Source organism: Arachis ipaensis, chromosome B7 (assembly GCF_059453495.1).
Source record: "Arachis ipaensis isolate K30076 ecotype BB chromosome B7, ASM5945349v1, whole genome shotgun sequence".
In the NCBI taxonomy this organism is placed as follows: domain Eukaryota; kingdom Viridiplantae; phylum Streptophyta; class Magnoliopsida; order Fabales; family Fabaceae; genus Arachis; species Arachis ipaensis.
This window is the reverse complement of record NC_142442.1, coordinates 77473834-77545922: the sequence shown is the minus strand read 5'-3', so window position 1 is coordinate 77545922 and position 72089 is coordinate 77473834. Positions and strand designations below refer to the sequence as shown.

At 30.0% G+C, this 72089-nt stretch overlaps 3 protein-coding genes and 3 long non-coding RNA genes across 6 annotated transcripts; 1 reads left to right on the top strand and 5 right to left on the bottom strand.

The window, feature by feature from the left end:
• Nucleotides 1–4430: 4430 nt before the first annotated feature.
• Nucleotides 4431–8853, bottom strand: LOC107609662 (uncharacterized). The gene is made up of 3 exons (XM_016311671.3): nt 8410–8853; nt 5898–6649; nt 4431–5314 (listed from the first exon to the last, which is right to left on the bottom strand). Exons 1-3 carry the CDS (start codon nt 8701–8703, stop codon nt 4828–4830), a joined length of 1533 nt encoding a protein of 510 aa, XP_016167157.1. The 5' UTR covers nt 8704–8853; the 3' UTR covers nt 4431–4827.
• An 18977-nt stretch (nt 8854–27830) lies between these two features.
• On the top strand, nt 27831–31961 carry LOC107607197 (uncharacterized). The gene is made up of 3 exons (XM_021107816.1): nt 27831–28618; nt 31570–31654; nt 31803–31961. Exons 1-3 carry the CDS (start codon nt 27831–27833, stop codon nt 31959–31961), a joined length of 1032 nt encoding a protein of 343 aa, XP_020963475.1.
• Nucleotides 31962–46692: 14731 nt separating this feature from the next.
• LOC148553059 (uncharacterized) lies at nt 46693–48415 on the bottom strand. The gene is made up of 2 exons (XR_015892260.1): nt 48091–48415; nt 46693–46904 (listed from the first exon to the last, which is right to left on the bottom strand). It is a non-coding gene; the product is annotated as an uncharacterized LOC148553059 (long non-coding RNA).
• A 1117-nt stretch (nt 48416–49532) lies between these two features.
• On the bottom strand, nt 49533–51426 carry LOC148553058 (uncharacterized). The gene is made up of 2 exons (XR_015892261.1): nt 50968–51426; nt 49533–49739 (listed from the first exon to the last, which is right to left on the bottom strand). It is a non-coding gene; the product is annotated as an uncharacterized LOC148553058 (long non-coding RNA).
• Nucleotides 51427–55233: 3807 nt separating this feature from the next.
• On the bottom strand, nt 55234–57003 carry LOC148553057 (uncharacterized). The gene is made up of 2 exons (XR_015892321.1): nt 56670–57003; nt 55234–55439 (listed from the first exon to the last, which is right to left on the bottom strand). It is a non-coding gene; the product is annotated as an uncharacterized LOC148553057 (long non-coding RNA).
• Nucleotides 57004–59439: 2436 nt separating this feature from the next.
• LOC148553056 (uncharacterized) lies at nt 59440–65024 on the bottom strand. Its single transcript, XM_088494064.1, has 5 exons — nt 63531–65024; nt 61703–63207; nt 60568–61495; nt 60402–60488; nt 59440–60300 (listed from the first exon to the last, which is right to left on the bottom strand). Exons 1-5 carry the CDS (start codon nt 65022–65024, stop codon nt 59440–59442), a joined length of 4875 nt encoding a protein of 1624 aa, XP_088350190.1.
• Between the last annotated feature and the right edge of the window lie 7065 nt (nt 65025–72089).

Here is a 72089-nt window from a genome sequence, read left to right as displayed (position 1 = left end):
GAATTGTATACCACTCGGTAGATGATATACTTTCTCCTGAAAGTATAAAAGGTTTGATCGTCAAACAAACTTTTTGAAAAAGTAGCCTATTTGTATAATGATATAATTCTATAAAGATAGATCCAATGGTTACTTAGATTTTTTAATAATCATGTTCAATAAGGATTGTCCTTAAAATAAATTATGCACTATTGTAGTAGGAGATTTCATGTTTCGAGAAAATGTGATATTTATTATGCACTAGGTATATTTTACAAACGGTCAAACAAACATGCTTAAGAACAAAGGTGTTTAAGGTCAAAAGAGTTTTGATAAACACAAATGTGCATTGAAAAATTACATACATGATTGATTGGCTTTAGTGCAAGTGGGAGATTATTGAGATAATAGTATGCCCAAGATCCAATCTATCATGATTGGCTCTCGTGCAAGTGGGAGATTGTTGGGAATAAGGAGTATGACCACAATCCAATCAATCATGTGTCAAATAATTTGTTATTGGTATTATATTAAAATATTAATATAATAAGGTCCTTAATTAAATTTAGAGATTTATCATTGTGATGGTAATCATAATATTGAGAGATAAATCTTTTATAATTTAATCTAAATTATTCTTGGTCGTAGGATTATTAAAAAGGACATTAATAATTCGGAAAGATCAATATATATATATAATGGTCTTCATTGGATGAAGATTAATAGATCTCATTTATTAAATTATATATATAGATGGTGCATATAGAGATATGACCATTGAACTGACTCACTTTGGGAATTCCTAATGGTTATAATTACCGTATATTTGTCAATATGATATTCTCAAGATTAACATAGTAATAGAGTTTCCTTTGACCTGCGACTATCATAGTAATTAACAATGTATTTATTATACTTTGATTCCAGACACCTAATACCCTAGGGTGCTAGTTAAATGGATATTGGGTATGATTTAAATACTTGTAGAATTAATGATTAGTTAATAAGGAATCCGTCAACTCTCGGTAAAGAGTTTGAGCTCTGATTATAATGACTGAGATGAATAAAACCTTGGCCAAGGGGATTGAATGAATGAAGAAATGAGTTTCTTAAGTCATTCACAGTTCATTATGATAATGGTAACAAGTTAGAGTTTGACAATTAAACCATACTCTAAGGGTTAACCAAGAGCTGGAAAGATGGAAGGAATTATACTTTGTTCTTCTGAGGTTCTTAGTAAAAATATATTACTTCATACTATCGGGTCGCTGAGGAGTGTTGCTAGACGCTAACCTTGATTAGTAAATTTAGTATGACTAATTTACTATCCGCTTAGTATTGAACCTATGGGGTCACACACTAACGAGTGTTCTAATCTTTGCTGTAGAATTATTTAATTATTATTTTGATTCGATCAAATAAATAATTATATTAATTCAAATGGAATATTATTATATTCTTTGCTAGCACCAAGAATATAATAATAGTATGATAATTGAGAATATTAAATGATATTTGAGAATAATTAGTTATTCTATTTCTAAATTTGGATGAGATCCTAACTGATTCTGTTTCAAATTGAGTTATGATATGATTCATAAATTTGAAGGATTTAGATTTCGAATTTCAAGATATGATTTAAATTTGAATTGAGATTCAAATTTAAAATCAGAAACAAATCTCATACTATATATATGTATGCCAAGAGTACATGAAAGAATGAAAAAAAAGAATTAGATGGTAGTTAAAAAATGCTTAGTTTAATAAAAAGAATTGTTCATGAAATAATTTAAGATGACTTCTTTCGGAATTTAAATGAGGTGTTACTTTATTTAGTTTCAACATGTATGTATTGTATGTTTGAATTCCTTAACATGCTTTGCGGAATAAAAGGATATCTATTTAGTATTTTAAGGAATTTAAATTCTTATAAATTTTAAACTGCATATGTAAATTAAGTAGTTTTGATGATTTTGAAGTTCGATTCTAGAATATTATTAAGGTGCGAGTTTTAGAGTTTCGCATATTAACATAAGCAAATACAAAATGACCAAATTTAGCACAGTGATTAAAGGTGGCAAATTGATCTAAGATGAATGGTACAGAGTCAGTGTCTCTAAGAGAGGTAGAGCTGCAAGCGGAGGTTGAGAGAATGATTGCTAAGGCAAATATGGAGAAACTTAGAGTTGATTTATTCTCTGTTGAGTATGAGATTAGGGTTATTGCCTTCATTTACTTCAAAAATGAATTAGTTATATTTTAATGGAACTTTTTTTCTATCTGATTTATAAAGTTAGAGAGAATCATAATTTTTATCCTATGGTTAAAATTGTTCTCATTATTAGGATCAGCAAGTCTATATTTTTTTTGTAAGTAAAAGTATACCGTAAAAGCCTTGTTGGCATATCAAGAATTTTCTTTTCTGTAACACCAATAATGTAAACATGTATGTGAATAGTTCGATAACAATGACAAATTCGAGATTTAATTAAACAAATTATGACATTATGGCTAAAAAGAAAAAAAAAAAAAGATAAGGTATTGTATTGCTTGGTATACTCCCAAAACAAAAATCTATTTTTGCTTTATGTATGTTGTTGTTAACACAATAAGATTTGAACAATGCTCCTTATTTGTTTAATTGTCTAACATTTTTTGAATTTTTTTCTTTGGAAGGTTGTTTGGGGCAAATGTCTTAGTATTTAATAGTTCAAATTTTCTTGGGTTGTAACTAATAATGAAGAAATTGGAGTTGCCTGTAAATATTGTATTTTTTAAAAATTTGTTGGTTGGTGTTGTTCTTGAAGAGAGTGCGACAAATTTTATGATATTTGGTTCAAGGGATATGGTGTGACATTCTTACTCCTTGAGATACCCTGTCTTATTCCTTAACTGTTTCAAGATTTGTTTTGGGAAGTATCACAAAAAAACACTTTTATTTGCATTGGATTTATTTTGAATAGAAATATAAAATCGTTAGAATAATGAAATAACTTTGTATCATTTCTTTTTTATTTGGTTTTTTTTTTCAAAGAGTAGCTCATGAATGATTTTGTATCAAATATATACTTTTCTATTGAGATTTTACTTTTGAAAAATAACGAGATTTTTATTTTAACTTTTAAGTATAAATTAAATTGGAATTTAGTTCTCCGAAAATATTTTTTTTTTCTTTCCGTGTTAGTATTTGTATTTGTATTTATTTAATGTATAATATTCTAATTGCTATGTAGAGAAGTCAGTAACTTTATACAAATATGTAACAACTCATATGAAAGATACTATTTACTTATTTAGAGTGGCATATAATGAAAGTTAGAAATAACACTAATTCATCAGATGTAAAAGTACTTATAGGGAGAGGATATTGGTATAAATGTGATTTTATAAAATTATGATTATTTATGATGTCATATAATTTATTTTGGAATATTTTTGTATTAGACATTAAAAAATGAATACTTTTAACTAATGTTAGTTAAAATCACGTTAAAGTGTAACTTATTAATAGGATATAATTTATATATTTTTATATTACTTTTTTAATTTAGTTTTCACAATAATAGTGTATAATTTATTTAAAAAAAATCAATGAAATGGATTTTAGCATACACCATTTTTTTCTTAATGGATGTTAATATGAGTTATAAAAATAAGAAGATTATCTGGTCTTTATAAATATAGGTTGGAACAATTTTATACATTGGATAATAAATTTTTATATATGAAGACTTTTCAAATTAAAAGTAACAACTATTAATATCATTAGTATTATACCAACAAATTTTGATAATGATACAATATTTGATCCAGGCGTAGCACGAGTTTTCCACTAGTTTCATATGTCAAATTGAGTATTAACTCGTGGTTTAGAATTACTACACCAATATAACCATTTTTTCTCCAAATTATTCTCTACATCACACATCCTACCCATAAATTTGTAACTATTGTGCATATTACATAAACAAAAAGGTTATCATCCTCCTCAAATTAGCCATTTGACCAACTTAAATTCACCAATACAAGAATTTGTGCGTCTTGGGTTAACTATGGCGAACTTGATATATATTCTACATGAATTTTTAGGGTCAACTTACTTATAGTTAGTTGATAAGGTTTTACTTCAATTACCAACATTCGCACTACCATGGCCATGGCAGCATGGAGTCACTGCTAGAATGTCTTCAATCTGTTCTGCAACGGTGTCAAGTTTGATATGTGGTGTGCTGATCTCCGTCAACCATGCCCCCTCATCCACTACCTGTTAGTGATTTTTCTTATCTCAAAAGGATTTAAATGTATTCTACCTCGGTTATTCAGCTAAAATAAGGATATGCCTCTATGCTCTTAAGAGTGTTTATAAAAGTACTTCAAATTATCCACCAAGATAATCCTTATGTCAGCGGCGGGATTCAAACTCAAACAAATACTCGTAGAGATTTGGATCGTTTCTCAGCCACTCTTCCAATCATCTTTAGTACTTGCTATTGTGTTGCAAGAAAATAAAAATTTACATTCATTGTATCCAATTAGTTACAAAAGGGGAAGTTCTTTCCTCAAAAGGATCGGACGGTAAAAAAAATCAGGTTCAGTTTTGGAAAACTACCCACCAGTGAAAACAACTGAAACACAATCTCTGGATCCAAGGAAACTGAGTAAAGAGCTGCTGAATTTTCTGTTGGTGGATACTTCAATGATGATGTTTCCCATGAAAATCACGTTGTGAACTGTTAGATGGATTGACATGTTTGACTGAACTATCTCATGGTTCACAATGTGATCTTCATACGAAGACATCATTGAAGTATCCACCTTTTCTATATGTCTTTTTATCTGAGTAACTATTTACCTAAGTTGGAAGTTTGAAAATGTGGACTGCCGGTAGAGCAATATGTTTTCTTCATCTTCATCACGATCAACACCATCACCATCACCATCATAATCCCCAATAAACAGTTCTTCTGGTTCAATCATTGCTGCACCATCTGAATCAATTCGCTGCATCTCCGACTCTATTAACACCTCCATCCGAGCTCTTTCCTTGTCCCTTGGGTAGGTCCTGTAAAGGAACGAGTAGATCAAACAGCAGAGAGCCATCGGAATTCCTATTGCCATGTAAAGCGACTTGGCCAATGATGCTGCATTCTCTCTATCTGTTAAAATCTCTTGAGATTCACTAGATCCTTCAGGGATGGGCTTATATCCATAAACATGTTGAGACAAAATCCCCACTGCAGGGGGTGCAAAAGATGATAGTATAGACTCCAAAGAACGGTCAAGTGCGTACACACTTGTTCGGGATCTCTCCGGAACTATCTCTGCAAAAATTGGACTGATGTCCATACAGTTGCCACATTAAACTAAGCACAAACTACATTTACTCTACTCAGAGAAGTCACAATTCAGTTACAGAAATAATAAGTGATACAAATTAGCACAATTAGCACACATATAATTCTTTGCACAAAAAGGAAATTAGATAACCGAAGATGCAAAAAGCCAAAGTATCTATTGACAATTCAAAATCAGAATTGAAGAGCAACTTTGAAAATCCTAAAATGATTTGGGATTGTAGAGAGCTAACTTGTACCATTTATGAGTTAGGGTTAAATGGAATAGAGTAGGTTGCTCTAGTGAGGTTAACTAATGCGAGCTAAGCTTGAGCTAGCTTCTATATAAACTAAACTTGTATGACAGAATCATTTGAGACTTATCACTCAATTCAGAATTCATATTGATTCTCTCAAACTATGCTTGCAATTTCAGCATTTCTTGCTAAGTGTCTGCTTCATAAAACATAGTTTTATCAGGAAGAGGGACAGATAATTCTATAAGTTTGTTGGATATATCCGATGATACTTAATCGGGACAAATGGGCAAGAAAATACAGAGAAAATGTAAGTTGAAAGACTTACTTATTTGCAGCTGGAGCATTCCAAGATATGAAGAGCCCCATGATTATCAAAACCAAGCCATGAAGTATTGCTGTAGATGGATCAGCCGGTAATCCAAGCAAAAGGATTGCTGCTAAAGGAATTGCTGATGCAGAGCTTATCTGTGCTAGAATTATCCTCCCAGAATTGGGAAGGCGCATGGAAAGGATATCCCCCATCTTACCTCCAAACAAACCCCCAACTGAGCTAGCAATCACAAATAAAGCTATGAGGAAAGCAGTTTTCTCGTGGGAGAAACCGGTAAGCTCTAACCACATTGGTGCAAATGACAAAGCTGACCATGGAAAGGAACCAGTGATACCCTGTGTAACAATAATCTGGAAAGACCGAATCTTAGAAACTGATTTGCCTTCTTCAACAAGATCTTTCACGTCTGACCAAAACGTTTTACTTGGAACTTGATTGCTCACATTTTCCACATCCTTGGAGAAGTGTGGATCGTTGGCAAATAGGTAGACTGCAGTACCTACTACAATGCTTATCAGTCCAACAATATGGAAGGAAATCCTCCAACCTGGGATACCAATGAACGTTATCGGAGCTATCATTACAGAGAAGAGTCCACCAATAAGGGAACCAAGATTGCCTGTTAGCTGAAGCCATCCAAAAGCCATTCCACGATTGCTATCATCTGTTGAATCGGCCACAAGGGACTGAATTGCAGGTGCTACTAATGCAAGGCCAATCCCATTCAATGCTCGCGATACAGCTATCTATAAGACAATGACTTCAAAGTTCAAAGTGAATACAATTAGCTACATATTTATTATAGGACAGCAGTTACACTGACATTGTTTAGGAACTTTGCATATGTGCTTTTTGTCTATTTCAAAGCAAAAGAACAAAAATGACAACACTCAACGAAGAGGTTTTGGGAAGTAGTCTTGCCTTGGTATACTCCATCCTTCATGTGTCCCATTTACATTTTTTAAAGTTTCAAAATATTTATCCCATTGACAATATATAGGAAGTATTAAATTCTTTTCCCATTATACCCCTAAATGTGATATAGAAAAAGAGAAGAGCAGTTTAATTGTGTTGATTGAAGTTTTTCCCCCTATAATGATAGTTTTGTCAACTCACATAAACATCTAAGAATTTCTTATCATCATGTAACATGTACAAATGGATATGGATGATCCCACGAGGACAGAAACATGAGTAGAGTGAAGAAGAATGGAGAAATAACGGTGGATGCAATACCTTGTCAGAAGAGTCACCAACAAGTTTGGCAGTTGTCAATAATTTGGGATTTATGGTAACGAAAGCAATTCAAAGTTTCTATTGCAAGACATGGAACAGAAGGCATGTTAAAATAATCACATTGAGAACGTAAGGACGGAACAAACCATGATCGTATTTTGATTATTTACACTTGAGTGTCTGTGCGTGTCTATAGAGAATTAGAGATAACCAAGTAATGCTAACAGCAACTACAATTAACTAACAGAATTGCTACTTCTCTATAGTTTTAGCTAACTGACTAACTATCCTTCAATATAAATAACCATAATAGATTATGACGAAGTCTTGTTACACCAACCATCATCCATGCTAGCATAAAACGTAATTTCCATGACAAATTGCAAAGCTTTTTTGGAATCACAATTTAGAGATACCTCTCTCATAATTGTAGGTATACATACAGCGATATAGGAGGATCAAATTTGAAGATTCACAGTACATATTATATTTATTAGCAATGCTATTCAAAGCAAGGAAAATCTAATCCAGTTCACTGGGACGTTAAATAGACATTGTGTATCTCTACTAGTAACTGAGGAGATAAGAATTGGCATGGGTCCCAAATGATTATATAATCAATCGTAAAAATCCATAATTGACTTGACATGGTCAATTGGATCTAGCGATTGCGGATCCATTCCCCAACTCTGTCACCAAACCATAGCTTACTACTTATGTTTGAATAGTGTTTGGTTTTGGATTTTTTTTTTCCGTTTTAAGAACTCTGCCTTTGTTAGAGAATTAGTCCCAAGCTCTAAAAAAGAGGACTGTGTTAGGCCATTGACCGCCAATATAAAATTTTCTAAATGTTCATGACATCGATCAAATAGAAGTTGGAGACACGGAATATAGGCACACTTATAGTAAAAATCCAAGTCAACAATGCTATGTTATGTATTTATGTATAAATATGTAATTTATATTGCAAAGTGTAATTTACACTAATGGTTAATTTTAGTGGCTAATCCTAGCATGGATGAATCCCACTTTTATAAAGACTTCTAAATCCTTATCTATCGGCAATTTAAGGCTCTAATAATCCGTTTCGTGAGCAAATAATTGAATCTAAAACCTCATCATGTGTCAATCTCTACTCTACTTTAAGAAGTCAAAGGTGAAAAACAACACAAATCCAAATAAACTGAGCCAGAACTGATATGAAAGAAAAACAATGCATCCACTACACTATATACGCTTCTCCAAACTCCTTAAAGTGAAAAGCGAGTACCTGAAGGAAAGTAGAGGAGAACGCAACAAGAAAGGTGGCAGCGGCCCAAAGAAAAGCGCCGATAGCAATGACATGGGCGCGGTTGTGGCGGACGGCGAGGTAGGCAGCTAAGGGGTAGCAAGAGGACTGCACAATGGATCGGAAAAGAGTGAGTGAGCCAAGGCCAGTTGGGTCAGTGTGAAGTGCTGCACCAACTTCCTTGTACACACCTGGTAGCAATGACTCATCTGCTCTCTCCATTATCCCTGCCAGGTTCACCAGAATCAGTGTAACAGTTTCTCCCTTCATTTTCATTTCTTCAATTTTCTGCTCTTTTCTTCGTTTGCGCTGGTTCTTGTACTAAATCGGTCACCTCCAACTCCAAGCGCCATTCACCAGTCTTTGTATTTGCCAGATGTATTGATTTGAGAGGGTGGAGTTGCCAGCAAGGCACGCCGTTTGTGTACGTGTAAGATATACGAACATGTACTTGAGAACCTTCGCAATGGATATCATAATATTCGCTTGGCATCTACCTTTATTCTTTTCTCCTTGCATTTTCTTTTTTTTTTTTTTTTTTTTTGGCTTTGACTAGGGAATAGGGATGGTAAAATTCTCTAAAATACAGGGGATTCGACCGTAGAAAAATTTGTTTTCATGAAAATAGTGACGGGACAAAATTTTTCTGAAGCAACCCGGGTAACTCGAATTGGAATTTTCGTTTCGTTTTCATTAATCTCTAAAATTTATAAATTTATTTAGTTTTCTTTAATAATTTATTTTTTATATATAATTTTTAATCATTTCACATGTGATATTTATAATCTATAATTTATAATATAATGATAAAATTTAATTTGGTGTTCAATTCTTTTTTTTAATTTTGTATTTTTTAATAATCTATTCCACTATATCAGTTATTCTATGTTAGAAAATTTTCATTACTTTATCTTTTTTCTTATCACATACATTTACGTTCTCTCTTATCTCATTAATTCACATTCACGTAACCTCTATCATTATCTTTTACTTCTCTTACTATCTATCACCTCATATTACTGTTACTGCATAATAAAAAAAATTTATTCATCTTTTCTTGCATCCTTCTCATTTCACTTAAATATACCATAAAATCTAATATAATTTGCCTGAAAAAAGTTAAATAATTTTTTTTATCTTATAATCATTTTATATTTTGAGATTCAAAATTTTGTATTTTTAATCTTATTCAAGGTTTATTTTTATATTTTATTTTAGTTTTATTAATAAAAAAAGTATTAATATTAGTTTTAATATTTAACCTTTAAGATAAATAAAAAGATGAGACTTTTTTTATAAATTAGATAATTGAAAAACTATTTATTATAAAAAAAAGTTAAGTCTATTTTTTGACTATAGAAATATATATAATTCACTCTTAGATTTAATCAAAATAAAATATATATTTATTTAATTTTTTAAATTTTACATCAATTATTAAAATCATGATGATATAATAGATGTACTCCAATGAAAAAAAAGTGAAAATGATTTCATAACTATTTTTTTTGTTGGAACGAAACATGACTCAATAACTATAAAGTCTAATCTAAACAACTATAGATAAGTAAAATAAGTAATAAAAAACGGACATAAAATTTAATTTTTTTGTTATTTAGTACAAAAATAAATATAATAAAATAAATCACTATTATCATACATAATGACATAAAATTTAACATTATCCTTCTCTAGAGCCATCTATTTTCTTAGTTTTTATCCTTATTTTTGTACTTTATTTTAATTTTATTAAACCAAAAAGTACTAATGTCATTTAATTTTAATTTTTAATTTTTATCATAAATGAAAATATGTGACTTTATATGCATTAGATAATAAAAAAAATACTCATAATAAAAAAAATTAAATTTACTCATTCGTTATATTTATAGGAGTGTAGATGATTCACATAAGAGTTATGAGATTTTTTTTTTTGAATTTTATTTTTAAATTAGTATTCACTTTTGAGTGTAATAATTATGAACTAATATATGATGGTAACTAACTGCTGATTGAAGAGAAGACAGAAAGAGAATAAAAAATGTAGGAAGAAAGAGAGAACAAACTAATATAAGAATTGTGGTGAGGCATATTTAGATAGATAATGGTAAGAAAAAAGAATAATGAAACTAAAAATTAAAAATTCTAAAAGAATAATAAAACTAAAGATAATTTAAAATGTTGAATATAAAATTATAAGAAATAAATTTTTTTTAGCTATTAAAATTATGCGAAAGAAAGAGTGATTTAAATATAAATTTTTATAAATTTATAATTGAGAAATGAATAAATTTACAAATATTTATAAATTTATATCTTCATTGTTATATATAGTAACAACGTAATGATTTTAGTATTATATCTAAATTAATTTAAATCCAATTATTCTATATATTAAAAAAATTAAATAACTTATAATTTTTTTTTATTTTATTATTTTATACAAAACTTTTGAATGCTCGATATCTTAATTTTTTTTTTAAAATGATAAAATATGACTTAACAAGTAAGTATGAAAAATAAGTATTTAACTATTTATATAATAGTTATAGATCTAGATATCTAAATCAAACAAGAAAATAATTCTTTTAACAAATCTTTAACAACTCAAAAGTTAACACAATAGATATGTATCAATCAAAGTGATAAACAAAAATGAGAGCTGCGATAATGGTATGGTGATAATTGATTGCGATTGAGGTTAATAGAAGAAGAAAATAAGGAAGGACAATAAAACAAGGCAACAAAATAGTGACGGTGAGACAATAATAATTATACATGTAAAAAAATAAGGTGTTTGCTACGGTACGATCATAAATTCATATGTACTGATATGTTTAAAATATGGACAAATCTTTATAGTAATACAAATGGGGAGCTCATATCTTTATCTTTATAGTAATACAAATGGGGAGTTCATATGCTGACGTGGCACTCATACGTTGAATCTGAGAGTTTATTTGCTTAGGTGTCGTCACTAGAAATTTTTAGATTTATATTTATAAATTATAAATTATAAGTTATTATTTGTTTAGGTTGTTATTTTCAAATTTTAAATTATTTATTTGGTTGTTACACTTAGGTTGTTATTTTTTAAATTTTAAATTTTTTTATTTAGGTTATTATTTTTTAAATCTTAGATTGTTGTACTTAGGTTGTTATTTTTTAAATTTTAAATTATTTTACTTAGGTTGTTATTTTTTAAATTTTAATACTATTTTTTAAAAATGTGTTGATTCTTTTTAGCATTCTTTTTTAAATTTCTGTATATTTTTTTCAAAAATTGTAGCTACATATGTAAATTTAAATATATTTACGTTAATTTAAAATTTTAAAAATTGTTAATATATTTATTTACTTTATCTGCAAATTCAATTCAAATTTAAATTAAAGTCAATGAAATTTAAAAAATTTTAGCTATGAGTCAACTATAAAAGTATTAGTTATGAGATATGTGTAGCACTACAATTCAAAGTACATCAAACCCTTTCTTTACATACATCCAAAATCTAAAATTTCTCTACCTATTCCAATGGATGGTATTCACAAAATCGCAGAAATCAAACCTACAATCGACAATTTGTATGTACGTATACGAGTGATACGGTTATGGACACTACCAAGTTACAGTAATTCTTCATTGCTGTAATACCCGGTCTAATCGAAATTTAGTAAATAATAAGTTAAATAGGAGCGAATATGGTTGGAAGATTTGACAATCGGAATTTGATAATTTAAATATGATATTTGGATTCAGTGAATTTTTCCGAGTCGGAAAATATAGTTTTCTGCGTAAAAGTGCGCAGTGAAATTTTGACCGGCAGTACCGGCTGAGATCTGTCTGGTACTACAACTGAGGAAATTGATTATGGGTAAATAAGATTAAGAAATGAGGAATTATAATTAGGGAAGGTAGAAATATTTAAAGTGCGATTTAGAGCGCTAATCTTAAAGGTTTTGGCCAAAATTGGGCCAATGGGCAAAAATAAGTGAACCGGTCCTAAGTGGGCCCAAGACCCAACATATATAAACATTAGTTGTGAGCATTTCAGCTCATTTTACCCTAAAAAGAAGGGTTGGGGCGCTTATTTGAGAAGAGAGAAGAGAAGAGAGAAAACCTAACTCTCTTTGATCTTCAAACCACCATAACTTGAGCTACGGAGCTCCGATTGACGAGCCGTTTGCGGCCACGTGTTGCTCTTCTCATCCTCTACAATTTTATCTAAGTTTGGTGGTGAGTATTTCATTCATCTCTGCCCAGTTTTCGAAATTTTCCACTGTTACACGTTTTTGGGTAGTTAGTGTTGAAATCTTGTGATTTTGGGTGTTTAGGGATACTCCAACATGGATTCTAAGTGGGTTCTATCCCTACTTCATATGGGCTGAGGTAAGAAGTGCTCAAACCCTTGTGATTTGTCATTTTTATGAGTCCTAGGTTGATGTATGTATGTGACATTGGTTATGTTAGTGTATTTGGTGATGTTGGTGCACAATTGGGAGATTGGTATTACTTGAGGAGCTTTGGTAAGGCTTGGAGCTAAGGTTGGTGAAGAATTCCAAAGAAGAGGCTCAATTGGTTTGGCTACAAGAGGTACGGTTTAAGTTTCATTTAAATACCGTGTGTTGTGATGAGAATTCCTAGGCTAGATGCCCCTAGGATTAAGTTTGGATTGTGTAAATGGTTGGTGCTAATATGCATAGTTGATATGTAATGTGAATTAATGATTGGGTTGAGAATTGTGTGACCTTGTATGCTTGGTGTATTGAGAATTTGATGTATTGGGTAATGAGTATTGATTTGTGGTTTATGCATTTAAATTGTGAAAATTGGGCCGGAGGCCGTGAATTTTGGGCCGGAGGCCGGAAAGAGGTAAGAAAGGTAAGTCGATGTGTGCATTGTATGATGGCACAAGTGATTGGATGAATTTCAGATAATGAATATATGAATGATTAGGTTGGTTATTGAATAATAAGGTTTGAGAAGTTGAAGTGTGGAATTTGGTAATTTTGGGTGAAATTATGTAGACGAGGTATGTTTGGTTCGGTTGAGATATATTATGTGATCATATATGTGATTATGATTATTGATGCCTTGATGGTATGATGATGCATTAGAGATATGTATGTTGTGATATATGCTTGGGGAATGATTAAGGTTGATTTGTGGGTGAAATCACGTGATAGTGAGTATGATATTGATTACGTATAATGATGGTTGATTGGAAATGGTATTATTGGAAATTGGGATGAGGAAGGATGTATGACATGATATTGTGTTTGTCCTTTAGCCATTTGATTGAGAAGTGTTAAAATGGTTAGATGTGGTTTTGGGAATTTTTGGTAAAGTGTCAATGTGTGAGTTGAGGATGGCTTGATGTGGATTTTGGTACATTTTGATTGATTTCAAAAAGGGTTGAAATTGGCATGTTTTGGTTGATTTTGAAAAGAGTTGAAAATGGCTTGTTTTGAAAATGGCACCGAGTGGTTTTGTATGAAAATATGGTTTTTGGGCATACTTTGACGGGACATAACTTGGACTACGGATCTCTGTTTTGTACCAAATCTGTTTAGAAATGAAATTGGATCTGGGATGTCCATGCCGTTTGAAGAACGGGTGAAAAATGATTTAAAATGAGAAAGTTATGTCCATCGGAAGATTGGGGGTTGAATTTGTAAATTCTGCAGCTTTTAACTTAGAAAATTTTTAGCTGAATGACCCTCCACGCGTAGGCGCACTTGGCGCGTACGCGTCGTTCTTCAAGAAGGCACTATCCATACGTGCGCGTGGTGTGCACGGGCGCATCGATGCGCTGCACCAAATGCCCAGCTATTTTCCCGAGAGTTGTGCCAGTGTTGTGCCAGTTTTGTGCCTGGGGCGCAAGAGCACCCACGCGTACGCGTGGCTGACGCTTGCGCGTCGTTTGGCTATTTTTCAACCCGCGCGTATGACGCTTGCGCGTTGATGAGTTTTGTGGCCATCCACGCGTGCGCGTGGAGTGCGCGTACGCGTGGCCCTGTTTTCATGCCAAAGTTGATTTTTGAGTTTTAAAAGCCAAATCTCATACTTCTAAGCCTCCGATCTCACCTCTTATGTATTAAATCATTCTGATATGCCTAGCAATGAGCTAGGGGATGTGGTAACTTGCGAGTGAAGCAAGGGAAAAAGTTATGATCAATGATGATCAAAGATGATTATATGAGATATGGAGGATGACGGTGGAAGTACTGTGTATGCCATGAGCCGGAGGGCTATATTTATTGATAAATGGCCCGTTCTTGATTGGACCATGATCCGGATGGCTGAGTTATTGCCGGGTTACGGCAAAGCCATTATTGTTTATGGCTGAGTATAAATGCATATATGATTAATGAATGAATATGTTAAATGGATAATAATGAAAAAATATTGAAATATGATGTGCGACCCCGGGTAGTAGGCAGTGGCGTTGTCCACTTGCTCCGGGTATGAGACGGAAAAGGAGGATTATGATAAACGAGTTTAATCGTTGGGTTTTGAATAAATGTGTATTTGTGATACCTGGGTAGTAGCAAGGGTCGTGGTTCGTCCCGCTTGCTCCGGGTCATTGTCTGAGGATTGATAATAATGAAGGGTGATTATGAATAAATGTTTATTTGTGATACTTGGGTAGTAGCAAGGGTTGTGGTTCGTCCCACTTGCTCCAAGTTAATGTTTGAGATTTGGTAACAATGAATGTTGATAATATGAATTGAGATTGAATGAATATATGTTTGAGATTCCTGGGCAGTAGCAAGGGTTGTGGTTCGTCCCACTTGCTCCGGGCCAATGCTTGAGATACCTGGGTAGTAGCAAGGGTTGTGGTTCGTCCCACTTGCTCCAGGTTAGAGATTGCGACGCCTGGGTAGTAGCGGCAGTAGTGGTGAATCCACTCGCTCCAGGTTGAGCTTTTAGACACCCGCCTGGATAGTAGCCGCAGTAGTGATTATTTCACTGGCTCTGGGTTGAGCGGGCAGTAGCAAGGGGGTTGTAGCTCAAACCTACTTGCTCCGCAAGGGGTGTTTCTGTCCAATGGTTAGCTACCAGGACATGTCGGGTTGGCTATATAACCGACAGATGATATCATCAGCCATAGGGCAGGCATTCATCATTTGCATATGTTTGAATTATTTGAGTTTGCCATTTGTCTTGGATTTCTACATCATATATGCCATGTTACCTGACTATATGCTACTTGTTCTACTTGTATCATGTTTGTATATTACCTGCCTGTATTGCTTGTGTTTGTACAACTGAGAGGCCCCTCATGCTGGTGTCGGTGGGTGTGAGGGCTGTTCTTGATGGGATGAATTGATGATGCGATTGCATGATGATGTATTGATATAGAACTGCTGAGGCAGAACAACTGGTGATGGTTTTGCTTATGATTCTGAGTCTGATTCGTGGAAGAGTCAGCGAGTTGGGAAACATGTGAAACATGAATTGAATTTAACACTCCCTTATGACAGTTGCCTATTCATGGATTAGCGAGAACCTAGGATGAATAATTGGTGAAGAAGTTTAGGATGCTTAGTGAGTTTTTGTTGCAGTACATTGAATTTATTTGGCACTTTTATCGTACTGGAAACCCATGGGCCCGGGGTTCTCATTCCGTATATATCTCTTGTTTTTCAGATACAGGTCCAGATGCTCAGAAGTGAGTTGTGGGTCGTCTGAGAGACGGCGAAGATCTTTATTTCCTCTACTTTGTGTTTTAATTAGAATCTCTCCACCTTTGTTTTGGAAAGTTTATATTATGTATTGAACTCTTTGAATTTGCCTATAGAGGCTCTCATGTTTCCTTCGGGAGAGATTAGGATATACTGTTGTCAACTAATTTCATAATGTACTCTAGCCGACCTAAACTTCGCGGGTCGCGACTAGTATCTATTTACTTATGTTATATATATCTATCTGTTATCTATCTCTTAATCTCCTCTACGCCTTGTCCGTATATCGTTTTTGGCTTCACGGTTTATCTTTTGTTGTCGAAACGTGAGAGATACGTCTTCGCGATTTTATTTCTACTCTTTTCAGGCTTCTCGATTAATACTCCTTTCGAAATTACCTATATTTATTTATTAAAAATCCACCTGAGAGTCGTACCACCGTAATATCATTGACTTATGACTCGAGCATAAGGATTTGAATATTAGGGTGTTACATTATGGTATCAGAGCAGTTCGTCCTCGTGAGCCTGAGGGATGGAACTGCTTATGCTTCAATGCATACTCTGAGTCTGTGCCTGTGCTAGTTAGGGTATCTAATCGATACATCTAGCATGAAGTCCATGAGTGTACCTTTGGTACTTTGAAGCACTATACTTCTGATATTGAGACTGATCAACTTGATATCGATTGTTTGGTGTGTATAGGAACCAGATGGCACCTCATGGACCCGGTCGGGGACGTGAAAGAGATCGTACTAATACGCAGGAACCGGAAATCAACCCGAATAACCCGGTAAACCTTATGGCAGCGTTGGAGAATATGGCTGCTGCTATGCAGGCCACTACGGAGGCTCTTGGGCAACAGATGAACAATAATGGCAATGGCGGAAGGGAAGCTCAGGGCCCGATGACACTGGCAACCTTCTTAAAGGTTAATCCACCTAAGTTCAAGGGAACCACCAATCCGACTGAAGCTAATACTTGGTTTCAGGCCATGGAGCGAGCACTGCAAGAGCAGTTGGTGCCTGAAGAGCAGCGTGTTGAATTCGCTACCTATCTACTCATGGGGGAAGCATCGCATTGGTGGCAAGGGGCTCGACGTCTCCTGCAACAGGGGAATGATCATATCACTTGGGATGCTTTCCAGGTGGAATTCTATAAGAAGTACTTTCCGAATTCCGCCAGGACAGCCAAGGAATTGGAGTTACTGCAGCTAAAGCAAGGTGCTATGTCCATATCTGAGTATACAGACAAATTTGAGGAGCTATTCAGGTTTTCCTGCATGTGTCAAGGAGCTCCGGGAGACTTCGAGGAATGGAAATGCATTAAGTATGAAGGAGGGCTCTGGAGCGACATCTTAAGTTCAGTGGGACCAATGGAGATCCAAACTTTTTCAGAGTTAGTGAATAAGAGCAGAATTGCTGAAGAGTGTGTGAAAAGGAGGGTTGCAGAGAAGGGAAGTCATAGAGAGCACAACCAAGGATTCACACCAAGGGGTCGAGAGTTTAAGGAGAAAGGATACGTACAACACTTTCCCCAAGGACAGAATAACTTTGCGACGTGTAAGGAGTCCCAAAGGAATGGTAAGGGAAAACAGGCAGCGGCTGCTTCTGATGTTTCAAGCTATCAGAGATGTGGAACTCATCACCCAAATAGGCCGTGCCGATTGGGGTTAGGTGTATGTTACAAGTGCGGGTTACCAGGGCATGTATCAAGAAATTGCCAACAAGGAGAGAGTCAGGATGCGGGCCGATTGCGACAGTAAGATTGAGGTAATTGCCTTAATACAAATGGATAAATGCCTGTGATGTAAATGATTTTCTTTTGAGAATGATGTGTTGTGTTTGTTATGTAGTTGGTTGATTTCTGGATTTTTGGTGAAATGGATTGAACTCATGACTTTTAGTTCCTTTGATTTAAATAGATAAGGGATGGTCCTAAATGATGGATTTGGAAACGTTAATTCGAATTGTCGATCAAGTTAAGTGGTGGTTTAGTACTTGAGGAAATAAGTGATGGAACTAATACTTGACGAGAAATCAAGGTGGCATAGCGGAAGCTTGCTAAAGCGTTAGCATAGTATGGTAATAATAAGGAAAAGTAGAGCATGATTGGAAATGCTTTATGCTTTGAGTACTTAAAAGTTTAGTGAGCTTATGCAGATAATGATTCTAGGTAATTGGAATTAATTGCGGCTGTGAGCCTTGATGGTTCTGAAACGGATGAGGAAATTATCATTGATGCATAATTGGATTTAGATGATGAGAGAGTGCGAGTTGTCGTGTTTGAGAGACGAGTACCATGATGTTTGGTCATAGTGACCTTGGAATTAGATTGAGATTTATAATGATTGGTTTTGAAAGACGAATGTGAAAGCCACTAAATTGAAATACAGATGCAGTACTGAGATTGGTTTGAGGGAGCCCGTGACGGGTGGTAAACTCCAATTTTTGAGGAGGTACTGTTGAAAATTTTTCTCCAAAAAATTTGAAAGAGTGCTGGTTATGGTTTTGAGGATAATTTTTTATATGAGAAACTTTAACGAAAGAGATGTGTCTCGAATGCTTTTATAGATTATTAAAGGAAAGCGGATTCTCATGATTTTTGTTAAATTGTTATTTCAAACTCATTTACTTTCTAGAAATGAAAGGGGTTTTTGATTGATGAGTCAGAGACTTTATAACAGCAAGTCATGTAGAAATTCGAAGGTTTAAGAATAAGAAAGTAAGTTTGGAGGTTATGCTTGGAATTGAGCTGTGATTAGTGGTAATTGGCTTGGTAGAGGGAGAGGATAGTGATGGATGGAATTTTCGAGGGCGAAAATTTCTGTTAGGGGGGTAGAATGTAATACCCGGTCTAATCGAAATTTAGTAAATAATAAGTTAAATAGGAGCGAATATGGTTGGAAGATTTGACAATCAGAATTTGATAATTTAAATATGATATTTGGATTCAGTGAATTTTTCCGAGTCGGAAAATATAGTTTTCTGCGTAAAAGTGCGCAGTGGAATTTTGACCGGCAGTACCGGCTGAGATTTGTCTGGTACTACAACTGAGGAAATTGATTATGGGTAAATAAGATTAAGAAATGAGAATTATAATTAGGGAAGGTAGAAATATTTAAAGTGCGATTTAGAGCGCTAATCTTAAAGGTTTTGGCCCAAAATTGGGCCAATGGGCAAAAATAAGTGAACCGGGCCTAAGTGGGCCCAAGACCCAACATATATAAACATTAGTTGTGAGCATTTCAGCTCATTTTACCCTAAAAAGAAGGGTTGGGGCGCTGATTTGAGAAGAGAGAAGAGAAGAGAGAAAACCTAACTCTCTTTGATCTTCAAACCACCATAACTTGAGCTATGGAGCTCCGATTGACGAGCCGTTTGCGGCCACGTGTTGCTCTTCTCATCCTCTACAATTCTATCTAAGTTTGGTGGTGATTATTTCATTCATCTCTGCCCAGTTTTCGAAATTCCCCACTGTTACACGTTTTTGGGTAGTTAGTGTTGAAATCTTGTGATTTTGGGTGTTTAGGGATACTCCAACATGGATTCTAAGTGGTTTCTATCCCTACTTCATATGGGCTGAGGTAAGAAGTGCTCAAACCCTTGTGATTTGTCATTTTTATGAGTCCTAGGTTGATGTATGTATGTGACATTGGTTATGTTAGTGTATTTGGTGATGTTGGTGCACAATTGGGAGATTGGTATTGCTTGAGGAGCTTTGATAAGGCTTGGAGCTAAGATTGGTGAAGAATTTCAAAGAAGAGGCTCAATTGGTTTGGCTACAAGAGGTACGGTTTAAGTTTCATTTAAATACCGTGTGTTGTGATGAGAATTCCTAGGCTAGATGCCCCTAGGATTAAGTTTGGATTGTGTAAATGGTTGGTGCTAATATGCATAGTTGATATGTAATGTGAATTAATGATTGGGTTGAGAATTGTGTGACCTTGTATGCTTGGTGTATTGAGAATTTGATGTATTGGGTAATGAGTATTGATTTGTGGTTTATGCATTTAAATTGTGAAAATTGGGCCGGAGGCCGTGAATTTTGGGCCGAAGGCCGGAAAGAGGTAAGAAAGGTAAGTCGATATGTGCATTGTATGATTGCACAAGTGATTGGATGAATTTCAGATAATGAATATATGAATGATTAGGTTGGTTATTGAATAATAAGGTTTGAGAAGTTGAAGTGTGGAATTTGGTAATTTTGGGTGAAATTATGTAGACGAGGTATGTTTGGTTCGGTTGAGATATATTATGTGATCATATATGTGATTATGATTATTGATGCCTTGATGGTATGATGATGCATTAGAGATATGTATGTTGTGATATATGCTTGGGGAATGATTAAGGTTGATTTGTGGGTGAAATCACGTGATAGTGAGTATGATATTGATTACGTATAATGATGGTTGATTGGAAATGGTATTATTGGAAATTGGGATGAGGAAGGATGTATGACATGATATTGTGTTTGTCCTTTAGCCATTTGATTGAGAAGTGTTAAAATGGTTAGATGTGGTTTTGGGAATTTTTGGTAAAGTGTCAATGTGTGAGTTGAGGATGGCTTGATGTGGATTTTGGTACATTTTGATTGATTTCAAAAAGGGTTGAAATTGGCATGTTTTGGTTGATTTTGAAAAGAGTTGAAAATGGCTTGTTTTGAAAATGGCACCTAGTGGTTTTGTATGAAAATATGGTTTTTGGGCATACTTTGACGGGACATAACTTGGACTACGGATCTCTGTTTTGTACCAAATCTGTTTAGAAATGAAATTGGATCCGGGATGTCCATGTCGTTTGAAGAACGGGTGAAAAATGATTTAAAATGAGAAAGTTATGTCCATCGGAAGATTGGGGGTTGAATTTGTAAATTCTACAGCTTTTAACTTAGAAAATTTTTAGCTGAATGACCCTCCACGCGTAGGCGCACTTGGCGCGTACGCGTCGTTCTTCAAGAAGGCACTATCCACGCGTGCGCGTGCTGTGCACGGGCGCGTCGATGCGCTGCACCAAATGCCCAGCTATTTTCCCGAGAGTTGTGCCAGTGTTGTGCCAGTTTTGTGCCTGGGGCGCAAGAGCACCCACGCGTACGCGTGGCTGACGCTTGCGCGTCGTTTGGCTATTTTTCAACCCGCGCGTATGACGCTTGCGCGTTGATGAGTTTTGTGGCCATCCACGCGTGCGCGTGGAGTGCGCGTACGCGTGGCCCTGTTTTCATGCCAAAGTTGATTTTTGAGTTTTAAAAGCCAAATCTCATACTTCTAAGCCTCCGATCTCACCTCTTATGTATTAAATCATTCTGATATGCCTAGCAATGAGCTAGGGGATGTGGTAACTTGCGAGTGAAGCAAGGGAAAAAGTTATGATCAATGATGATCAAAGATGATTATATGAGATATGGAGGATGACGGTGGAAGTACCGTGTATGCCATGAGCCGGAGGGCTATATTTATTGATAAATGGCCCGTTCTTGATTGGACCATGATCCGGATGGCTGAGTTATTGCCGGGTTACGGCAAAGCCATTATTGTTTATGGCTGAGTATAAATGCATATATGATTAATGAATGAATATGTTAAATGGATAATAATGAAAAAATATTGAAATATGATGTGCGACCCCGGGTAGTAGGCAGTGGCATTGTCCACTTGCTCCGGGTATGAGACGGGAAAGGAGGATTATGATAAACGAGTTTAATCGTGGGGTTTTGAATAAATGTGTATTTGTGATACCTGGGTAGTAGCAAGGGTCGTGGTTCGTCCCGCTTGCTCCGGGTCATTGTCTGAGGATTGATAATAATGAAGGGTGATTATGAATAAATGTTTATTTGTGATACTTGGGTAGTAGCAAGGGTTGTGGTTCGTCCCACTTGCTCCAAGTTAATGTTTGAGATTTGGTAACAATGAATATTGATAATATGAATTGAGATTGAATGAATATATGTTTGAGATGCCTGGGCAGTAGCAAGGATTGTGGTTCGTCCCACTTGCTCCGAGCCAATGCTTGAGATACCTGGGTAGTAGCAAGGGTTGTGGTTCGTCCCACTTGCTCCAGGTTAGAGATTGCGACGCTTGGGTAGTAGCGGCAGTAGTGGTGAATCCACTCGCTCCAGGTTGAGCTTTTAGACACCCGCCTGGATAGTAGCCGCAGTAGTGATTATTTCACTGGCTCTGGGTTGAGCGGGCAGTAGCAAGGGGGTTGTAGCTCAAACCTACTTGCTCCGCAAGGGGTGTTTCTGTCCAATGGTTAGCTACCAGGACATGTCGGGTTGGCTATATAACCGACAGATGATATCATCAGCCATAGGGCAGGCATTCATCATTTGCATATGTTTGAATTGTTTGGGTTTGCCATTTGTCTTGGATTTCTACATCATATATGCCATGTTACCTGACTATATGCTACTTGTTCTACTTGTATCATGTTTGTGTATTACCTGCCTGTATTGCTTGTGTTTGTACAACTGAGAGGCCCCTCATGCTGGTGTCGGTGGGTGTGAGGGCTGTTCTTGATGGGATGAATTGATGATGCGATTGCATGATGATGTATTGATATAGAACTGCTGAGGCAAAACAACTGGTGATGGTTTTGCTTATGATTCTGAGTCTGATTCGTGGAAGAGTCAGCGAGTTGGGAAACATGTGAAACATGAATTGAATTTAGCACTCCCTTATGACAGTTGCCTATTCATGGATTAGCGAGAACCTAGGATGAATAATTGGTGAAGAAGTTTAGGATGCTTAGTGAGTTTTTGTTGCAGTACATTGAATTTATTTGGCACTTTTACCGTACTGGGAACCCATGGGCCCGGGGTTCTCATTCCGTATATATCTCTTGTTTTTCAGATACAGGTCCAGATGCTCAGAAGTGAGTTGTGGGTCGTCTGAGAGACGGCGAAGATCTTTATTTCCTCTACTTTGTGTTTTAATTAGAATCTCTCCACCTTTGTTTTGGAAAGTTTATATTATGTATTGAACTCTTTGAATTTGCCTATAGAGGCTCTCATGTTTCCTTCGGGAGAGATTAGGATATACTGTTGTCAACTAATTTCATAATGTACTCTAGCCGACCTAAACTTCGCGGGTCGCGACTAGTAGCTATTTACTTATGTTATATATATCTATCTGTTATCTATCTCTTAATCTCCTCTACGCCTTGTCCGTATATCGTTTTCGGCTTCACGGTTTATCTTTTGTTGTCGAAACGTGAGAGATACGTCTTCGCGATTTTATTTCTACTCTTTTCAGGCTTCTCGATTAATACTCCTTTCGAAATTACCTATATTTATTTATTAAAAATCCACCTGAGAGTCGTACCACCGTAATATCATTGACTTATGACTCGAGCATAAGGATTTGAATATTAGGGTGTTACAATTGCCATACTCAATTGAGATGGTTTGGCTCGATGAAGACGTGAGTTTTCTACTAATATTTTTTATTTTATTTTAAATTTATATTATTTATATTTTAAATTTGTTTGTTTATCCTCATCTAATTGTTCTTTGATTTTTGTTTATCAATTCTAGGGAGGAAAAATACACGCCTCGGTTAAGAGGGTTCTTGTGTCTCGATTCGTGACAAGGAGGCAAAACAAATTTTGGAAAAGAGTTGTGTAGAGATACTTGATCCACTCCTATTGGTAAGTTCTAACCAATATTTATTTCTAAAAACATTAGTGAAGATATTTTTAATGTTAATTTTTATATTATTTATTATTAATATATTGTGTAATACCCTGCAGAAAGGAGATCTATCGGATACACATACACTTTTGCTCAACCTATTTGATAAGACCTTCCTCTTCATCGTTAAAGTTTAAATATCTGATAATCCACATTTTTCATCTTTTTATAAAGTTAAGAAGATGACTGATAATGTGGACCTCATAAATAAATTCAAAAAGACTCACCCTATTCAAATTGTGAGTACAGTTATAAATGTACTTTCTATTAAAAAGCAGTTTATTTTTCTATTCCTTGGTCATTAGTAGTATCTAATTTATAAATAATAATTAATAATTAATAATTAATTATAATTTTAGGATGTTGACTACACCGGTTGTTTGCTTCCAACTTCAAAGAGTTCCTCAATCATTGAAGGGGAGAAAGTAGAAGGTGCTAAGGTATTTGTTCAAAAAATAAATTTTTTGTTTGTTTATTTTTCTCATAGTTAGATCTTTATTTTATAAAAAAATATTATTGAGATAAAATCAAAGGTGAGAAGGAAGTCTTTAATTTAACGTAGTATTTTGTATAGAATGTGTTGTTTGAATTCTCTAATAAAGTTGTGGACAATGATGAATTCGAAGTGTTGGAAAATGTTATTACACCAACCAAGCGACTATCCTCGGAGTCGGAAGATTCAAAGGTGCAAGGAGATACCTCACCTTGCAAGAAGATCAAAATTGAGAATGAAACTTGAGAATTTGGATGCACATGTTTTAGAATCCCTTTTAGAGTATATCTAATAGAATAATGCCAAACATATGTTTGTTTTGGTGGAAACATTATCTTTTCTTGAGTTGTTATTTTTCTTTTGGTTCTTTTGGATTTTTATGTTTGGAATTTAGAATTTTTTTAAATATAAATTGAAGTTATTTGGTTATTACTTATGGATTTTATTTTTAATTCGATTCACACCGTTGATATTCTGTTAATTTTTTATTTAGTATTTAATGTCATAAAGTTATAAATTTCTCATATGAATTATTATTGGTACAATTAAGTTAGTTATTGATTTTTAATGTATACTTATTTTAAAAAGAAAATCTAATTATAATTTTTAATTAAAGTATTATGTTTAAAATTTTAAATTTAAATTCAAATAAACTTTTTTTTTAATTTTTAAGTAAACAATTAAATTTGAGAATATTTTTTAAAATTTTATATAATTTATAAGCTACTATGCTAATTACAAAAGATTATATTAAATTAAATAGAATTACCGGTCTTATTAAAATGTGAGGTTATTTATACTATTTAAAAGAAAATTTTAATTTGGTATTTTTCTATATTTAATTTTGTTTCTAATGTTGTTCCGATAAAATTGAATTAATTTAGAAAATTTTATTTAAAAATTTAAAATTTGTACTAACTAATTAGAAAATTCTATTTAAAAATTTAAAATTTGAAATTTTAATACTAATTCCTAATTAAGTAACTTCTTAACCGTTTCGATTTTTAAATTTAAATTTTTTTACTTGCCACATTTATAAATTTTCTCTTTACTCAATTTACATTATTATCTTTTAAATTGTTTCTGCACAATAGAAGTACTTGTATTTTTTTCTATTTTTAAATATTTTTTCTAAATTTACGTAATTTATAAGGTTATTAATTTTTAGATTGTATTTAATTTTATTTATTTTTATCAACAAATAATAGGATTGACACTATTTATGACGAAACTAATAAAATCATTTTTAAATTAACAAATTTCTATATTCCTGATGAACAACGAATGTTTAATTAGAAAATTTTATTTAAAAATTTAAAATTTGAAATTCTAATACTAATTCCTAATTAAGTGACTTCTTAATCGTTTCAATTTTTAAATTTAATTTTTTTTTATTTGTCACATTTATAATTTTTCTCTTTACTCCATTTATATTGTTATTTTTTAGATTGTCTCTGAACAACAATAGAGGTACTTTTATCTTTTTCTCTCTTTTTAATTATAAGCTATTCATTTTTAATTTTTTTATTTAAAGAAATAAAAAAAAAAGATTTTAACTATTAGTTGAATTTATTGACTGTGAGATTAAACTTATATTTATTTGAAAAAATAAACTTTTGTGAAAAATATATATTATTTTTCATAAAATATATTTACGTAACTAAATAAATGAGAATGAAAAAAAAATTAAAGCCGCCATTTAAGTTAAACTGACCATTTAGTTATTTATTTATTGAGTAGAGATGCAGAAGAGTGAGGAGGTTGAATTCAAACAGGATAGTTGGTGAAATGGTTGGAAAAAAAATAGAGAGAAAATGAGAACTACATGGATATAAATATATAACAAAACATAATGATTGATTTATAATTTTTGATAGAATAGGAGAGAAGAAGGAGCAAATGTGCGTGGTGGGTCATGGGTATTTTGGCCAAATAAAATCCCATAAAATACAATATTTTTTATACATTATTTAGCTATTGACAAGTAATAAATTATTAATTTATATTGTCTTCGTAATATTTTATTAAATTTGTTTATAAAAAAATTACAGGAAATCCGAGTGATAGTTTTAATGGTGTGCATTTTGAATCGGTGTTGTCAGACATTACAAATAACAGCATCAATACAAGTTGATTTTTGGATGAATTTTTTTGAAACTTGCTTATGTGAATATGCATACACTTTATGTATTTTGATTTTCCTATCATTTATTCAATTATAAACTTTAACAGAAAATTTATTCAAAACTAATGTCTCGAATTATCTTATTAGGTAATAATCCAACACCATATCGACCAAAGTCTCCAACTATTAATCTACACTCTGTAGGTGAAAAAGAACAATGTGCCAATATTAATAGTATTAGTAATTCGGGTAATCACACATGGAGCATATGATAGCACATGTCATCAAACAAGTCAACAACAGCTTCAACAAACATCAAACAATATCAACCAGTTACAAAGTCAGCGAATATTAATATGCTTTTATTACTTAAAGACCAAATATTTAATTTTTCAACTGGTCTATTAAAAATAATCTTTGGTATATGTTATATAATTATTATAGATTCATTGGAGCACACAAATCGAATTAGATTGGCCTTCAGTGATGAGCCTTTCATTTTCCTGGAGAGTAAAATATCATCTTTAAAGATGATGATGATCTTGAAAAAATCGTGGAAGAAGAGGAAGAAAAATGTACGATGTTCTTAGTATGGATGGAGGCCAATAAAAAATTTGAATCAGGTCAAATTTTGATATATGCTGAGTTTCCAAATCAATTTGTTTATGATAGAGAAGTAAGAGAATGACATCCACGCAAAAGAGGGTATTTTATCGGGAGGTTAAACTATGTTCCATCGGGTACATGTGATATTTATTATATGAGAATTTTATTAGCTATTCAGAGAGGTTGCACAACATATGAGTCTATTAGGACAGTTAATGGAATTACATATTCTAGCTTCCAAGATGCTTGCTATTTCATGGGACTACTGTGCGATGATAGGAAATTCATTACAGCTATTAATGAGGTAGCTGAACTTGCATCTGGTCATCAATTGAGAAAATTATTTGCGATACTACTGATATCTAATAGTATTAGCAACCCAGAGCATGTTTGAAATACAATTTGGACATTATTAGCTGATGGAATACTATATGAGAGGAGAAAAGTTTTGAAAAATCAAGGTATTTTACTATGTCTTTTTTTTTATATCAAGATTGTATTCTCTTATTATTTTTATTTTTATTAATAATATTAGTAGTTTTGTTTTGGAATTACTTATTAAATATTTCATAAGACCACCTTGTGTTTTTGCTACGACTAAAGATGACTGATGACGAATTGAAAAACCTCTGCCTTATTGAGATTGAGAAGATACTCAACAGCAATGTGAGATCTTTAAGAGACTATCAATCAATACCATATCCTGAGATGTCTGATGAGCCTTTTTCAGAATAAGCTAATAGAAGAGGAGTTAGCATATGACACAAATGAGTTGACTCATACAAACTTATATACAGAACAAAAGATGACTCATGAGCAAAGGTTAGTATTCGATGAGATACTCAATGATGTTATTACAGACTTTGGTAGTTTTTACTTCCTTTATGGGCATGGTGGGTGTGGTAAGACATTTATTTGGAATGGACATTCTTCTGCTATTCGGTCTAGAGGAAAGATTGTTTTAAATGTCGCATCCAGTGGAATTGCGTCTTTACTCCTATTTGGTGGCAGAACGACTCATTCTAGATTTTCAATACCCATTACAATTACTGATGAATCTACTTGCAATATCAAGCATGGCAGTTTGAAGGCTGAGCTGCTCATCCAAAGTAGCTTAATAATTTGGGATAAAGCTCCAATGCTCAATAAAATGTGCTTTGAAGCACTTGATCGGACGCTCAGGGATCTTATGTCAGTTACTGATCAACATAAGACACATCAACCATTTGGTGGTAATGTTGTTGTTCTAGGAGGTGATTTCAGACAGATATTTCTGGTGATTCCGAAAGGGAGTAGACACGATATATTGACATCAGCTATTAACTCATCCCATCTGTGGTCGTTTTGTAAGGTTCTAAAACTGCATACGAACATGAGGCTTCTAATGTCTTCTTCAGATCAAGATGAAGGTGAAATGAAGAGATTTTCTAATTGGATACTTGATGTTGGAAATGGAAATATTGGTTCTGTTGTTGGCGATGAATCAGAAATTGAAATTTCAGATGATCTATTGATTACAACTACTGATGACCCTCTATTTCATTTAGTAGACTTTGCATATCCAAATTTGTTGCAAAACATGTCAGATTATAGGTATTTTTAGAGTAGGGCAATTCTTGTACCCACGCTTGAGAGTGTCGAGAAGGTAAACGATTTTGTCTTGACAATCTTTTCAGGTATGAAAAAGGAGTATTTGAGTTCTGACACAACATGTCAAGCTGATGAGAATGAAGATGTACAATAAGAGTGGTTCACACCAGAGTTCCTAAATGACATCAAATGTTCGGGACTACCCAATCACAAGTTGACTTTGAAATCAGGAGTCGATGTAATGCTACTGCAAAACATAGACCAGACTTCAGGTTTATGCAACGGGACAAGATTAATATTTAACGAACTTGGCAGCAACGTAATTGGAGCGACGGTAGTGACCGGTAGAAATATTGGAGATAAAGTGTATATTCAAAAAATGAACTTGATCCCTTCAAATTCAGGGTTGCCATTTAAGTTTCAACGGAGACAATTTCCATTAACAGTATGCTTTGCAATGACCATTAGCAAGAGTCAGGGTCAATCATTATCACATGTAAGACTTTACTTACCAAAATTAGTGTTCACCCACGGACAACTTTATGTTGCTTTGTCAAGAGTTAAGAGTCGCAGTGGCCTCAGGGTTTTAATTCTAGACGAAGACGGCAATCCAAAGTCATCAATAACAAATGTCGTGTTCAAAGAAGTTTTTAATAATATCTAGGTAAGAATAATATTATTTTCATTTTAATAGCATGTTATGATTTACACATTTGTATAAATATTTACTATAGATATAACAAATTTATCTATAAAATTGACGTGCTATTATTACAGTTATATATGTTCTTATTTTTTTCATGTCTCCCTCCTTATGGTTCAAGAATATTATAAACTTTAAACTCTTCTATATGCTTTTTACTTTGAATAAAGATAAAATAGCATATTCAGTACGTTTATTATATAATGACAATGATCGTGTTATACTAAATTAAAAAATTTTATAATTATAAAATATTATTTTTAATTTAACATGTCAAATTTAAATATAAACCTGTACATCGCACGGGTTTAATACTAGTAACAATAAACTATGTGAAATTATTTTCCACATCAACATCTAATTTTAAAAGAAAATATATATTATATCACTAATTTTACTAAAACATCCTTATAATTTAATAAAATAAAAAATATTTTTTATTTAATTTTTTAAAAGACTTAAATACCTTTTTTATGTTAGACAACAAATTACACTTTTAAATTAATCAAATAATTTAATCTTACCGTGTCAAAATTTAAATAATTTAAAAAACAAAAACAAAAACACATTTAATTATTTATCTATTTCATGAACCTAGTTAATCATTCATACCAAAAATAAATAAATAAATAAATAAATAAATAAATTTAAACCGTACTAAAAAAATATCAAAATGTTCCTAGATTTCTCACCCAATCTTCGAATCTCAGACTCACTGCCATTATGCCATAGTCTCTTCTTTGTCTCTTCTCCTTCACACTCGGCTCCCGATTTTCTTCGACAGCTTCTTTCTCCATCCTCTTCCTTCTTTTTCTGCACGGCGCCCTGCCAAGGTCACCGCAGCATTCGTCGCGCGCCTCACCTAGCCGAGGAGAACGTCGCCGCGTCAGAGAGCGTCGCCGTCTTCCTCATTCCAGAGAGTGTCGCCGTCTTTCTCGTACTTCGTCACCGTCGTCAGCCTCTCTCTTCCGGTAACTCCCCCTCTGTGATTTCTTTTAATTATTATAGTACTGTAGTGATTTCTGTAATTAATGTGATTTACTTTAATTTCTGTGATTTTATATTCGATGTTGTTAATTTTGTCAATTCTTGCTTTAATCCAAAGTCTGCCTTAATGTCTACAATCAAGAGGACTAACATTCAATTTCTTTATGATTCATCAAGAATGGAACAAAGTGTAATAATCCTGGTTGGTTAATTACCTTGTGGTTGGTCTTGAACCAATCACCAATGAGCAAAGTGAAATCACCAGTAGGGTTTGGATAAGGGATTGGGATGACAGATCTGTGCTAGATATTGAGTCCTCCAAATCCTCCAGCAGCTTTGTGAAATGCAGTTGATGAAAAGTAGGAAAATGTGCCAATTTGATCCTTGATTTAAAACTTGTATGTGTAGTTTGAGTTTAGAGGAATGGCACAGTTTGTTCCCAACATCTTGCCATGAGTTCTTCTTTTGCTTAATGCCATTCCTATATATATTTTTTGCTTTTTTTTTTATTTGTGTTCAGAAAAATATTCCTGGCATTATTGCTGCCATGAATTATCTTCCCACCTATTTATGCCTTGTATAAATTTTATTAATCATGACCTAATAATGTGGTTTGACTATCATCATCTTATGCTTAATAAATTTACCTCTCTTGCACCAGCTATGCTTTAAGTCATCTCAAATTAATGTTGGAACTTGCAGTTTAAAGCATTATTTTGGGTTATCATCTTGTGGTTTAACTGTTATCATCTTGTTTGTTATCTGTCTTAAGCATGATCTGTTATTTTCTATACACTCTTGTCTATTTAATTGCAGGCATTGGTGAAGATGATGGCTGTTTGATGTACCTATCATCGAATTACTCCAAATGCCTATAATCTTTTAGATGTGGTTCTTTACCAAGCAAGTTATGGTAATCATGTGAAGATTCTGTTATATTTGCTTCTCATGTAGTGTAGAAAGTAGAGTCTATCCATCATTATTGTTGCTAATGAACTTGTTCGAGTTTTGCTTATTTAGGCCACAATATATCAGCAAAAGGCGGTTGATATAAATGAGAGGGAGCTTGGGCTTGATCATCCTGACACGATGAAAAGCTATGGGACCTTTCTGTCTTTTACTATCATATGCAACAATACGAGCTCGCTTTGAAGTAGGTTACAATGACTCTCCTCTTCAAAATGGTTTAGATGCCTATGCCATGAAGAATTTCTGTTGATTGTTGTATTCAGGACACCAAAAAACTGTGACTCTTTTAATGCAGTGTGTCAGATCTTCTGGATTTTACAAGTCCTGAGCTTGATTCTAATGGAAATGAACAAGCTCAGAGAAAACAGCAGCGTGGAAAGGTTCTCTGCCAAATTTTTACATGGTGTTACCTTATATATTTGACATTAATTGCTTTATTTTTATAAACTGCTACTACCTTTGTTTTGTAAAATTTTCTATTGTGTTGCCTCATTATGCAAGTTGTCGATTATATCTCTAATCTTTTAGATACTTCTACCAATAAGTGAACAAAACCTGCAACGTGAAGATGCACCAAGCAATGTGGGTGTTGTCTATAACGGCTTGGAATATGTTATTGGTACGGCAGAAAACAAAACAAAAGAAAGATCTGGCATGGTGGATTCCTCACCACCATTCTTATATTAGCTTGTTCTCTCTTTCTTCCTTTGTTTTTTATTCTCTTTCTATATTCTCTTGAATCGCAGTTAGTTACCATCATATATTAATTCATAATTATTACACTCAAAAGTGAATACTAATTTAAAAATAAAATTCAAAAAAAAAAATCTCATAACTCTTATGTGAATCATCTACACTCCTATAAATATATAGAATGAGTAAATTTAACTTTTTTTTATTATGAGTATTTTTTTTATTATCTAATGCATACAAAGTCACATATTTTCATTTATGATAAAAGTTAAAAATTAAAATTAAATGACATTAGTACTTTTGGGTTTAATAAAATTAAAATAAAGTACAAAAATAAGGATAAAAACTAAAAAAATAGATGGCTCTAGAGAAGGATAATGTTAAATTTTATGTCATTATGTATGAGAACAGTGATTTATTTTATTATATTTATTTTTGTACTAAATAACAAAAAACTTAAATTTTATGTCCGTTTTTTATTACTTACAAGTATAATTACCCGTGCCATGCACGTGATAAGATTGAAATTATAATTTTAAATTATTTTTTTAAAAATTAATTTGAATTATAATAATTTGATTAATAAAAAAGTAATGTATTGTTTTTTTTTAATTTAGTGTTAATTGGATTAATTCTAAATTAGTTATTAATCGGTTTTAATAATCTACTTTTTTCAATAAATCAGACATATATACTAAATGTGATCATAAATAATATAGTAATAGTTAAATCCACCAATAAATATATTAGTTATTATCAAATTATAAAACAAATTAAATATAAAATCTATTAGCACTTATAAATCTATAAAATCACACTGTCTTTGTTCGCGTGCAAAGGTTTACTTATCAAATAAACTTAAAATATGAACCAAAAATATTTATAAATTGTACCTAGTATCACTTGAAAGAGTAATGAAAAATAATCAACTTACCTTATCATCCATGAGAACCATTTCTATGTAAGTCGTCTTGTTCTTGTCAAATTTGGATGAGACTTTCCATAACCTTATATATTAATTTTGTTAAATAATTCTATATATATTATGGTAGTTTTTCTTAGTATATATACATATACATAAATAAAAAAATATATGAATTATATTTTATTAAACTCTATGTTATCGGTTATTAAAAATATTAAAATATATAAACAAAAAATATTTATAAAATGGACCTAACATCACTTGAAAGAATCATAGAAAATAATCAACTTACTTTGCTATCCATAAGAACCATTTCTATGTAAATCGTCTTATTCTTGTCAAATTTGGATAGAACTTTCCATAACCTTAAATATTAATTTTGTTAAATAATAAAACATAAATAAATAATTCTATACATCTATAACAATATATAATGCCAAAACATGGAGTTTGGTGTCCAATTTTCTACTTCCTATTTTAACCCTACTAACATAATTCAAAAATATTTTACAGTTACTTATTTTTCTATCATATTTCACTAACAGTTACAAAAATTCACGCATAACTTCTATTCAATTCTTTACTGCCACAATCTCTCTTTTTTTATTTTTTTTTATTTTTTTGTGGCCATATATGAAATGAAAAAAATAATAATTAGAAACTAACAAGTGTTTAACGAGCAGTGATAAATAGTTTTTTTATAAACCTTATTATATTCTGAGGTATTCATTTAAATTATATTTTGTTTAATTTTATGTTAGTCTTTGTTTGTATTTTGTATAGTGTTGTTTTGAGTATGTTCAATAATTTAGCCTCACTCTAATTATTCTATTAGAATTTTGTTTGTAATCATAAAAAAATATATTTTTTTATTTTTTTATAATTTCATCTATTTTACTATTTCTTTTTTGACCTCTTAATACACTTTCTAATATTTTTCTTGCTACTATTATTTTTTTACCTTTAACACCATCGATTTCATCACATCCATTGTTACAAATTTCATTTAGTTTTACTGCAGTTACTACATTCACGTATAACTTTCACCTATATTTTTTTCTCTTTAATTTACTTACCCAATTAATATTTTTATCATTCTTTTACCTTTTTAATTTGTCTCCAATATTTCATGTACAAAAGTAGTGTTCTATCTTTTTCTCTTACCAAGGAAGAACTATTTTTTTCATCTCAGATGTATTCTTTATTTTTTTAAATATGTCTGTCCTATCAATGATGAATTAAAAAAGTCTAATATTTTGTTAAATTAATTTTTTTTAAATTACTTCATATGGGATAATATTATTTTTTAAATTTTTAAATTATTAATTATACAAAATATTATATTTAAAATTTGAGTACATGAATATTTATTTTTAAATTAAACTAAAATAAATGAATTATATTACAAAAATATAATTTATTTTAATTTCTATAATATCATTTGTTTGGCATATGTCACTGGTTATTTGATTAACGTATAAAAGATGTAACATATAAATACTTAGTGATAATTAATTACGGTAGGTGAAGAGAAGGTGGAAGGAGAAGAAAAAACTAGAAAGAACAAAATAATATAATAATGGCGACTAGACAATGACAGGTATGTGTATAGAGTATAATAATAACAAGAGAAAGAATAATGTTTGATACAGTAAGGGGATATAATAAAAGTTATAAATTAATAATTTTGAAAAATAATGAAATTAAAGAAAATTTAAAAAATTAAATATAAAATTAAAAAAGAAAAATAAAATATTTTTTATCAATTGAAATTATACATGAAGATAAAGAGTCCTTTGAATATAAGTTTTTATTTCGACTTCAAATTAAATACTATTAAAAATAAATAATTAAACTTAATAACATTTATAAATAGTTAATTTGTAAATAATGTTTCTAAATTTTTATTTTAATTTTTTTATGCATAATAACAACATAATAAATTTGTTTAATATCTTATTTAATTTAAATTTATAAATTTTATACATTCTAAAAGTTAATTTGATGATTTGGATAAAAAATTTAAATGCTTTATGTCTTACTTTTTATTAGCGAAACTTCAACAGAATAGATAGTTATAAATCAAAGTGATAGACAAGATTAAAAGTTGCAAGAGAAAATTAATTACGGACGGTCGGGTGAAGAGAAAATGGAAAGAGAAGGAAAAAACGAGACAGGAGAAAAAAATTATCATTTTTGTATTTCTTTTGATGTTTTTCTTCTCGTTTCTCTAACATTTTCAATTGAATTGTCTTCATCCTCCTCCTTTGTCTTCCTCCACTGCGGTTACAAAATTTTTTTTCAATATACTTACTCAATCTATATTTTTAATCTATTTTTTATTTTTTTAATTTGTTACCAATTTTTCACGTAGATAAATAGCGTTATGTCTTTTTCTCTCATTAATTTGATTTGACAAAAAAATAGTTTCTTTACATTTTACATGTACATTTTATTTATGTTTTTGACATGTTTGTATTTAACTATCTGTCAATGATGGGATGAAAAAATTTTATAAATATTTTTTAAACATTTTTCTTTTTAAATTGCTTTTAATGGGATAATTTTTTTTAATTTTCTAAAATACTTGATTACTTAGAATATTGTATTTAAAATTTGAGTATATAAATATTTTTAAATTAAACTAAAATAAATAAATTATATTACAAAAAAGTTTATTAATTTTGTCTTTTACAATATTATTTATTTGACATATTGGCTTAGTTATTTAATTGGTATATAATGCATGCAAGAAAATCATACCTATCAAGTGTTTCTTAAACTATTAGTATACTAATTTTCTATATAATTAATTATTTAGAGTACTAGATTTGATATTTAATTATGTAAAGTATTGTATTTATCATATAGAAAATAATAGCAAGAAAGAATAGTGTTTAATATAGTAAGGGATATAATAAAAATATAAATTAATAATTTTAAAAAAATAATAAAATTAAAGAAAATTTAAAAAATTAAATATAAAATAAAAAAATAAAATATTTTTTAACAATTGAAATTATGCATGAAGATAGAGAGTGTTTTGAATATAAATTTTTATTTTGACTTCAAATTAAATACTAATTAAAAATAAATAATTAAACTTAATAACGTTTAAAAATAGTTAATTTATAAATAATATTTTTAAATTTTTATTTTAATTTTGTTACACATAATTTTTAATTGAATAATTTTAAAGGGTTTATATATTTATTTTTATGGTCAGTAAATCTGGCCCTTTTTTAAAACTAAAGAAGTTATTGATAAGAAGATATATGATGAATTACGAAAGATTTTTTTCATATACACAATTTTTATACTCTCCTATTTTATTTATTAATTATTCTTATATTTTGATATTTTAAAACGAAAAAAATAAGCATTCTCATTTATTCTATTTTTTCATTATTTATGAAAAAATGAAGACCTCTTCGTATTTAGATTCATATTTTGGCCTACCATTTAAAAGAGAGGAAGACAAATATGAGTATCCATGACATTTAAGTAAAAATTATCTTCTGTAAATAACTAACTTGTATTTTGGTTTATATATACTCTTTTTAAATCATAATATACTCTTTTTAAATAATAATAATGTTATTATTATTTTTTAATTATATTTTGTTTATAGTAATTTTAATTTTAATAAATATAATATAAATAAAGCCACATCAACATTAAAATAAAAAAATACTTATCTAATAAATTTGAAGAGTGAATGATATATTAACAAAAAAATAAAATTAATTTCTTAAAAACAATAGAAAAGCGGCTGAGTGCCTGTTGAGCCGCTAGTATACATAAATAAAAAAATATATGAATTATATTTTATTAAACTCTATGTTATCGGTTATTAAAAATACTAGCGGCTCAACAGACACTATCGTGCCTGTTCAGCCGCTTTTCTATTATTTTTAAGAAATTAATTTTTATGTTTTTATTTTAAAATTATAAATTTAATAAAATAAAATATTAAAAATTTCATTATGTTGTTATTATGTGAAAATAAAAATCAAAATAAAGATTTAAAAATATTATTTATAAAATAAATATTTATAAATGTTATTATGTTTATTTATTTATTTTTAATAGTATTTAATTTGAATTAGAGATAAAAAATTATATTTAAAGTATTCTTTATTTTTATGCATAATTATAATTGATAAAAAATATTTTTTAAAATTTATTATTCATTTTTTAAAATTATCTTTAATTTTAGTTTTTTAAATTACTAATTTATATTTTTATTATTGTCTCAACGCCACTATGATATTGCATTGTTCTCCTTTCTTGTCTTCTTCTCCTTCCACCTTCTCTTCACTCGATGGTTATTAATTATCACTAAATATCATTATCACAACTTTTAATTTTGTCTATCACTTTTATTTATAACTAACTATTTTGTTAAATTTTATAAGTTGTTTAAGTTTTGCTAAAAGAATTTTTTGTGTCTTTTGAATATCTGAATGTATAAAAATTATAATTTTTTTCTTATTTTGTTAGTTGTCTTATTTTGTTCGATTAAGAAAAATTTAAGACAAAAAACACTCAAAATTTTTGATATATTAACAAAATTTGATGTTAATAATTCTAAAAAATAATATCAAAATATATTATTTTTAACTAAATAATAAAAAAATAAAAATACATCATTGTAAGTTTTTTAATTAATAATTATAAATTAAAGTCGCAGTTTAATATAGTACATTGGACAAAAAGTAATCATTGTTATTGTATTTGACTACTACTATATAAATTTTATGTTTATTTTATTATATGCACATTAATTAAACTGTACTTTATTATTTTATTTTGTATGTTTTGAAATAATGTCATCGTATTATAAAAGTGAGATTAATTTATCATTTGAATATTATCGCTAAAAAAAATTTACTTAAAGTGAAACGCTATATAAAGATAAATAGAAAAATTTTGTAATTAGTTAGAAAATTTTATATCTCCCTCTCCAAACTCATGTTTGTTATGAAATTTTTTTTAGATAAAAATATTTTTAACTTCCTATATAATAAGTATCATTTAAATTATCTAATGTATAAAATGTCACATCTTTTTATTTATCTTCAAAATTAAAGTTAATTTTTGTTATTTTTTTACTTTCTTTTGGTTTTCTAAATTAGCCTATATATTATCAACTTATTTCTGTTATTTATGCAATAATTTTTCTCTTCTAGTAGTTATTCATTAATAAATGCTAAATTACCCAAATTCAAATCTATTCTCTTAAATCACTTTTTAATCATCTGGTTTGAATCGTTTGAATAGGAGTTCTTTAGACTCTAAAATTTTTAAAATAAAAAAATATAATAAAATAAATTAAAATACCTAATAAAATAAAATAATCTAAAAAATAAAAGATATATAAAAAACTAATAAATTAAAAAATCAAAATTAATTAACAAAGTTCTTATCTTATCCATTTTAATGTTATATGGAGTTTGTTCACTTTATCATTGATATGTGCATATTTTTTGTGTCTTGTGTATGACAAATACAATACTTTATGTAATTAAATATCAAATCCAATACTCTAAATAATTAATTATTTAGAAAATTAGTATACGAATATTTTAAGAAACACTTGATAGGTGTGATTTTCTTGCATGCATTATATACCAATTAAATAACTAAGCCAATATGCCAAACAAATAATATTATAAAAGGTAAAATTAATAATTTTTTTTGTAATATAATTTATTTATTTTAGTTTAATTTAAAAATATTTATATACTCAAATTTTAAATATAATATTCTAAGTAATCAAGTATTTTAGAAAATAAAAAAAATTATCCCATTAAAAGTAATTTAAAAAAAATATTAAAAAATATTTATAACATTTTTTCATCCCATCATTGACAGATAGTTAAATACAGACATGTCAAAAAAAATAAATAAAATGTACATATAAAATGTTAAGATACTATTTTTTTTGTCAAATCAAATTAATGAGAGAAAAAGACATAACGCTATTTGTCTACGTGAAAAATTGGTAACAAATTAAAAATAAAAAATAAAAAATGGATTAAAAATATAGATTGAGTAAGTAAATTGAAAAAAAAAAATTTATAACCGCAGTGGAGGAAGGCAAAGGAGTAGGATGGAGGCAATTCAACTAAGAATGTTAAAGAAAGGAGAAGAAAAACATCAAAAGAAATACAAAAATGATAAATTTTTTTAAGAAACTACAACAAAAGCTCTAATAAAATAATTAGAGTGAAGCTACAAAGTACATTGTACTCAGAATAAAACGGTACAAACTAAAACTAAGATAAAACTAAATAAAATATAATTTAAATGAATATCACAAAATATAATAAAATTTACCAAAAATTACTTATCACTACTATTGATGATAATTGAACACTTTCTCCATCATAAATTATTCTTTTGTTCTTTGCGTACATGCTTCTAAAACCAACATTTATCATAGTCATTGTCTATTTTAGGAAGTTGTCTAAAGAGTTATTCAAAAGGTAAAAATGTTAGAGTTGAGTAAGAGAAGTAAAGAAAATTAAAGAAATGGAAAAAAATAGATTATTTAAGTGGAGGATTGAGAAAGAAGTTACATGTGAATTTTTTTGTAACTGTTAGTGAAATGCATAACTGTAAAGTTAGTTTTGGATTATGTTGATACTTAGCAGGGTTAAAATAGGAAAGAAAATTGGACACCAAACTTGAGGTTTTCGCATTATATATTGTTATAGATTAAAATATATGAACAAAAAATATTTATAAAATGGACCTAACATCACTTGAAAGAATCATGGAAAATAATCAACTTACTTTACTATCCATGAGAACCATTTTTATGTAAGTCGTCTTATTCTTGTCAAATTTAGATAGAACTTTCCATAACCTTATATATTGATTTTGTTAAATAATTCTCTCTCTCTCTATATCTTATATATATATATATATTACGGTAGTTTTTTTTAATATATATACATATACATATACATAAATAATTCTATACATATACATAAATAAAAAAATATGTGAATTATACTTTATTAAACTCTATGTTACCGGTTATTAAAAACATCTAAATCACATATATTAATTATTTTTTTGTTATAATTATTTTGTTTTATATATACTAGCGGCTCAACAGGCACAGCCGCTTTTCTATTGTTTTTAAGAAATTAATATTATCTTTTTGTTAATATATTATTCATTTTTTAAATTTATTAGATAAGTATTTTTTTATTTTAATGTTGATGTTACTTTATTTATATTATATTTTATTAAAATTAAAATTATTATAAACTAAAATATTATTCAAAAAATAATGACAATAACATTATTTTGATTCAAAAAAGTATATATAAATCAAAATACATGTTAGTTATTTACAAAAGATAATTTTTACTTAAATATCATGGATATTCATATTTGTCTTCATCTTTTTTAAATGGTAGGCCAAAATATAAATCTAAATACGAAGAGTTCTTTATTTTTTTATAAATAGTGAAAAATAGAATAAATGAGAATGCTTATTTTTTTCATTTTAAATATCAAAATATAAGAATAATTAATAAATAAAATAAGAGATTATAAAAATTGTGTATTTTCATCATACATCTTCTTATCAATAACTTCTTTAGCCTTAGAAAACTGTCAGATTTATTGACCATAAAAATAAATATATAAACCCTTTAAGATTATTCAATTAAAAATGATGTGTAATAAAATCAAAATAAAAATTTAGAAACATTATTTACAAATTAACTATTTATAAACGTTATTAAGTTTAATTATTTATTTTTAATTCGTATTTAATTTGAAGCCGAGATAAAAATTTATATTCAAAACACTCTCTATCTTCATGCATAATTTCAATTGTTAAAAATATTTTATTTTTTTTAATTTTATATTTAATTTTTTAATTATCTTTAATTTTATTATTTTTTTAAAATTATTAATTTATATTTTTATTATATTCCTTACTATATCAAACACTATTCTTTCTCTTGCTATTATTTTCTATACACATATCTGTATGTCATTGTCTCATCGCCGTTATTATTATTATTATTATATTACCTTGTTCTCTTTTCTCATTTTTTCTTTTTCCTTCCATATTCTCTTCACCCGACCGTCCGTAATTAATTATCACCAAGTATTATTATTGCAAATTTTAATTTTGTCTATCACTTTGATTTATAACCATCTATTCCGTTAACTTTTATGAGTTGTTGAAGTTTCGTTAAAAAAAGTAAGACATAAAGCATTTAATTTTATATTTAATTTTTTAAATATTTTTAATTTTATTATTTTTCTAAATTATTAACTTATAATTTTTATTATATCCCCTTACTATATCAAACACTATTCTTTCTCTATACACATACCTATCATTGTCTAATCGCTGTTATCATATTACTTTGTTCTTTCTCATTTTTTCTTCTCCTTCCACTGTCTCTTCACCCCACCGTAATTAATTATCACTATTTATATGTTACATCTTTTATATGTTAATCAAATAACCAGTGCCATATGCCAAACAAATGATATTATAGAAGTCAAAATAAATTATATTTTTGTAATATAATTCATTTATTTTAGTTTAATTTAAAAATAAATATTCATGTACTCAAATTTTAAATATAATACTCTGTATAATTAATAATTTAAAAATTAAAAAAATAATATTATCACATATGAAGTAATTTAAAAATCCTTAAATTTAACAAAATATTAGACTTTTTCAATTCATCATTGATAGATACAAACATATTTAAAAAAAATACATATAATATGAAAAAAATTAGTTCTTCCTTGGTAAGAGAAAAAGATAGAACACTATCTTTTGTACGTGAAATATTGGAACAAATTAAAAAAAAAAGTAAAAGAGCCATGAAAATATTAATTAGATAAGTAAATTAAAGACAAAAAAAATATAGGTAGAAGTTATACGTGAACATAATAACTGCAATAAAACTAAATAAAATTTGTAACGATGGATGTGATGAAATCGATAGCGTTGAAGGTAAAAAAATAATGGCAGCAAGAGAAATATAACAAAGTGTATTAGGACTAGGAGGTAAAAAAAAAACCAGTAAAATAGATGAAATTATAAAAAAAATAAAAAAGATATATTTTTTATGATTAAAAAAAAATTCTAATAGAATAATTAAAATGAGGCTAAACTACTGGACAGACCATCAGAGTACAGTACTCACAGATATACTTAAAACAACACTATACAAATAAAGACCAATATAGAATTAAACAAAACATAATTTAAATGAATACCTCTGAATATAATAAGATCTATACAAAAAAAACTATTTATCACTACTGATTAAACACTTGTTGGCTTCTAATTATTTTTTTATTTCATATATGGCCACGAAAATAAATTTTTTGACATCGTCTTTACCTAGTTTAAGATGTCAAAAAAAACTCATTTAAATAATTGTGCGGTACAGAGAAGAGTTTATAAGATAAAGAAGAATCAGACCAAAAAAAAAAGAGAGATCGTGGGAGTAAAGAATTGAATAGAAGTTACGCGTGAGTTTTTGTAACTGTTAGTAAAATAAGTAACTGTATAATATTTTTGAATTATGTTAGTAGGGTTAAAACAGGAAATAGAAAATTGGACACCAAACCTCCATGTTTTGGCATTATATATTGTTATAGATGATTATTTTTTATTCTACAATCGTGCAATAATTTTTTATTTTTATATCTATATATATTCCTCAATTTCGACTCCATTCATACGCATATTAACAGTTTTTTTCTAATAGTGATGTTTTAATTTTTCGTTTTCCTTTTTTTTTCACGTATCTTTCTTTTTTTTAAATAGTGATGTTTTAATATTTTTTTCTTTTTTTTAAATACATTTTTCTTAATAATTACATTACAAATCTAAAATATAAAATGAGATAGAAAATAAACTTAAAAATAAAAAAAAAAGAAATTTTATATTAAAAAATATAAAAATAATATATTCGAAAAAAATAGTCGAAATATATGAATTGAGTCAACAATTTGAATTTCTCTAAAACTAATTTAATCAAATACCAATATTAGAAATAAATTACTTAAATAATATTTAATTTATTCTAGTCCTTAGACACGTATAGATTAGAGTCATTTTCGTAACGACAACAAACTGAAACAACGTTGTAAGTTCGAACATTTAGAATTCGTGCAAATTCAGACCATTCATTTGTTCTTTGAAAACCTTCTGTATCCCTGATAGAGTTGAATCGAAATTCCTTTTATGGAAAAAGAGTTACGGAGATGGCTTTGATGTGTTGGAGACCAAAATCCGGAAGCCACTACTTATATTTGAGTGTCACATCCATTAAACCCGAAAGATCAAATAAAATAGTATTTGTGGTTTTATTCTCATTTAATTCTAAATCAAAAGTAATAATGACTTATTTAATTCAGCATTTATGATAATAAATGAGATGACCATTATATAAGTTATTTAATGTAAAATAGCTTAATTTATGATTATAATTAATATATGTATTATCCATAAATAGATTAGAAAATAATAATTTCGTAACAAAATAATCATTCAATTTGAATTACAATTAATTGATTGATTGAAATTATAATAAATTGTATGATATTTAAAAAATTAACTAAATCAATTAGTTGATATAATTAATTTATTATAATAAAATAAATTTAATGAGTTAAAAGAAATAAACCGAAAAATACCATCAGAAACATGTTATGACAGTTTTATCATTAAGTGCAGAAATTTAATTTTTATATAATAGAATAGATATTTACAGATTATTATATTAAACACAGACTAAAAAAATACACTAAACAAAATAAAAGCATCAATGGCAAAATATAACCTAAAAAAACACTTAAATTCAAAAAGAACCTGTGATGAATTATAATAAATCTATATATGAGAAGTAAAAGTGAAATAAACAATTAAAAATAAAGTAAAAAGAGCAATTAAAAAAAGTAAAAGAAGATAGAAAAGATAATGTGTGGAGTAGATAAAAATTGTATTGCAATAGAAGATTAATATAATTAATTAATACAAAGGATGAAAGAGAAAAATCAAAATACGATCTTATTAAAAAAATTTCAAAAAAATATTTTAAAAAAGAACCTATTAATCAACTTTTATAAAAATATTACAAAAAATTTAAATTATCTTTAAATAAAATAATAATATCCTTAAGAATTATTAATCAAAATAAATAAAAAATTAATATAAAATAAAATCATAGAAAAATATTAGTAAAATTAAGATAAAAAAATAAAAATTACAAATTACAAATATTTTACTTGAAGTACAAAATAGAGAGGGAGAAAAGGGATATATAAAATAATAAGATAATAATTTGAATTAATTGAGTTCATTTATTTTATTGCTTTATATGTTATTTATTAAATAATTTAATATTTATCTCGATCATATTAAATAATAAATTAGTTATAATTAATTTGGTTTAATGAATCAAACAAAATTTAAAATAATTTGATATTTACTCTGATTAAATTAAATACTTGAAGTTATGATTAATGTAATTTAATGAATCAAATAAAATATTAAATGACAAAATATTTATCCTAATCAAATAAAATTACATAATTGATTAGTTATAATTAATACAATTGAATGAATCAAATATATTAAATTGAAAAATAATTTAGTTAATTTGTGTCTTAAGGACACATTTTAAAAATATTTATTTTGTAACAACTTTTATAAAAGATTTTTTATAATATTTTTAACCTATAGTTTAAAGCACAGTTATAATAACCCATTAAAAAGTACTTAATTAGTTAATATAAATAATTAATATAATTGATTTAGTTCAATAAATTAAAAGAAATAAATGGAAAGGAAGAGATAAAGAAAAAGTAAAATTATAAAAATATATATCCATTAAAAAGCAATAAATAAAGTCCTTTTTAGTTATTTATTTATTAATTATTAATTTATTATAATTAATTTCACAACATTTATTACACGTTATTCATCTTATAAATTAATACAATCAATTTATTGATATCAATTATCAATAATTAATTATAATTGATATAACTCATTGCGCTATACTTTCTAAATAAATAATTAAAAACGCGCGTCTCAATTTTTTGTTAAAGTAAAATAAAATAAAATATATAAATTGAGTAGATATAAATCTGAAAATTATAAATTTTATTAACAACTCAAATAAATTAGTACCATAAAATTAAATTAATATCTATTTTAAAAATAATTACTGACTTTTTATTATTTTAATTATTAATAATTTAAATAAAATAATACCCGATAACTTATTTTGTTATTTATTTTAAGTAATTACTAACATAGTTGTTAGTAATTCCCAAGTGTATATTATCAACATAATTTTATCACGGGTATTTCAATCTTATCGTCATTGCAATTTTGTACCGTCTTATCTTTTTTAATTGTTATTATTAGAATTGTTAAATAATATTAAAAAAATTCTTTAAAAATAGAAATAGCGATGACACCTTGAATAATTAATTTAATAGAATTAAATTTAAACGAATAAGATGATTCAATCAATTATACAAATAATAGCATATTTATAAATATTAATATTGAAAATAATCTCACTAATGTAAATGATCAATACAATAATTATATGAAAAATAACTAATTATTACATAATTGCATAATTTTCAAGATCCTATATAGTTAAATCTAACGGATAAATAAAAAAATATTTATATGATAATGTCCTAATATTTTAGCATACTATAAATCATATTATAAATTTATATATCATATTATAATTTTAAATCAACTCCTTAAACACATTATAATATAAACCATCTAAAAAGATACACCAAATTAACGAATATCACATAGGTCACAATATACACTCTAAATTGTCACGATATTTCAAATAAAAAGAGCATCAATACAGAAAAATCAATGAATATATATAACTAAAATAAAGAGCAACAAAGAGACACACAAAAAAATAAAATAAAATAAAGAGAATCAATAAAAACATTAACATATAAACCACATACACGAACAATGTATATATTAATTATGAATCACAAAAAAGACAATATATATGAATTGAAGTACACATGACAAAATAGAATATTACAAAATAAAATTATAGTAAGATTATTTAAAAACAACATAAAAATCACACATTTTTTTTGTTAATCAGAAGCTAAAAAAAAAGTGTGCGCCTAATAATAAGCAATTAAAATAAACAAAAATTTTAAAAAATATAAAAAATAAAATGTATAAATAAAGATAAAAGAAACAAAAATTCAATAAATTACAAAAATTGTACCTAAACACGAGAGAGAGAGAGAGGGGGGAGGGAGGGAAGGAGGGAGAGAGAGAGAAAAGAAAGCGAATGAGTAAAAAATATTTGATCTTGTATAAATAGAGGGTATTGAGAAAAATAAACTAATTAAATTAATTTATATATTTTGTTATCATATTTATTATTTATTAAATAATTCGATATTTACTCCAATCAAATTAAATAATTAATATAATTAACTAAATTAATTAATTGATATAATTAATTATAGTAAATGGTGAAATTTGAATGTCTAATTAAATTAATTAATTGATATAATTAATTAATTATAATTGATTTGCTTTAACGAATTAAATGAAATAAATCAGGAAACACCTTAAGAGCATGTTGTAACACCCTAACTTTTAGCACGTCATGATTGTACCAAAAGTAAGGTGTTATGGACCTGTTTTTCTTATTAACTATTTAATATTGAGCCTTTAGTTCGATATCGCATTTTAGTTTTTAAGAAAATACCAGAAAATTATTTTTAGTAATTACAATCACACAGTTATTAATAATAATATTGCTATACAATTAAATTCAATATAAAACTCAAATACAATACAATACCTATCCCTCTAGATAAAATAAAAACCTGAAGCAACAAGGATGAGGGAACTCTATAAAAACAATAGGAATCACAAATAAATCTACTAATCGTCTGCAGCTTCTTACTGAATCTCCGAACCTGTGTCACTGAAAGGGTGGAAGATTTGGGGTGAGAACAAACCACACGTTCTCAGTAGGGAATGGGAATGCTGTAAAAGTAATGAATTTAATGCAAATAATTAACTTTACTCAATAAAACTATTTTGTTAACCCTTTGGAAATAATTTTATTTCTACTTTAGATAAATAATTACTTTTCTTTAAATCTCTAAACTCAAAACAAATTTTAAATATAAAACTAGTCACATTTTCTGTCTCTCAGCCACATAGTTAATCCTCAGTCAAATGTCAACTCGTAATCACTTTAATACACTCACAAACAAATAGTGCAAGCAAGAGATTCAATTCAATGTACAAGCAAGTCACAACAAGACAAACAATACAATCACAAAGTAATAAAACAGGCAAGCGCAATCAAATGCAAATGCGCAATCAATATGATGCATGTCTATCCCTAACGCAGGCCATGAGCTCATGTGTCGGTTGCCTACCCGCTCCCGACATTACCCGCGCACAAGTCCCAGATATGGTTTTCCAGATGCATCAGTGTGCTTATAAGTCGTACGGCTAGGCCGCATCAGTGTGACTTTTCAAATCAATAAGCGTACATCTGGAAAACAGTTCTCAGTGTGTGGGCATCCCCACTTTACATTTGGCACTAAGGCCCAAACAACGTCACATCTGCTCTCCTGTAGCAGACACTTCATTAATTAATATATTCTTTAAATCCTTGTTCTCTGCTCTCCTGTGGCAGAGATTCCTTTTCTTAATAAACCGAGCTCAAATCTTTACTTAAAACAAAATCTCTCCTTAAAAGATTGGGTTTAAAACATTATATTTTTCTTAATAAATAAAATTTTAAAATAGAATAAATCTTTTCTTAACTAAATATATTTTAAATAATTTAATTTTCCAAAACCAAATCTTTTAAAATAACTTCTCAAATAAAACCTCAGATTTTATAAAATTTCGGCGGTATTTTCTCTAAAATTCGGACTAAACCACCCATACGGGTTCCCTATTCCTCAACAATCACATTTTCACAACCTCAATCCAAACTTAATTCGACCAATTAAACTCTCATAACAACCAAACCAGTCACATTCACAGCAATAATCCATACTCAATATCATTACTATATATATTTGCAATTATCCAATTAACTTTGTAGGCATTCTAAATTAAAAACTTAACTTTAAAAATAAACCCCCTACCTCCGTATGAAATTAAAATTAACGAAATTTCTGGAAAAATTTTCTGATCGAGCTGCTGAAGAGGAAAGCGTCAGAAATCATTTGTGCCTTCTAGAAATCCAGTTAGCCAAACTCAAGGGAAAGAGAAGCTACGTCACCGTCAACTTCTACCGAATAAAAATAACGCCAACGTGTAGAGAAAGAAGATACGAACACTTTTACCGGATTAAATTTTTTATTGGATTTACGGATAGCAAAAAATCGAGACCGAAAACTCGAAAGTTTCACGGTTCTCCTCAGCCACACTCTCGGTCTCTCTCTTTCTTTCTTTTTCTTAGTGGTTCGGTGATTCAGTGAAAGGAATGCAAAATGATGATGATAATTGAAATAAAGAAACTTAAGTGTCATTAGTTATACATGCAAAGAAAACATGTGTCATGCAAAGAAAACATGTGTCATATTCGGCTTGCTTTCTTTCTTTCTTATATAGATATATAATAAATATATATAGTGGCTTATATGTATAATAATGTCCTTCGGCCATTTTTTTTTCTTTTTGAATAATAATAATAATAATAATAATAATAATAATAATAATAATAATAATAATATTTATAAAAATCAATTTAGACTGTAACTATCAATATAGTTTTTGATAGATAGTTTAAAATAATAGAATAAGTGATAATTAAATTAAATTTTATTTTTAAATTTAAAACATAAAATTTAATTTTAAAAATTCGGATTGTTATATTCTACCCACCTTACAAAAATTTTCGTCCTCAAAAATTGATATAAGATAGAAAAGATTCATATCAACTCCATTTTCAAAAATATCAACTCCATTTTCAAAAATATCGAAGAAAAGAAATAGAGAGGTGTGGCATGTTCAGTTTGCAAATGTGAAAGAAACTATATCTGATGAAAGAAGTTTGAAACAAAAAGTCTTACGACAAACAACCAAGGAAGAGATTCACATTAGCACGAATAAGGATTATGCGTTGAAACGGAGCTAACCCCTAAACTTAACTTCTAACGTTCCCAAACCCCGTAATTTACGTTACTTATTACTTCTATTGCGTCTATGATAACCTGTTAGTACTCTCATATACATAAATCATTAGTATTAAGTTGGCCAGACTTATTACCATGAGGTATGCAACGGTCGACTAACAACATTAATCAATAGACAGTCATGCATCTAAAACTCAAATTCTTGTCATTAGGACAAGTCCTATTGCATGACAGACACTCAGAGTATGCAGGGAAGCATAGTCAGTCCATTCCCAATGCTCTAACAAGGACGAACTGCTCTGATACCATAATGTAACACCCTAACTTTTAGCATGTCATGATCGTACCAAAAGTAAGGTGTTACGGACCTGTTTTCCTTATTAACTATTTAATATTGAGCCTTTAGTTCGATATCTCATTTTAGTTTTTAAGAAAATACCAGAAAATTATTTTTAGTAATTACAATCACACAGTTATTAATAATAATATTGCTATACAATTAAATTCAATATAAAACTCAAATACAATACCTATCCCTCTAGATAAAATAAAAACCTGAAGCAACAAGGACGAGGGAACTCTATAAAAACAACAGGAATCACAAATAAATCTACTAATCGTCTGCAGCTTCTTATTGAATCTCCGAACCTGTGTCACTGAAAGGGTGGAAGATTTGGGGTGAGAACAAACCACACGTTCTCAGTAGGGAATGGGAATGCCGTAAAAGTAATGAATTTAATGCAAATAATTAACTTTACTCAATAAAACTATTTTGTTAACCCTTTGAAAATACTTTTATTTCTACTTTAGATAAATAATTACTTTTCTTTAAATCTCTAAACTCAAAACAAATTTTAAATATAAAACTAGTCACATTTTCTGTCTCTCAGCCACATAGTTAATCCTCAGTCAAATGTCAACTCCTAATCACTTTAATACACTCACAAACAAATAGTGCAAGCAAGAGATTCAATTCAATGTACAAGCAAGTCACAACAAGACAAACAATACAATTACAAAGTAATAAAACAGGCTACCGCAATCAAATGCAAATGCGCAATCAATATGATGCATGTCTATCCCTAACGCAGGCCATGAGCTCATGTGTCGGTTGCCTACCCGCTCCCGACATTACCCAGGCACAAGTCTCAGATATGGTTTTTCAGATGCATCAGTGTGCTTATAAGTCGTACGGCCAGGCCGCATCAGTGTGACTTTAAGTCGTACGGCTAGGCCGCATCAGTGTGACTTTCCAAATCAATAAGCATACATCTGGAAAACAGTTCTCAGTGTGTGGGCGTCCCCACTTTACATTTGGCACTAAGGCCCAAACAATGTCACATTTGCTCTCCTGTGGCAAACACTTCATTAATTAATATATTCTTTAAATCCTTGTTCTCTGCTCTCCTGTGGCAGAGATTCCTTTTCTTAATAAACCGAGCTCAAATCATTACTTAAAACAAAATCTCTCCTTAAAAGATTGGGTTTAAAACATTATATTCTTCTTAATAAATCAAACTTTAAAATAGAATAAATCTTTTCTTTACTAAATATATTTTAAATAATTTAATTTTCCAAAACCAAATCTTTTAAAATAACTTCTCAAATAAAACCTCAGATTTTATAAAATTTCGGCGGCATTTTCTCTAAAATTCGGACTAAACCACCCTTACGGGTTCCCTATTCCTCAACAATCACATTTTCACAACCTCAATCCAAACTTAATTCGACCAATTAAACTCTTATAACAACCAAACCAGTCACATTCACAGCAATAATCCATACTCAATATCATTACTATATATATATATATATTTACAATTATCCAATTAACTTTGTAGGCATTCTAAATTAAAAACTTAACTTTAAAAATAAATCTCCTACCTCCGTATGAAATTAAAATCAACGAAAGTTCTGGAAAAACTTTCTGACCGAGCTGCTGAAAAGGAAAGCGTCAGAAATCATCTGTGCCTTCTAGAAATCCAGTTGGCCAAATTCAAAGGAAAGAGAAGTTACGCCACCGTCAACTTCTACCGGATAAAAGTAACGCCAACGTGTAGAAAAAGAAGATACGAACACTTTTATCAGATTAGATTTTTTATTGGAGTTACAGATCGCAAGAAATCGGGACCGGAAACTCGAAGGTTTCACGGTTCTCCTCAGCCACACTATCGGTCTCTCTCTTTCTTTCTTTTTCTTAGTGGTTCGGTGATTCAGTGAAAGGAATGCAAAATGATGATGATTATTGAAATAAAGAAACTTAAGTGTCATTAGTTATACATGCAAAGAAAACATGTGTCATGCAAAGAAAACATGTGTCATATTCGGCTTGCTTTCTTTCTTTCTTATATTGATATATAATAAATATATATAGTGGCTTATATGTATCATAATGTCCTTCGGCCATTTTTTTTTGAATAATAATAATAATAATAATAATAATAATAATAATAATAATATTTATAAAAATCAATTTAGATTGTAACTATCAATATAGTTTCTGATAGATAATTCAAAATAATAGAATAAGTGATAATTAAATTAAATTTTATTTTTAAATTCAAAGCATAAAATTTAATTTTAAAAACTCGGATTGTTATATCCTATCCACCTTACAAAAATTTTCGTCCTCGAAAATTGATATAAGATAGAAAAGATTCATATCAACTCCTTTTTTAAAAATATCAACTCCATTTTCAAAAATATCGAAGAAAAGAAATAGAGAGGTGTGGCATGTTCAGTTTGCAAATGTGAAAGAAACTATATCTGATAAAAGAAGTTTGAAACAAAAAGTCTTACGACAAACAACCAAGGAAGAGATTCACATTAGCACGAATAAGGATTATGCGTTGAAACGGAGCTAACCCCTAAACTTAACTTCTAACGTTCCTAAACCCCGTAATTTACGTTACTTATTATTTCTATTGCGTCTATGATAACCTGTTAGTACTCTCATATACATAAATCATTAGTATTAAGTTGGCCAGACTTATTACCATGAGGTATGCAACGGTCGACTAACAACATTAATCAATAGACAGTCATGAATCTAAAACTCAAATTCTTGTCATTAGGACAAGTCCTATTGCATGGACACTCAGAGTATGCAGTGAAGCATAGTTAGTCCATTTCCAATGCTCTAACAAGGACGAACTGCTCTGATACCATAATGTAACACCCTAACTTTTAGCACGTCATGATCGTACCAAAAGTAAGGTGTTACGGACCTGTTTTCCTTATTAACTATTTAATATTGAGCCTTTAGTTCGATATCGCATTTTAGTTTTTAAGAAAATACCAGAAAATTATATTTAGTAATTACAATCACACAGTTATTAATAATAATATTGCTATACAATTAAATTCAATATAAAACTCAAATACAATACCTATCCCTCTGGATAAAATAAAAACCCTGAAGCAACAAGGACGAGGGAACTCTATAAAAACAACAGGAATCACAAATAAATCTACTAATCGTCTGCAGCTTCTTAGTGAATCTCCGAACCTGTGTCACTGAAAGGGTGGAAGATTTGGGGTGAGAACAAACCACACGTTCTCAGTAGGGAATGGGAATGCCGTAAAAGTAATGAATTTAATGCAAATAATTAACTTTACTCAATAAAACTATTTTGTTAACCCTTTGGAAATAATTTTATTTCTACTTTAGATAAATAATTACTTTTCTTTAAATCCCTAAACTCAAAACAAATTTTAAATATAAAACTTGTCACATTTTCTGTCTCTCAGCCACATAGTTAATCCTCAGTCAAATGTCAACTCGCAATCACTTTAATACACTCACAAACAAATAGTGCAAGCAAGAGATTCAATTCAATGTACAAGCAAGTCACAACAAGACAAACAATACAATCACAAAATAATAAAACAGGCAAGCGCAATCAAATGCAAATGCGCAATCAATATGATGCATGTCTATCCCTAACGCAGGCTATGAGCTCATGTGTCGGTTGCCTACGCGCTGCCGACATTACCCGGGCGCAAGTCCCAGATATGGTTTTCCAGATGCATCAGTGTGCTTATAAGTCGTACGGCCAGGCCGCATCAGTGTGACTTTAAGTCGTAGGGCTAGGCCGCATCAGTGTGGCTTTCCAAATCAATAAGCGTACATCTGGAAAACAGTTCTCAGTGTGTGGGCGTCCCCACTTTACATTTGGCACTAAGGCCCAAACAATGTCACATCTGCTCTCCTGTGGCAGACACTTCATTAATTAATATATTCTTTAAATCCTTGTTCTCTGCTCTCCTGTGGCAGAGATTCCTTTTCTTAATAAACCGAGCTCAAATCTTTACTTAAAACAAAATCTCTCCTTAAAAGATTGGGTTTAAAACATTATATTTTTCTTAATAAATCAAACTTTAAAATAGAATAAATATTTTCTTAACTAAATATATTTTAAATAATTTAATTTTCCAAAACCAAATCTTTTAAAATAACTTCTCAAATAAAACCTCAGATTTTATAAAATTTCGACGGCATTTTCTCTAAAATTCGGACTAAACCACCCTTACGGGTTCCCTATTCCTCAACAATCACATTTTCACAACCTCAATCCAAACTTAATTCGACCAATTAAACTCTCATAACAACCAAACCAGTCACATTCACAGCAATAATCCATACTCAATATCATTACTATTATATATATATTTGCAATTATCCAATTAACTTTGTAGGCATTCTAAATTAAAAACTTAACTTTAAAAACAAACCCCCTACCTCCGTATGAAATTAAAATCAACGAAAGTTCTGGAAAAACTTTCTGACCGAACTGCTGAAGAGGAAAGCGTCAGAAATCATCTGTGCCATCTAAAAATCCAGTTGGCCAAACTCAAGGAAAAGAGAAGCTACGTCACCATCAACTTCTACCGGATAAAAGTAACGCCAACATGTAGAGGAAGAGGATACGAACACTTTTATCGAATTAGATTTTTTATTGGAATTACATATCGCAAGAAATCGAGACCGAAAACTCAAAAGTTTCACTATTCTCCTAAGCCACACTCTCGGTCTCTCTCTTTCTTTCTTTTTCTTAGTGGTTCGGTGATTCAGTGAAAGGAATGCAAAATGATGATGATTATTGAAATAAAGAAACTTAAGTGTCATTAGTTATACATGCAAAGAAAACATGTGTCATATTCGGCTTGCTTTCTTTCTTTCTTATATAGATATATAATAAATATATATAGTGGCTTATATGTATAATAATGTCCTTCGGCCATTTTTTTTTCTTTTTGAATAATAATAATAATAATAATAATAATAGTAATAATAATATTTATAAAAATCAATTTAGACTGTAACTATCAATATAGTTTCTGATAGATAATTTAAAATAATAGAATAAGTGATAATTAAATTAAATTTTATTTTTAAATTCAAAGCATAAAATTTAATTTTAAAAACTCGGATTGTTATATTCTATCCACCTTACAAAAATTTTCGTCCTCGAAAATTGATATAAGATAGAAAAGATTCATATCAACTCCATTTTTAAAAATATCAACTCCATTTTCAAAAATATCGAAGAAAAGAAATAGAGAGGTGTGGCATGTTCAGTTTGCAAATGTGAAAGAAACTATATCTGATGAAAGAAGTTTGAAACAAAAAGTCTTACCGCAAACAACCAAGGAAGAGATTCACATTAGCACGAATAAGGATTATGCGTTGAAACGGAGCTAACCCCTAAACTTAACTTCTAACGTTCCCAAACCCCGTAATTTACGTTACTTATTACTTCTATTGCGTCTATGATAACCTGTTAGTACTCTCATATACATAAATCATTAGTATTAAGTTGGCCAGACTTATTACCATGAGGTATGCAACGGTCGACTAACAACATTAATCAATAGACAGTCATGCATCTAAAACTCAAATTTTTGTCATTAGGACAAGTCCTATTGCATGGACACTCAGAGTATGCAGTGAAGCATAGTCAGTCCATTCCCAATGCTCTAACAAGGACGAACTGCTCTGATATCATAATGTAACACCCTAACTTTTAGCACGTCATGATCGTACCAAAAGTAAGGTGTTACGGACCTGTTTTCCTTATTAACTATTTAATATTGAGCCTTTAGTTCGATATCGCATTTTAGTTTTTAAGAAAATACCAGAAAATTATATTTAGTAATTACAATCACACAGTTATTAATAATAATATTGCTATACAATTAAATTCAATATAAAACTCAAATACAATACCTATCCCTCTGGATAAAATAAAAACCCTGAAGCAATAAGGACGAGGGAACTCTATAAAAACAACAGGAATCACAAATAAATCTACTAATCGTCTGCAGCTTCTTACTGAATCTCCGAACCTGTGTCACTGAAAGGGTGGAAGATTTGGGGTGAGAACAAACCACACGTTCTCAGTAGGGAATGGGAATGCCGTAAAAGTAATGAATTTAATGCAAATAATTAACTTTACTCAATAAAATTATTTTGTTAACCCTTTGGAAATACTTTTATTTCTACTTTAGATAAATAATTACTTTTCTTTAAATCTCTAAACTCAAAACAAATTTTAAATATAAAACTAGTCACATTTTCTGTCTCTCAGCCACATAGTTAATCCTCAGTCAAATGTCAACTCTTAATCACTTTAATACACTCACAAACAAATAGTGCAAGCAAGAGATTCAATTCAATGTACAAGCAAGTCACAACAAGACAAACAATACAATCACAAAGTAATAAAACAGGCAAGCGCAATCAAATGCAAATGCGCAATCAATATGATGCATGTCTATCCCTAACGCAGGCTATAAGCTCATGTGTCGGTTGCCTACCCGCTCCCGACATTAACCAGGCACAAGTCCCAGATATGGTTTTCCAGATGCATCAGTGTGCTTATAAGTCGTACGGCCAGGCCGCATCAGTGTGACTTTAAGTCGTAGGACTAGGCTGCATCAGTGTAACTTTCCAAATCAATAAGCATACATCTGGAAAACAGTTCTCAGTGTGTGGGCGTCCCCACTTTACATTTGGCACTAAGACCCAAACAATGTCACATCTGCTCTCCTGTGGCAGACACTTCATTAGTTAATATATTCTTTAAATCCTTGTTCTCTGCTCTCCTGTAGCAGAGATTCCTTTTCTTAATAAACCAAGTTCAAATCTTTACTTAAAACAAAATCTCTCCTTAAAAGATTGGGTTTAAAACATTATATTCTTCTTAATAAATCAAACTTTAAAATAGAATAAATCTTTTCTTAACTAAATATATTTTAAATAATTTAATTTTCCAAAACCAAATCTTTTTAAATAACTTCTTAAATAAAACCTCAGATTTTATAAAATTTCGGCGGCATTTTCTCTAAAATTCGGACTAAACCACCCTTACGGGTTCCCTATTCCTCAACAATCACATTTTCACAATCTCAATCCAAACTTAATTCGACCAATTAAACTCTCATAACAACCAAACCAGTCACATTCACAGCAATAATCCATACTCAATATCATTACTATTATATATATATATATATTTGCAATTATCCAATTAACTTTGTAGGCATTCCAAATTAAAAACTTAACTTTAAAAACAAACCCCTACCTCCGTATAAAATTAAAATCAACGAAAGTTCTGGAAAAACTTTTTGACCGAGCTGCTGAAGAGGAAAGCGTCAGAAATCATCTGTGCCTTCTAAAAATTCAGTTGGCCAAACTCAAGGAAAAGAGAAGCTACGTCACCGTCAACTTCTACCGGATAAAAGTAATGCCAACGTGTAGAGGAAGAAGATACAAACACTTTTACCGGATTAGATTTTTTATTAGAGTTACAGATCGCAAGAAATCGAGACCGAAAACTCGAAGGTTTCACTGTTCTCCTCAGCCACACTCTCGGTCTCTCTCTTTCTTTCTTTTTCTTAGTGGTTCGGTGATTCAGTGAAAGGAATGCAAAATGATGATGATTATTGAAATAAAGAAACTTAAGTGTCATTAGTTATACATGCAAAGAAAACATGTGTCATGCAAAGAAAACATGTGTCATATTCGGCTTGCTTTCTTTCTTTCTTATATAGATATATAATAAATATATATAGTGGCTTATATGTATAATAATGTCCTTCGGCCATTTTTTTTTCTTTTTGAATAATAATAATAATAATAATAATAATAATATTTATAAAAATCAATTTAGACTGTAACTATCAATATAGTTTCTGATAAATAATTTAAAATAATAGAATAAGTGATAATTAAATTAAATTTTATTTTTAAATTCAAAGCATAAAATTTAATTTTAAAAATTCGGATTGTTATACATGTCGCATCAGTTCTGTTATTAAGTGCAAAAATCTGATTTTTGTATAATAAAATAAATAGATAATAAAGACATTTTTTTAGATTAGTATAATTGTGCATTATTTATTATATATTAATTGTAATATTGTAATATAATTATAATAAATATATTTTTTTAAAATAAATTTATTTAGAGAAATATAAATTGGTTGTTAATAACTGGTGCCATTATCATATAATTATCATATATTATTATTATTATTATTATTATTATTATTATTATTATTATAATTAAAATGTTTAAAAATATTTTCGATTGATAATTGATAAGTAGTTTAATAATGTATTAAATATTGATTTGATATAATTATAATGGAGATATGTTTCTAAATTAGTATAATTATGTATTATTCATTAATATGATTATAATAAAGATATTTTGTATAAAATAATTTAGAATAAAGAAAAGTGTATTCATTTGGGAGGAAAAACGGAGTCACGAGAGATCGACACCTCACCTCATTAGTTGGAGGAAAACCCAATTTTAGTATATTAAGTAGATTTTACTTATCTATAGTTGTTAGATTAGACTTTATATTTATTGAGTCATGTTTCGTTCTAACAAATAAAATAGTTATGAAATCATTTTCACTTTTTCTTTTATTGGAATACATCTATTATATCATCATGATTTTAATAATTGATGTAAAATTTAAAAAATTAAATAAACATATATTTTATTTTGATTAAATCTAAGAGTGAATTATATATATTTCTATAGTCAAGAAATAGACTTAACTTTTTTTTATAATAAATAGTTTTTCAATTGTCTAATTTATAAAAAAAAGTCTCATCTTTTTATTTATCCTAAAGGTTAAATATTAAAACTAATATTAATACTTTTTTTATTAATAAAACTAAAATAAAATATAAAAATAAACTTTGAATAAGATTAAAAATACAAAATTTTGAATCTCAAAATATAAAATGATTATAAGATAAAAAAAAATTACTTAACTAGGAAAATTATATTAGGTTTTATGGTATATTTAAGGGAAATGAGAAGGATGCAAGAGAAGATGGATAAAAAAAAATTTTGTTGATTATGCAGTAACAATAATATTAGATGATAGATAGTAAGAAATGTAAGAGATAATGATAGAGTTTCCGTGAATGTGAATTAATGAGATAAGAGAGAATGTGAATGTACGTGATAAGAGAGAAGATGAAGTAGTGGAAGCTTTTTAACGTAGAATAACTGATATAGTGGAGTAGATTATTAGAAAGGGCAAAATTGAAAAAAAAAGAATTGGACACCAAATCAGGTTTTGTCATTATATATTTACTAGCGGCTCACCAGGCACTATCGTGCCTGTTGAGCCGCTTTTCTATTGAGTTTAAGAAATTAATTTTATATTTTTATTTTAAAATTATAAATTTAATAATAATTAAAAATAAATTATAAAAAAAATAAAATATCTTAAATTATTTAACATGTAAAATATTAAAAAAATAAATTTAAATTAAAAAATAAGATTAAAAATATTAATTTGCTATTATCTGTAATAAAATTAATATAAAAATTTATTGATATTATTTAAAGATTAGTTATTTATAAATATTATTAAATTTATTTATTTTTTCAATCCTATTTAATTAGAAGCAAATTTAAAAATTTATATCCAAAACATTTTTTATCTCCATCCATAATTCTAATAGATAAAAAATTATATTTTTTCAATTTTATCTTGAACCTCTTTAATTATCATTAATTTTATTATTTTTAAGATTATTAATTTTTATTTTAATTATATTATCTCATCATATTATACACTATCGTTTCTCTTATCATTATTATTATGTTGCCTTTTTTTTTATTCATCCCAATCGCAATTAATTATCACCATACCATTATTCTAACTCTCATTTTTGTTTATCACTCTAATCTATAACTACCATGGTGTTAACTTTTGAGTTATTACAAATTCGCTAAAGGAATTTTTTTCTTCTTTGATTTTTTTTTGGTGACTGAAATAAATTAAACAAAGAAAAACAAAAGAAACAAAACAAGGAACTGCTTAAATAGAGGGACAGTCCCGTTTAAGACTACTCTTAAACTCCTCCCAAGGTGAAAGAAGCTCCACATGCGAAAGTTGTAACTTCATCGCCATCTTTGCCATAGTATCTGCCACCGTGTTTGCATCTCTCATAATCAAACGAAAGTCAACACGCCAATTCCAATGCATGATATCTCTTATTTTGAGCACCAGTGGATCAATAAACCCAAAACCATCTTGAGTAACAAGATTAAATGCTTCCACACAATCCGTCTCACAAATAACATCTCGTTGACCCACATCCCAAGCTAAGAGATATCCTCTCCAAATAGCAAACAATTCTCCTTGAAGAATACTATTACTCTCAATCATTCCCAAACACCCCCTTTGCCAGCTCCCATTACAATCTCTAATAACACAAGCAAAACCAACACTATCACCCGAACCAAAATAACTAGCATCACAATTAATCTTAAAAGTACCAATGGATGGGGGATTCCAAAAACCATTTAGAGTAGAGGGAAGGGACATACGTTGTAATTCAAAAATATTTCTAAGCTCCTTTTCTGAAGTTAATGCCAGACAAATGACTTTTTCCGGAGGCCAAGTTTCATGGGGATTAAAGATGTCGTTATTCCTTGCTCGCCATATCCACCAAAGTCCCGAAAAGAACTTGAACGGGTGCTCTCTGCTATGATACAAGAACCAGTTCTTTAAATCCAAAGGATGACAAGGAATATCCAACCTTTGCCAGACAAGCTGAGCTTTTGGACAATCCCGAATACAATGTATAACCGATTCCTGGCTAGAAAGACATCTTGGACACCTATCCGATGACGACATCCCTCTTCTAAAGCGAAAACTTGCAGTAGGAAGAGCCTCCTTAAGACACAACCAAGCCAAAAACTTATGCTTTTCCGGAACAAGCTGACGCCAAAGCCAAAGCCAATTCTCCCTCTCCTCCCAACCAAACAGCTGCTTACACAACCACAAGTAACCATTGCGTGAGTCATAGACTTTGGCAGCAGACCCACTCCAATACCAACCCACTTCCGGACCTGCTTGTTCATCTGGATTGTAAGAGAGAATATTATCTTTCAGATTTTGAGATAAAGGAGAATAAAGAGTATCCAAATGCCACCTACCAACCGACCAAATATCCTGTATCTGGAGATTCGAATCAGAAATGTGGACATAATCCATCTCATTAGATAACCGTCCTTCTCTCCTCCAGCTAGAAAACCAAAAATTCTGGTTCAAATCTCCAATACACCAAGCAAACCCATCCTTCAACACTTTCCAAGCCTTGCAAAGACACCTCCAAATGGGAGAGTCCTTGTTCTTAGGATAACTAAAACAGTCATATAGAGATGATCGGTATTTGGCATCCAATAATTGGACCCATAGCTTGTTTGGCTGCTGGAAAAAAGTCCAAACTAGCTTCCCAAGAAGAGCAATATTTACACAATAAGGATCTCTAATCCCCAAACCTCCATATTTTTTTGGAGTAACCAGTACCTTCCAACTAACAAGATTCAATCCTCTTCCATCAACTTGTCCTTTCCAAAGAAAATTCCTCATCATAGACTCCAATTTACTAATGATTCCTTTGGGAAAAATAGAGACCTGCATCTGGTACGTGGGAATAGCAGCGGCAACAGAATTAACCAAGCAGAGTCTACCAGCCCGATTGAGTAAACTCCCTTTCCAGCTTGCTAGCCTACTCCGAATCTTATCCAGGACACCATTGAAAGCTGAACGAGTCACTCTAGAATGGCTAAGGGTAACTCCAAGATACTTGCCCAAATCCTGGACAAATCTGATAAAGGATACCCCAGTGAAAACCTCTTTCCTTGTTGCAGAGACATTCTTGGAGCAAAGCGCTTTAGACTTCTCCACATTAATCTTCATCCCAGATGCTTTGCAAAAAGTCTCTAAAACCAACATCACATTTTGCACTTGTCTTTTTGTAGCTTTACAGAATAGAAGCAAGTCATCCGCAAACATTAAATGGGATATTCTTGGTCCCCCTCTAGAAATAGCAACCGGCTCCCACAAGCCCAAATCAACCTGATGACTAATAAAGCATGCCAGTCGCTCCATACACAACACAAAAAGATAGGGTGACATAGGGTCTCCTTGTCTAAGACCTCGGCTAGGAGTAAAGCCATTTAGACGACTCCCATTCCAAAGAATAGATAAGGAAGAAGCAGTGACACAATTCATAATCAAATTAAGTGTAGGAATAGGAAAACCAAAGCTCTTAAGGGTATGAGCTAAAAACCTCCAGTCAACTCTGTCATAAGCTTTCTCCAGATCAATCTTAAAGGCCAGTGTGCCTTTCTTTGATTTAGTCTTCTTCATAAAGTGGAGGACTTCTTGAGCAATAATGATGTTGTCAGGAGTTCCTCGTCCCGGAATAAATCCTCCTTGAAGCGGGCCAACAATCTCCGCAAGATGAGGACGAAGCCTATTAACAAGGACCTTCGTGATGATCTTGTAAACTACATTGCAGAGACTAATCGGCCTGAAATCTTTCATAGATACCGGTGATTCAACCTTTGGAATGAGAACCAGTAAAGTCTCCAACATTCTCGGATCAAGAGTAACACCGGAGAATGCCTGCTTAACCATCTTCCAAACATCAAGACCAATGATCTCCCAATATTCTTTGAAGAAGAAAGCTTGAAACCCATCCGGACCTGGAGCTTTAAAAGAGTTCATGTGAAAAACAGCTGTTTTGACTTCCTCCATAGTAACTGGTGCCGTAAGATTATTGCAAGCTTCCTCATTCAGAGAAGGAAGAGGCACATCACCAAGGCAACCCAAATCAACATCATCCAAATGACAGAATAAGCTTTTATAGAAAGACTCTGCTTCTTGACTCAGAACCTCTGGATCAGTTTTCCACACTCCATCCTTGAGAAAAAGGCCATGAATCTTATTATGCTTCCTTCGCGCAAGAGTTTGAATATGAAAGAATCTTGTATTCCTATCCCCGAACCTTACCCATTGCTCTCTGGACTTTTGGAACCATAGGAGCTCTTCTTGCACTAGAGTATTATTATAATCATCAAGCAACTGTTGCTCTTTCTGACGCAAATAAATACTATCCACCACTTCCAAGCGCTTTTGTAAATAATTAATCTGCTGCTCTAATTCACATTTCTTAACAAAAATGTTACCAAATACCTTCGAGTTAAACTCTAGTGAATTCTTCTGTACTTCTGAAAGCTTGCCATGAATTCCTCTATTACCAGACCACCATGACTGGTTCACAATATCTTTATACCCAGGATGAGTAGCCCAAGCAGCAACAAATCGGAAAGGTCGATTCCCTTTAGGCTGAGGACGACCTTTACAACGCACCAGAATAGGGCAATGATCAGACTGAAGCCTATTTAAAACTTCTGCATAAGCCTCTGGAAAGATAGATAACCAACTACTATTTATACAGACTCGATCAAGCTTTTTTGCCACATCAACATAATTTTTCACCCTCCTGTACCAAGAAAACTGCCTCCCGATAGTCTTCAGATCAAACAAACCACTATCCCCTAATGAAGTAGCAAACATGTCTGCTCTTTGATGAGAAAATTGACAGCCCTTAGATTCATGAGAAAATTTGACTTCATTAAAATCACCAAGAACAATCCAAGGTCCTTGAAAAACCATGGATTGTGCAACAAGATAATCCCAAAGGAGAACCCTTTTATTAAATTGAGGACTGCCATAAATACCACTACACCTCCAAATTAAATTATCAAAGTGAACCTCAACAGTAACACCCTGATCAAAAGCATCAATGAACTTACAACAAACACCCTTCATAGAGGATAGAAACCAAATACCTCCCTTATGCCCCTGTGCCTCTACTATACCAACAGAGTGATACCCCAACCTTTCCCAAAATAATTTTAAATGCTGAAAAGGGGAGTGAGTTTCAACCACAATAAAGAAAACAGGTCTAAATTTCCTAACAAGTTCCTTACAATGCACCCGGGCTAACTTATTAGAAGCACCCCTAATATTCCAAACAATCATATTTAAACTATCCATAAATAATAGGGACAGAATAAATAAGAACATAAACTCTAAACAGAATCACCAACCTCAATAGGTGGTTTGTCCTGCGGTACTGGCACACTCTGATCCTCAATAATTGCCACCTTTGGACCCCCTGACACTGCACTTGCCATGCTTCCATCTACTAAGGTTTCCTCCGTTGTGCCACCATTTTTATCAACTGGCGAGTTCTGCAAGGAGGAAGGCCGAGGACGCTTTCGTAGAGAAATTCCACGACGTGCAGGAGTTCTGCGTGATGGAGATGGCGCAATTTCATGTTTTTCTTGCTTCCCCATCCTAATGCCAGTTGATTTGCCTCCATCACCATGCAAATTGGGCCTTGGAACCCTTCTCGAACCAAACTTGTGCTGCTTTCCATCTTGGTCCTTCAAACTTGATGACTGGCCCATTGTAAATTTTTTCTTACGCAGCACTTGTTGCCAGCCTTCTCCATCATCCATGCATGCCTCATTAACAAGACCATCAGGCACGTGAGGAGCCAATGATTCCGTAACCACATCCTTCCCTTTAACAACTCCTAATTTCTCACCCAAATCACGAGCTTCTGATTCAGCCTCTTTTTGAATCTCGTGATTGTTGTGTGGCACTAGTGTTGGGGCTTCATTATTTTTTCCATCACCAAAGGAATTTATGTTTCCTTCCAAGGACTCCTTCTCCATGCACAACGATTTATCATGCCCATACCGTGCACAAGTAGCACAAATCAACTGTAAACTCTCGTACTCCACTTCATAAGTCACACCCTCCACTATAATATGTTTGATTACAGGCAACTCAAGATTAATTTGAACACAAGCTCGGGCATATTTTCCTCTTTCTGCGAGCTTAGTAGCCAAATCTACTTTCACCGGAATCCCAATTGCAGAAGCAATTCGCAGCATTGCTTGTTCCTGGTAGCACCAAATTGGAAGTCCCGAGACTCGAATCCATACCAGCGTTGATCCAAAGGATTTTTCGCATGGCCTAAAATCCACATCCCATGGCTTTACTGCAACATAGTGACCGTCTATCAACCACGGGCCACCAAGAATGACTTTCTCACGATCCCCAGCAATATCAAATTTAACCAAAAAATATCCAAATCCCACATCCAACAAATCAAACCCTCCTTTGATGCGCCATACTATCCGGAGCTTATGCATGAGAGCCGTGTAGCCATAATACTTATCCAGCACCTTGATCACGATGGCTTCCTTATAAGGTTCAGCTAGACAGCTCTTTGCCTCCTTGGTAAAACTGACACTTGGTGGACGAGAATCACCTTGCTTACCTGTCACCGTCGCGATACCATCCCCAGATAAAGACCCTACTAATGCAAAGGCCTTAGACTTTTCTGCACCAATAACTTTATCTCTAAAAGAGACCTTGGATGGCTTTCCTAACCCCTCTCGAGAAGAACCCTCCTTAACACCGGATACATACCCACCCACGCTCTCCCCCTTATCTCTTCCGATGGCATGGCCATCTTCCTCACCGTGTTTCACCCTCAACCGCTCGCCCCCGCTTTCTCCTTCTCTCATTCTCTTTGAGTACGGAGTACGTACTCTTTCTCTGCTAGGGTTTTGACTGTTTATTTGAAGTTTGATAGTTTTCTTCTTTGATTTAGATATCTAGATGTATACTTATTATATAAATCCTTATTATTTTTCAGACTTATTTGTTAAGTCATATTTTATTGCTTTCAGACAAAATTTAAGATATCAATGATTCAGATTTTTTTGTTTATCAAATTATAAAATTTGTCAACAATTATAAAAAAATAATATCAAATATTTTATATCTTCTTAAAAGAGTAATATTATATGGACACTACTATTTTAGTTACTATTAATATATACAATTGAATATAAAAATATTACATTATTATTGAATATTTTCCCTATTCTTAACACTTATTTGTAATAATTCTTAATCTTTCTCTAAATCTAATATGTCAACTTCTATGTCTCTAACTAATAAAATTTTTAAGATTTTCATAAAATTTCATTTAATTTCAAAACAAAATTGTAATTTTTATATTGTTATTTTTTCTAATATTTTCAGAAAATTAATTTTTATGCTTTTTAAATTATAAATTTGAGATAAAAAATAAAAATTTTAATAAATAATAAATTATTAATAAATAAAAATAAAAATTTTATATGTTATTTATTTTTTAATGTATAGAATAATAAAATTTAAATTAATTTAAGTATGATACTAAAATTATTATGTTATTTTTATATGTAACAATTAAGATAAAGATTTATAAAGATTTATAAATTTATTTATTTTTAATCTTATTTAATTTAAAGCAGATACAAAAATTTAAATTTAAAGAATTTTTTTTCTCGCATAATTTTAATTGCTTTTTTTTATTTTATATTCAATATGTTAAATTATCTTTTGTTTCATTATTTTTTTAAAAAAATTTATTTTTAATTTTATTATTTTTTACCATTCTCTATACACATATTTATCATTATTTTTTTTAATTAAGTGAAATAAAGATAGGGAGAGAGTACTACATGTACTCCATAGAATAAAGAAAAAGACAACATGAGTAGAAGTTATGTGTAGAATAAAAAAAGTAACTATACAAAGAACAAAGGAAAATTAACTAATAATTATATTTTTGACCAAATTTTAAGACGAAAATTATATTAAACACTATTTATCAATAAAATTAAGATAGAAAAGTGAAAATTGGACACTAAACTCTCCTATTCCCTTTATATATTATTATAGATATTTAATTTAAAGTACATTAAGATATTATAATAATATCTATAACAATATTATTTAGGATAATTATGGAAGGTTTATCGAATCAAAACTTAAGAAAAAATAAATTATTATTAATTAAATAAATATAAATATACAGGATTCTTACTTATATTTGGATCATTCCGTCTATTACTTGGACCAACTTCACTGTTATTATTAGTATCTGAATATTTATAAAATTTATTATTAGCATGAAAATATATTGTAAAAGGTAATTCATATTAAATGATATACTAACTACATAAATTTATTAATGGGATGTATAACGCACGCCTTCTGGCAAGGTATTGCTGCCTCTGTTCTTCGCTCATGTTTTGTCTTTGTCGCCAGACATAGTCTTCCCAAGTCGGTCCACCACTTCCATTGGTATCCTGTCAACGGTAATTAATCAAAACAAACATATAAACATAGTTTCACACTTTTATTTAATGACGAAAAATAAATTATATTAGATGAAATGAGAAAAATGCATGAAAAGATGGATGAGAAATGAAGGAAGTTTTTCTAGTAAAAGCAACGTGAAGTGAGAGAGAATAAGGGAAGAAAGAGATAATTATTATAGAAGTTACGTGGAATTATAAAATAAGAGAGAACGTGAATGAAAATGAGGTAGTGAGAGTATTGTAATGCGGAATAACTAACGTGGGCTAGGTTATTAAGAAGGATAAAAATGGAAAAAAAGTTTTGGACACCAAAACAGGTTTTGCCATTATATATTGTTATAGATATACAGAGAGTTGACTATGACTTTGGTGTCCAATTTTTGTAGACTATATATATTAACCCTACAATAAACTATTTCAGAAAGTAAATTATGAGGACAAAATAGACATAAAATTTGTTTTGAAAAATCCAATAACTTCCCACTATGATGAAAACAGTTTTGTTACGTCTGTACCTATAAAAACACATCTTCCAATAGAAAATATCAGACGGTCTGTAAATTGCTAATAAATAAAAAAAATGAACTGATGTGAATATCAATATCTTTTCACATTCTTCACCATATTCATGCTTTATTTAATTCTATGTTAGTTTTAGTTTATATCATTTGTTTTATCAGTGTCTTCGCATTCTTTACCATGTTCATATTTTGTTTAATTTTAGTTTATATCCTTTTGTTTTGAGTACGTTTATACTCTCAGTAGTTTGGTTTTTAATTTTCTGTATTTTTTGCTGTTCTGTTATTCTCCTTTCTTCAACACTCTCGCCTCCATCCTCTTTCATTACCTTCATCCACTGCAATTGTAATAATGTTCACTTATATCTTTTCTTCTCTTTAGTTTACATATCTAATCTATATTTTCAGTCATTTCCGTCTCTTTTTAATTTATTCCCAACTTTTGATGTATGAAAATAGTACTGTGTCTCTTTTTTTTTTATCAATTTAATGTAGAAAGAAATAATTTTTTTGTCTTATTAATTTTGATGCAGAAAAAATAGTTTCTTTTTATTTGATATGTATTTTTATATGTCTTTATCTATCAATGATTGAATGAAAAAGTTTCATAAATATTTTGTTAACTTATTTTTTTTAAATTGCTTTACAATATATTTTTTTTTTATAAATATTGATTAGGTAGAATATTATGTTCAAAATTTGAATACATAAATATTTACTTTAATATTAAATTAAATTATTAATTTTGTCTACCACAATATTATTTATTTTGTATATTGGCTAAGTTATTTGATTGGCATATATATAGAATGCAGGAAAGTTCGCACCTATCAAGGATTTGTTAAAAATATTAATATGTTAATTTCCTAAACTATCTAAGCTATTAATTATTTAGAGTACTGGATTTGATATTTAATTATATAGAGTACTAGGTTTGACATTTATTAATTTTCTAAATTGTATTGTACAAGAATTAATTAATTTAATATTATTTATTTGTCACATAATTAATATATAAAAGATAAAAAAATCTACACCTACCAATGATAGAATGAAAAATTCTCACGGATATTTTGTTATTTTTTTTTATTTGTACTCTATTTTACATTGAATAATATTATTTTTTATTGATTATTAATTCGACATATAACACACTAAGGCTGGGTTTGGTAAAGATTTTACTTTTTAAAAGCTGCAGCACTTGCGTTTGGTAAAATTAAATTAAAAATAACTTTTAATAAGTACAAGCACCACAATTGTGTTTGGTAAAACAGCTTTTAAAAGTTAAAAAAATTATAATAAACATGTTTATAACAAAAAATAATTTTTTTTAAATTTTTTAAAAATTTATATAATATTTTAAAATAAAATAATATTAAAATAAAAAATTCATAATAAACATAAATATAATAAATAAATTCTTTTATTTTTTAACTTTAAAATTTTATATAAGTATCATAGAAAAAATTTGAAAAAAAAATATGATTAATTAACATTACTTGAAAAAAAAATTACAAGAAACAATAAACTGATAATATGATTCATGAATCAAATTTTGGAGTTCTAATTGAATTAATTAACACTTTATTTTAATACTAACTCAAATTTTAGAAACTAATAATTAACATATTTACTTGATTTATTCCCTGTACTAATATAAATAGATTTATCATTAGTCAATAATAAAATTTGTATGTAATCCAATGTTAGTACTGTGTACGTTCATTACCCACCTATATATATTGGTTCACCTTTACAGATCACAAAAAATAGGACACTTATCTCAAATAAACTACTCTTATAATTATATATCTATATTTACATATGTATATACATGTTGTTATTATAATTTTGACTAATGTTCATGCAAAAAAAATTTTATGATTGATTTTCATAAACCAGATCAACCTCTTCCCGTTTCAAAGAACAGAGAAAAACAAACATAATAGATCTACTAAAAAAATATAAAAATTAACGCAAAAAAAAAATAACATAAATAAATAGAAGTTCATACCTAATATGTGATAGAGATGTATTTGTATTGAAATTTGTGAAGATTAGGTTGAAAAATAAAAAATATATAAAGATTGTGTTAGAATTTGTAAAGGTTAGGATGAGAAGTTAGAAATATACAAGGATTTTAATGGCAATATAATAGCGGGAAATATGTGCGAGAAAATGAAAATAATTTGGTAAGCATAAGCCAGCTTTGAAAAGCTCCCTCCTAGGTGCTTTCAAAAGCACCTTAACTTTTAAAAGCCGTAAGCACAAGCACTTGGACTTTTTAATTTACCAAATACAAAATGACGTGCTTGTGCTTTTAAAAAGTACAAGCACCTCTTAAAAAAGTTTTACCAAACCCAGCCTAAATGTAGCAATATAAGAATTTTGTTAATTGATTTTTTAAATAATCTAGGGACCTAAGATAAAAATTTTGTTAATTGATTTTGTTAATCTCTTTTTTATTTTTAATCTATTTTACATTAGATAATATTATTTTTTTTTATTAATTATTAGATTTACATATAACATTTAAATGTGGTAAGACAAAAACTATGTTATACATTTTTTATTGTTTCAACCTTTATGATTATTTTCTTCTCTTTATTTTTCTATCTCATCTCATGAGCTATGTAAGTTGTAATTTATTATTTTTCATATATATATATATTCTATTTTTTAAACTATTTTATTTTATTAGGTTTTTTAATTTATTTTATTGTATTTTTCTTTTACTTTAAAAATTTTAGGGATCTAATGATCTTCTGTTTAAACGATTCCAATTATATGATTAAGAAATAGTTCAAGAGAATATGTTTAAATTTTGAGAATTTATTAAGTCTAATTATTATATAAAAAGTTAAAAATATTCTAAACTTAAAAAACTATTTAATAATAAAATTGTGTTTGTTCAAAATCGTAAAGAGAGACAGAGAGAAAAAGAGAAAATTAAAATTTTTAACTAATTACAAAAATTTACCACCATCAAAACTATTAAATTTGAGTATATTAAGCAAGGTTTTGAAAACCGGACCGGTCATTGAACCGCTCTAGTCACTGGTTCACTGGTTTATTGGTCTGACCGGTCTAATCGTGGTTCAACCGAAAAAACCGTTCCTTAATAAAATAATAAATAAATTATAAATAAACATCCTAAAGTATCTTTCTAATTTAAAACCCTATATAAAATATCACCAACTAAATGTAATTAATCATCAAAATACTCAAATTTACAGCAAATATGTTGACATTTAACATAATTATACTTTCTTTAAAAATAGTTGGATTGAATTGCAGTGCACAAGTTAAAAATAGAGAATATAACCTTAATGTAGCTAAGTCAAAAAGTAAAACAAAACAGGAATCTTACGCTTGTAGGCTTCAATATAATCATTACCATACAGAAGAACTTTCTTGAAGGGATTTATGGCAACCAAAATTGTACAAGATATGATTAACAAGGTTAAATTAAAAGAACACTTTCCAGTTGTCTCACTGAGTCCAGCTAGATGGAACAAACATCACTGTGTACTATGGTAATTCTAGATCAAATCTTACTTTTCCATCAGGCAGTAAAACAACAGACTCAGTTCCAGACGATGTTATTATCTTCACCAGCTCCCAATTCCCATTTGAAAGTTGAAGCCAACACTAAACCTTCTGAAACAATGAACTTTAGAAGTAAGGGAAAGAAATAGAAAATTCTAAACTATCCATGTCTTACTAATAATGAGAACAGAAAAACTCAATCTCTTGAACTCAATAATTACATCAGTTATTCAACTAAATAATTGCATCGGTTATCATAAACTGATTTCAAAGCCTAGAAGCAGAGTGAAATTAAAAACATGAGGCATATAATCAATCAAAAGATCAATTGCAAATTTTTTAACAAGAACAGCAGTTAAGAACAATGAAATTAATAAATCATTCACGAAATTAAAAACAGCAGCAGCATTCAGCAACAAACACTTAGCATTCAGCACAAACAGCATTCAGCAACAAGACCATATCTGAACTCAGCAATCAACATTCAGCAACAAACATTACAAAACATTAACCAATAATCACACTAAACCTCCAACCAGCAACCAGCAATGACAAAATAGCAACAAACATGTAAACACTCTAAAATAGTGATGACACTAAACCTGCACCCAGCAACCAGCAATTACAAAACAGCAACATTATCAAACATTACAAAACATTACACACAAATTTGAACAAAAATTCCAGAAATTAAAAAGAACAAGAAGAACAAAGCATTCAGAAATTAAACAGAGCCATCACTTATCAGTAAACAGAGCAAATTAAAAGGAAGAAGCGAATGCGAAGCAAAATTAAACAAACCCATCAGTAACCAGAAACAAAATTAAACAGAGCCATCACTCATCACTCATCAGTAACCACTAACCATGGCAAAATTAAAAGGAAGGAGCGGATGCGAAGCAAAATTAAACAAACTAACAAAGCCAGGGATGGGGGCAAGGAGAAGGAGAGAAGGGGGCAAGGGGCTCTCAGCGCTACCGAAGCTTTGTTTATTTTTTCTGGGTTGTAAACGAAACGGCGACGAGACGACGGCGAGCTGCTCCAAGGCTTGAACAGAGAAGCCAGGGATGGGGATGACGTGCCGCGCTAGAATAGAGGTCCTGGGTTTTGGCTCGGGAAAGGGGGAAGGAGGAACCTACGGAGGCGCCGACAACCACGCACGGCGGTAGTAGAATCGTTGAGGAGGAGGCTAGGGTTTTGGTTTGTCAGTATTGTGAACTTTGATTTAGAAGGGGATGAGATGAGTGTGGCATTCACGAATGAGAGAGGGGTGTTGGGGGAAGGGGGTGACCGGGTGAGAGTGACGCGTTGCTTTTCCTTTTTTTCTTTTTTCCAAAAAACTCCAAACGGCTTCGTTTTTAAGGAACCG

What these genes read in the sequence shown, in the direction of transcription:
- LOC107609662 (XM_016311671.3), bottom strand. Translation starts at nt 8,703, where the DNA reads ATGAAAATGAAGGGAGAAACTGTTACACTGATTCTGGTGAACCTGGCA. An exon ending in TCTCCTCTACTTTCCTTCAG is followed by an intron (nt 6,650 to 8,409) that starts GTACTCGCTTTT and finishes ATTGTCTTATAG; the next exon opens with ATAGCTGTATCGCGAGCATT. An exon ending in AATGCTCCAGCTGCAAATAA is followed by an intron (nt 5,315 to 5,897) that starts GTAAGTCTTTCA and finishes TATGGACATCAG; the next exon opens with TCCAATTTTTGCAGAGATAG.
- LOC107607197 (XM_021107816.1), top strand. Translation starts at nt 27,831, where the DNA reads ATGACTCATGAGCAAAGGTTAGTATTCGATGAGATACTCAATGATGTT. An exon ending in CAAAACATGTCAGATTATAG is followed by an intron (nt 28,619 to 31,569) that starts GTATTTTTAGAG and finishes CTTTTAATGCAG; the next exon opens with TGTGTCAGATCTTCTGGATT. An exon ending in GAAAACAGCAGCGTGGAAAG is followed by an intron (nt 31,655 to 31,802) that starts GTTCTCTGCCAA and finishes CTAATCTTTTAG; the next exon opens with ATACTTCTACCAATAAGTGA.
- LOC148553056 (XM_088494064.1), bottom strand. Translation starts at nt 65,024, where the DNA reads ATGAGAGAAGGAGAAAGCGGGGGCGAGCGGTTGAGGGTGAAACACGGT. An exon ending in AGATACAGGATATTTGGTCG is followed by an intron (nt 60,489 to 60,567) that starts GTTGGTAGGTGG and finishes CTTACAATCCAG; the next exon opens with ATGAACAAGCAGGTCCGGAA. An exon ending in CAATGGTTACTTGTGGTTGT is followed by an intron (nt 60,301 to 60,401) that starts GTAAGCAGCTGT and finishes TTGTGTCTTAAG; the next exon opens with GAGGCTCTTCCTACTGCAAG.